Source organism: Saccostrea echinata, unplaced genomic scaffold (assembly GCF_033153115.1).
Source record: "Saccostrea echinata isolate AGI-Se365-2 ecotype Australia unplaced genomic scaffold, CSIRO_AGI_Sech_v1 ptg000029l, whole genome shotgun sequence".
Taxonomy (NCBI): Eukaryota; Metazoa; Mollusca; class Bivalvia; order Ostreida; family Ostreidae; genus Saccostrea; species Saccostrea echinata.
This window is the reverse complement of record NW_026889778.1, coordinates 19,704,843-19,776,931: the sequence shown is the minus strand read 5'-3', so window position 1 is coordinate 19,776,931 and position 72,089 is coordinate 19,704,843. Positions and strand designations below refer to the sequence as shown.

Below are 72,089 nucleotides of genomic sequence, written 5' to 3'. Positions count from 1 at the left end.
CATTGTTTATAGTAGACATGGAAGATAAAGTTTATATCTAAGCTTTTTGAATGGGATATACTAAAAACGCTCAATGACAACTACCTGAATGATGACAGAGTTACTGTGTACATTGGATCATAATGCATGCAGATGAAAAGGACTCATTTAACATGTTTAAAAAGATGAAGGCATTTGGAAGAATCAAAAAAGAATTTGTTGGTGTTATAATGGTAAGTCGCATTTATTTGGAAAGTTAGAAACGTAATATGAAGAATGTGTTTATTTTGTTGATAAAGAAGTGAAGAACATTTTAAAAAGTATCAAGATAAATAAATGGAACAAGTGAATTTTTTTGTAAACGAAATGGGTTTTTATTTGATGAAGGTCTACATGTACTTTCATTTTTTTATTTGTGTGCTCCCTCTACTAGTGTTGGTACACACAATTGTCATGTTAGTACGACGTGCGTCCTTTACTTTGCTCATTTGATTTTTTAAAATTATATATTTGAATACTTTTGAATCATAACAACACATTCTATATAATTTTTTGAATTAACGCATTGATACATGTGACAAAAACACTTATAAAATGATTAAAACAATCCTCATTTCCGATAGAAATGTCTGTATATTTTTTTATTATTATTGTTATTTATTATTATTTTATATTTATTATTATATCAAGCACGAATATTTTCGGGTTCTAATATGAGAAAAACGTTTTCAAAGATTAGCCCGCTCTTTTTAAGAACAACGCTTTTGAAATAGGATATACTAGTATTTATTTGTTTAACTGGGGCTATAGGGAATAAGAATGGCAACCTTTCAATTTCATGTATTGTGAAAAAACAAAGTACCATCACTTTAGATCATGAGTACTGAGAGTCAAAGTCTACTGTTGTTTAACCTGTAATTGCTAGAATTTAGGACAAAATTCTGGCAAGTGATCAGGATTCTCATCAAACTATAAAATTTGGCTTCTATTCAATTGAAATAATTGAAGATTTATTGTAAATCAATTTGTTCACAGGTCCTCGGGAGTGAAAATTAAATAACCCAAATTTTAGAACATTAAAATCCAGAACTCGGAGAACAAACCTGTTGCAGACAGGCCTATAAGATTTTTTCTTAATGTTCTCATATGAAAAAGAAACAAAATAAATCAAATAACAATATTGTGAAAACTGTATTGTCAGGCAGAGTCATTTTGTCAAGATAATTTTTTACCCCTCTCCCCTACAACAAACACACACATGTACGATTTGAATGCGTTAATTTATGTATATACGTACAGTATTTGGTTACAAAATCTTCCGTCATCTTGAATTAAAAGGTATCGTATATTAGTATATTAATTATATAAGATTTACAAATATAGGATACGCATTTAATACAATCAAAATTACGACACTTCATCATGGTAATATCAAATCATGACCCCTGCCGGTAGTGTGGGTTCACAACAGTTGATCAAAGTTATGCAAAGGAATTTAAGGGATAAGTTTAAAAAATCAAGAATAAGAAAGCCATAATAAGTAAAATTTATTGAGAAGCATCCTCAGGTGATGTAGATACAAATGCGTTCAATGCATCTGCCTGGGGGTAGGGCAATGCAGTGGAGATTAAATGTCGGGACATTTTTTTTTATTTAAACTCTTCAATAATTAACCGATTTAGCGATGTGGCCTATCGGTCTCTATTTTAAATTCTGTATATATATATATATATATATATATATATATATATATATATATATATATATATATATATATATATATATATATATATATATATATATAACAGAAAATAATAGTCATTTAAATTTTGTGCACCATTAAATTCATAGACTTTGTACATGTACTTCTATCACAGGGCATAAGATGGAGGTAAACAACCCAGCAGGACCGTAACCACCAAGATGTCTGAGGAGTAAAAACAGAAAACACATAGATGTGTAAAGGATACGTTTATATAGAGACCACAGAAAAGTATTAAACAAGAAATCATCGGTATAATATTCTGATGACGCTTTTAAAGTAAATTGGATATATAAACAATAGTGGTTCTTTTATTCAAGAAACATCAGGGAGAATTACTCAACAGTTCATAGTGGAAGGATTGCTAAAACGTGTAAGTGAAATTTCATATCAGATGTCAAATGATACAGAACAAGGCCCAACCAGTAGGATTTTACCACAATGTTACCCACGAGCTGGAACTAGGAAACCCACCTCACAAACAGAATTTGGAACAGTCAGTAATTTGGACCTTGACTCTCGCAAAGCATGTCAAAGTTGTGAAAAGGGATACAAATATATTTCCATCAATCTTAGGAGTAAAAAATGCATAATATCAACTCTTGCATATTGTGATTGTGTTAGACTTGCATGTATCATTTTCATTCTATTTGGAATGACTACGTACATAATCTTTAGAAGACTAATCCACCCAAAGATTTCATCAGGGGAGTGTATGAATTGAAATTTTTAGCTCAAGATGATTTTTGGGGCTCCTATGTCAAAGTATTAAAGCGTTTGCTCGAGAGTCACGCAGTTAAGTGTTAATCCTTACGTCGTGATTTCCCACCCACTGCAGGACATGCAGACTAGGTGCAAGCAAGGAAAAATTCTCCGATTACAAAGGGACGTTAAAGTAACAAAGAAAAGTATTTTTTCGTTTGAAAAAATGGGTTAAAAGAAGTGTTTCATTCAGCTGTGTATTGGGGTGCAGGTAAAACAGTACATGGAGGGTTATTTTTATATATTGTTTATATACTATTGTGCCTTATTGGAGGAAGCACATTTGTTTTTGAAATTGTATACACTTTTTTGACATTGTATTTCATATTTATTTTCGTCACATGTTGATAGGTCCACTTATTGTTGAATTGCGAACCTATCAACATAAAGAGGAGGTAAGATGTAAATTTTCGACTTTTCTGGTGAATCCACCAGCTTTCTGTCCTTGTGTATAGAAACAAACTTAGTCATTGTAAAGGAAAACTACGAATGCTTTTTGATTTTAATGCTTTTGGTGCATCCACCAAACTCCCCACTTTTTATAAATACACAGGCAATGTTGACAATATATCATTTAAGTATTCTTGAGTATTCCTATTTGCATTTTGGTGGATCCACCAAGTATTTGTAAGTGAAATCGAGAATGCCTTATTATTTGATTTTTTTTTTACAGTGTGGTGAGTCCACCAAACTCCTCTCTGTATTTAAGGACAATTTAGTTGAACTTTGGGTTACATGTAGATTTTTGACTTTTCTGGTGGATCCACCGGCTTTTGTCCTTGTGTACATAAATGTATTAAGGAAGTGTCACTAGGTAATTGTAAAGGAAAATTATGAATGCCTTTTGATTTTTAGCTTTTGGTGGATCCACCAAACTGCCCACTATAGATAATTACACGGATAATGTTGACAGTTTATCATTCAAGTATTCTTGTGTATTCCTGTTTGTATTTTTGGTGGATCCACCAAGTATTTGTGAGTAAAATTGAGAGTGTCTTGTTAGTTGATATTTTGCATTTTGGTGAGTCCACCGACTCTGTATTAGGGACAATTTTAGTTATACTTTCTTTTTTAGTTTTTGGTGGTTCCTCCACTCAGTTTCTCTCAATGGGTTGTTTCAGTGTCTTAACACTGGTGGATTCACCAACGTCGTTGTTAAAGTATCATCATTATCAAAAGTAATTGAGAATTTCACCAGATTGCTTTTATAAATTTGAGCTGAATTGTCTATTTGTATTTTTGGTAGAATCACCAAGTTTTCTTGAAGGTATTTCAGTTGTTTTGTTGGTAAGTTCACCAATTCTTTTAATGAATTGTAGAATTATGTATGGTCAAATTCACTCTTGTTTTCTTGGTGGAACCACCAAGATCAATCTTTATTTGAAGATATTTGATAATGCAAATTGGTGGATTCACCAATCCTTTGACTGTGAATATGGAATACCGATACATTATTGATCTATTTTAACATAAATATTGGTGACCACACCAATTGTTAACTTATTCAATAACGAAAATGAATAAAAAAAAAATTGTCGATTTCTGAAATTGCATTGTCTTCATTTTTCATTTTGAATTAAAAAAAGAGGACACGAATAGAAAATCCTCTTTCTTAATGGAAACAGTTATTTGCTTTTGTTTGCAACTGACCGTTGTAAAATAGTTAAAGTCGTAAGTTTTCCAAAAATTTCCGACTTTTATGAAAACCCAATGATTTCGTCACATTCAACTATAAAAGCAGCCTATTTCCACTGAATGTGAATGTTATATACTCGATATCCTTTTTTCCAATGCTATTGGAATTCCAATTAAAAGACTTAAATGTACATCTAATACGAACAATATCCTCGTAGAACTCTAGATATACGATCTCGTCAATTCCCAGCAAACTCGATAACTGAAAATGGATATACTTAAAGCCTTTATTTTAGAATATTTCATCTATCACCTGTCTAGCAGGAACCGGCAACGTGTACGCAGATGTTTCCAGGACCCGGAAGAAAAAGAAGAAAAAAATAACACTTTGAAGTGACAGGACAGGTTTGTACAATGACGGAAGATTTAATTAATTGGTTGTCCTTGAGAATTTTAAGAAAATTTGACTAATTGAGGAATTAACATTTTTATACATAACAATTTCAAGTACTGAAGTGACAAAAATTTATAAAAAGTAAAGTGTAGATATTTACAACATGATCACAAACAAGTACATCAGAGCTTGAGAGAGTAAATTTTGACCCTATACAAATATAAAGAGTTTGTTATGTAGACGTTCTACATGTTCGTGTTATTAAAACAGAAGAAAACGGCTTGGGTATCATATTTTTTATAGATGTTAGAAGGTATTCAAGAATTACTAGTTGGAAAATGGTGTTCATGAGCCGAGTGTTTACAGTGCTTTGACAAAATAGTTACTAAAGATGTGGAGACGGAATATCATTTAAACAAAAAGAACTCATAAAATAGCTTCAGTTGATGTTTTAAACAATATATATATATATATATATATATATATATATATATATATATATATATATATATATATATATATATATATATATATATATATATATATATATATATTAGGGATGGCAGATCGGTCAATTTTTGATAATCGGTTACTCGGACGTTTTTTCCGATCGAGTACCCGGGTACTCGGTAAAAACGTAAAATTTATTAATACAAGTGTGTTAATTTTCTTGAGCCACGTTAAGCTCGGTCAAACCCCAAAGCTGTTTTTATCACGTTTATAAACGTATATAAATATAGATTCCAACGGAAATGATTTTGTGGTACTTAATTTATTTATCAAATGAACACAAAAGACACAATTAATACATCAAAATTACAATTGGTTTACAGTTCTTGTTTAGGATCTATTTGATCAACGCAAAAGGAGGACAATCTGTTACGCAGGTTTGTGATGATTAAACTAGGGAAAGAGAAGGAAGGACGTTGTTGGGATCGCTAGTCTAATATTTTTTTCATATGATGGTCGTTTCCACGGTATACTAAACCTACTACGCATACTGATTTTCAACATTTTTTTTTCAATCTTGCGTTATTTCTAAATATTTCTTCACTTTTAAAGTGGGTAGCGGAATTTCTATGCATGTCCATTTTCGCTGCCTTATATAAACTAAATAATTTAAAAACGAAGATAATAGACCATACTTAAACGATGTACAATGAAAACAATCATTGAAGCCATTCAAAAATTAAGGACAACAATAGGTGAGAACAGCTGTGTACCAGGTGATTGGTCACTAATAATTGTATAAACACAGCCACAGGCGATAACGGTTGTTTACAGGTGTAGATGACGACACATTATTTACCGTATGCATAATTAAGTTATTTTTTGATAAAACTATTAACTTTGAAATAAGAAATATATATACTTTGAAATAAGAAAAATATACATCCGAGTAACCGAGTACCATTTTTAGTATTCGATACATGGACGTTCGATCGAGTATATATATATATAATTTAATCACCTTCATCCACTATCTGGTCACTCAAGTAACTCGGGTGACGTATTGCCATGGGTTCTCACCTATCGCTGTAATCTTTTGAACAAGTTAAGCTTTCTACCTATAACAAATTTATTTTCATACGACATCAACTTTCCTCTATCAAAATAACAAGTTCTTTTGTACCTGAATCATCCCGTTGTATTTGTGATACAGCACTTCAATTTTTGCTGCATAATATGTTTATGCAATTATCAGTCAGTAAATAATCCCCAATACAGCGCTTGCAAGAATGTGTTTGAATCCATTCAAATAATATTGCAAAGACACCAAATATGGTAAAAATTTGTTTTTCGTGTGAAATGAAAAATTATCTATGGCTATGCAAATGCAATGAAAAAGTCCATGCTTTTGCCTTTAAGATTTTAATTTAAATCATTTAAAGAATATTTAACTTATGTTGTATTAACATTCCGCAGATATTTTGCTTATAAAGTGTATGGAAAGCTAGAGCATTGAAAACACGATAACACGGACGGGGGGAGGGGGGGGGGAGGGAGGGAAGGGGGCAAAAGGTTCAAGCATGGTTTTTATTTTGACCTCACAAACGTTGAAGGCCGAGCAAGTGCAACGTCATAAGCCAAAATAAAAATTTACGCTCACATTGAACTTAACACCTTATATTAAACTTACTGAAGATAATCTCCCGCAAAAAAGTTATCTATGATGACATGAAGATGAATTCACTTTTAATTAACTAGAATTACATGTAGGCACAATTAATGCAAGTCTTCTTAAATCAAATCTGTTTAAGATTAAACTTTCAGATAGCTGTTAAAATCATAATGAATCAAGGTCAGATTTATTTAACACCTTAACAATTAAAAAAAAAGAAATCAAGACACTGAAACAATTCTATTTAGGGACCCAAATTAGAGCCACCCAAACAATATAATATTGTTAAAGCTGTAAACAGAATAAATTTCAATGAACAGCGTTACCCTCTTCTAAAACCCTCTTCCAATCCTTTTCTCTGTACTATTTTGAAAAGAGCTTGGAGCTGTATGTGCGCTGTTGCTTTATTCCGTAAATTAAAATTATTTCAATTCGCATCATGTCCTTGTAGGAAGTTTAATGAAAGAAGGCTAAATTTTACATGATTCCCGGACATGAGAAAGTTCCTCTTACATATAGCACGTTTCATGTTAAGGAATTTGTCTCAAAGAAAACACAATCAATATCAGAGCCAAAAGATATCCGTACATCGTTGAACTTTTACGATCTTTGTAACTGTACATATTTTTTTTTAAATAAACCTATCATGTGACAAACAGCTGATGTAAGTGACGTCACATTGGCCGAACTCAGCAGAGATCCAATATATACTCGTATATAAGCAAATAGAAGAATTCCCATTCATCAAATTTCATGCTGTTTAAAACAATATCAACACTGTATTGATTTCTAGGAATATTTTAAGGAGTATTTCCTATGAATGTCCTTAACCTAGCTGCGTAGAACTTTATACTTACTACAAACGTTTAAAGGTAAATAAGGAGCTCCGGTCGTGACCTCATTATAAAGGTGACTGCCTGTCTGTTGTCGTAACAATTACATTCTTCCACTCTATGCGAGAATGTCAGCGGCTTACCTATGTATTTGTACGTTCTTTCACACAACGGAGTAGATTGTGCACTCACTGGATCGCACTTTTTGACTATGAATTATTAGGAAAGATTTTATCATCAAAATTTACTTCTTTTTTTCAAATTTCAATATCTTTTTATCTTGGAATTCCTCTCATATCGCTTGTATTAAAAAAATTAATGAAATTTTCTTAGATATGAGAAGTATAAGAAGACAATATCACAAATTGATGTCATCGATTGCATTAAATTTGACCGTTTTATTAGTCCCCTACCGGTGAAACCGGAGGGGACTATAGGTTTCCTCTGAGTCTGTCCGTCCGTCTGTCTGTCTGTCCCTCTGTCTGTCTGTCAGTCTGTCTCACTTGGTTTTCCGCACTTTTTTTCTAAACTCTTGCAGATATTGAGCTGATTTTTGGCATGTGAGTGTATCTTGATGTTTTACAGATCAAGTTTGCATTTCGTTCCGCTTCATTGATTTTTGACGGAATTATGGCATTTTCAATTTTTAACGGGAACCAGATTATACTTGCCGGTTGGGGACTAGTATTGCTAATGCAATACTCTCAGAATGCTTGTTAGTCCCCTACCGGTGAAACCGGAGGGGACTATAGGTTTCCTCTTAGTCTCCGTCCGTCTGTCTGTCTGTCTGTCCGTCTGTCTGTCTGTCCCTCTGTCTGTCTGTCAGTCTGTCCCACTTGGTTTTCCGCACTTTTTTCCTAAACGCTTGCAGATATTGAGCTGATTTTTGGTATGTGAGTGTATCTTGATGAGTTACAGATCAAGTTTGCATTTCGTTCCGCTTCATTGATTTTTGACGGAATTACGGCCTTTTCAATTTTTACGGGTTTTCCGCAATTTTCTTCTAAACGCTTGTAGATATTGAGCTGATTTTTGGTATGTGGCTTTACCTTGATTAGTTATAGATCAAGTTTGCATATTGTCCCGCTTCATTAATTTTTGACGGAATTATGGCATTTTCAATTCTTAACGGGAACAGAACCAGATTACACTTGCCTGTAGGGGACTAGTATTGCTCATGCAATACTCTCAGAATGCTTGTTTTAAAAGCAAGGTTAGGTTAAGATCATTATCTTTTCCTTTGACTTTAAGAATATACAAGATGTGTTTGTAAAACACTGATGCCCACGTATGGCAGCTCATGCGGAAGGTTAAAGTTTCTAAAATGCAAGTCAAGCCCCAAAGTCAATAGGTCAAAACTATTGGAACTCAAAGAAAAATATTGTCGCAACAAATACATGTGAAATATGAAAACCCTTGCAACAACCGTTCAAAAGTTGTGGACAGGGGTAATGCTTTTCAAAAGTAAGTCACAATCCAAGGTCAAAAGGTCAAAATCAATGGTGCCCAATGGAAAGGCTTATCACAAGAAATACACAAATGAAAAAAGACAAAGTTGTTGGTATTCAAAAGAAGGAGTTGTCACATGGAATACACCTGTGTTACATGAAAGCCCCTGCAATAACCGTTCAAAAGTTATGGCCAACATGAAATTTTTTTAATAGTGGGTCAAACTCCAAAGTTAAAAGGTCAATAATATTTAAACCCCAGAAAACGTCTTGCGATAAGAAATAAACATTTGTAATATGAAAGCCATAGCTTTAACCATTCAAAACTTATGGCCAAAGTAAATTGTTTTGAAAGTGGGTAAAACTGAACAGTAAAAGTCTCAAGTTAAAAAATGTTGTACTCAAGGAAAGGAACACAAAAGTGAAGTATGAAAGCCCTAACTTCAAACGTAAAAAAGTTATGACCAAATTTGAAGTTTGGTAAAATTTTGCAAAATTGGGTCAAACGCATAGGTCAAGGTCAAAAGGTCAAATACGATTGTACCCAAAGAAACGTTTTATCACAAGGAATGCACATGTGAATTATGAAAGCCATAGCTCCAACCAATAAAAAGTTATAGGCAAGGTTAAAGGTTTTGCGGACAAACAAACAGGCAGACAGACTGCTAGAGAGACGGACGGACAATGCAAAAATTAAATGCCCCCGAATCTTTGATTACGGGGGTAAAAAAATTACTTATTACCAATCATGTGGTGCCTACGTCTATTTCAAAAAAGTAAAGTTTTTCTTTTTGCATAAATAAATTTTTCCAAAAGGGAGCTATCAGATGATACTACCAAATTAACATAATGAAATATGGAGATAACGAATAGTAATGAAGCTGAAAAGACAATTGAAACAATACAAAACGGGAGCAGACCAAATATGGACCTCTAAATACATCAGAGGTTGGATCAGGTGGCATATAGGAGTAAGCATCCCCTGTCGACCGGTCACACCCGCCGTTTGCTCATTGTCATGATCAAACAAACGGAATAGTTAGTGGACAATTCTGTGTGTAAATAATGGCCTAACAATTAGAATGAAAAACGTCAGTCAGCATTCGACCTAATGATAGACTGTATTTGCTAACAAGGTCATTGTATCGACCATAGAACTTGCGAAATGATGACTTAAAATGATGCTGTTGATATCCTTGTTTCATCAACTTGTTTGTCAATAGCTTATATCGTTTTAGAAATTGTTCGTACATGGATCATTCTCTTGCGTATCGATTCAACTGGGAGACAAAAACCCAATGTGCAGGTGACAAGGATACATTGCTACATTAGTAAGTGAAGTTGACGATAGAAAAGTTGAAGTCATCACTTTTATCATAAAGATCTCTTGTTAGGTTACCATCAATGTCTCCTCCTAGTTAAATATCCAAATATGAAACAGATGAGTCAGACTCTGTGGTATATTTATTTCAAGTTTACTGGGATATATCGAGTCGACATATGAATGGAAGTAACTATTGTTAATTGATAATACGTCGTCAATACATCTACATGTTGAGTTGAAAGCCACAGCAAGTGTCATCTTCTTCTTCTCGATTAAGTTTAAGTTTTTGAATAAATTCTGCTTCATATGAATACTAAAATAGGTCTGCTAATAAGGGGGGGGGGGGGGGGGGGGGAATTGGTACCCATGGAAATTCCGACAGTTTGTTGGAAGACCTAAAGTCCAAAAACTACATAGATATTGCCAATCAGAAATTCGGGCATCTTTTTGTAATATCTACTTCAGAGCACTTGTGTGTACACTGTACAATCAGAATGTTTTTAACAAAATCATTTTGCAAATGACCAAAGACAAGGTAAGTAAATTAACGAGTTTCATTTTCATTGAAAAAGCAGCTGTGTATGATGTCAAAAAGCCTGGACCTTTTTTTTTCATGTGGAATCGTTGTATTCAGTATTGGAAAGTCGTACGTTTTGATGTTATTGATTTTGGTCAAATTTTGTGAACAAGGTACAGTTTCAATACAAATCTTGCCCAGTATTTTTCAAAAATATGAAAGTGATGTAAGAAATTAAAACTCATGCTTTCTGAGTTGTTGAAATTCCATGCAGTAAGAAATTAAAAATAGTTTTTCTCATATGACTTCCTAAAGGCTAATGTGACGTCATAAACTTGTGCATTTTCCCGTATTTTCTTTAAAAGTTGCAGAAGACATAAATTTTCAGTGAATTTTTCTCTCAGATAATATAGAGCACATGCATCGCCCACAAAGATTTTCATAAATATGATTTTTCAAAGGATTTTACACAACATATCCAAAAATTGCAGTGGGCGACGGCTGTGGACACTATTTTCTTAAGGAAAATAACCCCAGAAATGAGTCATTTTGAGGCTTTTTCTGTTAAAAACTTAGAAATGTACCAAATTAATGACGTCATATTTCCAGAATGGTCCTCCTTCATGTCGTATTCTTTCATGATTTATCACATTCATATACTCAACTCATATTTAAGCCAATTCCATAATTTTTTGAAAACATTCAATTCTTAAGGCACAATAAAGCCCAAAATGTACTTTCTCCTTTCTAAGAGTCCCTTGGTGTTTTTAAGTATTCCCATCCGATTTACACCGCTTCTTTAATATATTGTTGTACAGTACTCCTGTAGTTTCTCCTCACTGCTGTTAATTTTTCAGTGAGGAGAAAAGAAAGAGGCTTCGTAGAACATTTACAGGATCCCGCTATGTATCCTTATTGATAAGGATTTTTATTAATTTAATTTAGGAATCCAGTATACACTTGGTAATTCAAATTCATTTTGATTGTTGGGAATATTAAAGATATTCAAAACTGACATGATTTTGAAGAATTTCTTCATAAGAAAGGGACCGTTCACGGTAACCTAATTAGTGTAGCGGCTTAGACCAAAATTTATCTTCTTTTGTGGAGTCAAGCATGACATTTGGCACAATTATCTGCCATTCTATATTGATTCTAAAAATCACCTTTGGTCATTGCAATTTCTGTCATTTTCAAGATGGCTACCGCTAAAACAAAATGACGATATTTCTATCCTACTTGGAATTACAAACGATCGATTTGCTGTAATATTTATCATTCTTTGGTCATTTTGTGATATATTTTGGTTATAAATAAGCTTTGTTAAAAAAATTTAAACGTCACATTGTAAAATAAAAGCTGAATCACAGTTGTTAACGCAATTCAATTCTGCAATACATATATTTTGTTTTTATATTGTACTAATTAGTCAAGAGTTGCGTGATCTAAAATTTGAGAATAAATTCCAAAATGTCATATTTTAGTGTGACATAAATACAAAGATTGGCAAGAAAGTAAAAATCAAAGAGAAGGCAATGGGAAGGAAGGGTGCATCTGCATAATGCATCTGGGGACGTGAATGCAGAAGAACTTCTTGCTGAATTTCGTGATATAAATTCAATTGTTATCGGAGGATCCATATTCCATCATATGAGTTTCTAAACAGAACCATGAAAGTCGGGAATATGGATGAATGAAAAACCAGACTGATCTTGTCCTGATAAGTCAGAGAGGAAAAGATCGGACCTCAGCTATGTAAGGGTAAAATGTTGAAAAACAAAAAGACACGAATCGAAGAAATATTTCGAATATTCTACAATGATATTGAATTCAAAGTCTTTAGAGACAATAAAAGACCTAGATAGATAAATGGAGTGCAGGCAAAGACATTTTGCAAAAAAAAAAATTAAAATCCTAACCAAATGGATATTAAAAAATTGAATAAAGGAATTGATGTAACTAAAACAAATCACAGGAAGCTAATTAAGGAAGATGCAAAAACAAGATTGCAAAGAAGTTAGCTCCAAATGAAATTTTAGGACCTAAACAAAAAAGACGATCATCATAACTGCAGGTAAGAACAAGAGACTTAATAAATAAGCTTGCTTAGAAAGCTGAGCTGGCAGCTCACGGAGGAGATTTGAACTTCAAACAATATCACAAAAATCCTGAAAAAGAGATGATCTGGTGTAGCCAACCCAGTCAAAAAATGATTATAAAGCTAGAACTATAAATAAACAATTAAATACATGAAACAGACACTTAAATCAATATACACTGTAAGTACTAAATAAACCCAAACCCTATAAGTCTTATACAAATAACATTGGCCCAGGGGCAGACCTGAACGCAGACATAGCTGGAGGAAAGTAGCACATCAAATTTGGTTTCCTAACATAAACCATTAAGTTCACAAAATAACCAATAATTTCAGATTTTCCAGTGAACATACATGTATTTTTCAAAGAATAAATAAAAGTTATACGAGTTAATCTGCCATTTTATTTAAAATGAAAAAAAATCCTGATAGTATAGATAAAAGCATTAATGAATTCAAATACAGCAAAAAATGAACTAAAGTCAAATTTACTGATATAGAAAAATAATTAATTAATCACTGCGAGATATGAAGTTTCTTATGCATAAATGGTACAAATCAAAATTTATCAATATTAGCTACACGTCTTTGTCTTTCTGAGCTTCTTTGTTTTGACTTCGCCTCTCAAGCAGTCAGCATTGAAAACGTTGGTCAATAAGCGAAACCACTGCTTTAAAAGCCGATAGGAATGTTCGATTCAATGGAAAGCGAAAAGAAACAGGTTATAGACATGAGTCATACAAGTAAGTTAGAAAAATAAGAAAAAAGCTGGAGTAATTGTTTATTGAATGTAGCTTTACATTCTTTTTATTTCAAGGTATAAATTTTCTCAGCCATCCAGCTACGTATTGAAAAATGGATTGATCCTGTTTCCCGTTCTTCTAAAATAGCAAAAGTGTTATATACATGTATTTAGTAAAAAAAAAAATCGATCTCATTACACTGTACATAAAACACTATCTCAGGGATGGCAATCAAACGCGTTATCGATACATACATTAAGCAGAACTTGATCCTACTGATTTTAAATCAGTGGGTACTCAATGCTTTGTGCTTCCTTTCTGTCTTACTTAGTACCACGTCGGTGAAAAATCTTATTTAGGGTACATGTATCCCTTTTTAATATAATTAATCATAATCAACACTTTTAATGCAGTTATATTATTAATGGGAAAATCAAACAAAAAGAAAAATGAACTTAAAAAAAAAATAAATTTTATCAGCATGAACCTAATTTTACAATATTCACAGATTAAAAGTCAAATTCGAATATCTTTCAAATCAACTTACAGCAATAATTAGCACCTTAATTCTAGAAATTTTAACGGCTATTTCTGTTTTGCCAATTTGGGTCAAAATGGTGTATATTAATTTTTACGTTTCTACATTTTGTGAATTCGCATCAATGCAAAAAATAAAAGTAACTAAAGGAAAAACCACTAAAATTCCTAATTTTTTTTTGTTTTGTTTTGTTTTTTTTTTTTTTTTTGTTTTTGTTTTTTTTTTTTTTTTGTTTTGTTTTTTCTTTTTTTTTTTTTTTTTGTTGATTAAAGCTATACATGGCGTATCTGAGCTAAAAAAATAAATAAATAAAGATACGAGATATAGTGTAGATGAACATATTATTTGTTATTTTCGTAGAAATTAAAAGTTTCACCGATTTTGAACTTGAATAACTCCACGTTTCTATAGTTAAATTGACTTTAAACTGTGTCTGGTATTTAAATGCGGAGTCGGTAAATAAATCGGTTATTGTTTTAAATTTCTAATACCTATGAAACGCAATTGATTTAAATTGTGTAATTTACAGGAAAGTCCTATCTTTATATAAAGTATTGAAACAAATAGAAAGATCTTTTTAATTTTAGTTAGTCTGCACTTTTCAAAATACGCCATATATGACTTTAATCGTACGCTAAATTCAAAGGTGGCAATTTTTTTTTCTTCTATCAATTGTATTAAAGATGCGTCCTGTGTTTTTCCTTAGTGCTTTCTTGTGACAGTCATACCTCAATATAGAACAAAGTTATTAAAGTACTTGATTTTTTTTCCTAATTGTCTTACCTTTTAAGGTAAGGAATCTTACAGGCAATAAATTAGACTTTCTGAAAGAAAATCTCAACTCCCCAAAGTATCTTTCTTATGGTGACATAAAAAGCACATGACAGTGTGTTTCTAAAAAAACAAAGAACAGAATTTTAAGTAACAGAATTAAGTTATTTGTATGGCAAACCCTTTTACTATTTATTGAAAAAATAAGTATCTCTTTAAATAAGAGAAATATCTGGTTTTTCTTAAAGATATTTCTTCAAGTTAGAGAGATATTTCTTTAAGTTAGAGAGATATGTCTTTAAGTTAGAGAGATATGTCTTTAAGTTAGAGAGATATTTCTTTAACATCGAGTTATCTCTTCAACCTATAAAGATTCCTCTTTAACTAAGAGAGATATCTCTTTAAATTTGAGAGATGAGAGATGTATCTGCAATTTAAAGAGATGTTTTATTTTACGAATAAAAAGTAAAACGCTTTGCCATATATTTGCATTTTCCTTTAAATTTTAAAGGAATTTCAATGAGTATACATTCTACAAATTGAAACGAACATGTGAACAACCCTTAACATAAATAGAATTTCAAAAATGACACCAAAAATGCTGATACACAGTTCATTGACAATAATTTTAAAAAAGAAATGATTTTGCTCATCAACCTGGAGATTTAAACATGTCTAATGTTTACTTCCTGACTTGGCGGAAATGATAATGGATAGCCGGATGTCCGATGTCAGCTGTACCCACTTACAAGATTTATGTAAAATCTGGAAACAGATGAAGTAGTTTAAGTGTTTTGAAAATAAGCAATGATGACGATAAAATCTGTTTTCATTATATCATTACTATTCATCTCAGGTAAGAAAGAATATAGTACGCATGTCTTTAACTATGCATGCCTTCATGTTAATTGCTAATTTTAAAGTTATTATTTTTAAAAATAAATTTATTAAACTTATTTCTCGAAATAGTCGTATTTCGTGTACAGTTATTTTGATAATACAACATGGTAAATCAATTTAAGTGTTAGTATGCAAATACAAGGTTTAAATAGAATATGTTAACTTAATTCAAATTTAAATATGATAGGAAGTTACAAATTGTATCACACGGGATTGAAAACAATGTTATAGATAAAATTCTATGGTAATTTTTATTCATATCGTTAATTTGTAGTACTGTGTGAAAAGGAAACGTGTTCTAGAGATGGAAAAGACTGTACCAAAGACGGCAAGCATAAGTTACAAGAAAGCATGAATCCTAGGCGATATTTTCCCGGATTAAAAGCCATAATCAACGGAGATTATCAATTTCCAACCGATTTCTTTACAGGATTTTGCGAGTAAGTATTAGTGGGGTTTGAAGTAAAATTTCACTTCTTTATACCTGCTGCACTATAAATGCTGATGTTTAAACATCAAGGATCGATACACCAACACGATCGATTCTTATTGATTGAGCTTTAATTACTTGGAACATACTTTCCAAAAGAGATTTTTTGTTCCCCGCTTTCGCGAAAGCCAGGGGACATTAAATCTAAGTCATCTGTCAGTTTGTCCGTCTGTCATAAAAACTTTTACGTTGATCACTAGTTTTGAATAAGAAAAGCTAGTAGGGCTTTCATATTTCACATTTACATTACCTGTGACAAAGCCTTTCCAAATAATATTATACTCTGATATTTGACCCCATGTCCTTGACCTTGAAGTTTGCCCTAATTTTCAAAAAAAAAATTGCATTGATTTTAACTTTCGAATAAGCAAAGATAGGGCATTCATAGTTGACATATGCATTACCTCTGACACGACGTTTTCGAACATGCTACGATGTATGATATATATTTGACCTTGTGACTTTGACATTAAAGTTTGTTCTAATTTTCACAAAAAAGTAACATTTGTGATAACTAAGAAAAAATATAGAGCTTTTATATTTGACAAAAGCATTACTTGTGACAATTCTGAATGTGCTATGATATTTGACCCAGTGACCTTGATTTTCAAGTTTAACCTAATTTTCAAAAAAAATTATCATTGCTAATAACTTCTGATGGAGAGAAAAGAGGGCATTCATAATTGACATGTAAATTATCTGTGACAAGATGTTTCCAAATGTACTGTGATTTTTAACCCCATAGCCTTGATCTTGAAGTTTGACGTACCTAATTTGCAAAATTCTAATATTACTGATAACTTTTAAATGAGAGAAAATAGGTAATTTATATTTGACACGATATGCCAGAAATAATTGCTTCCGATCCACAAAGACACAGAAAGCGGGGAAACACAATTCTTTGAATTTGCTTGTTTTTGTTGTTTTGTCTTCGTGAACAGCAGGAAAAAAATTGGGTTTTCTAATGTTTATATATAAAACTTTTCATGTGTATTTGAGACAAGATCTTAGATCTGGATCGTGGAGGAGTCTCGATCGTTGCTAGCTGAAACTTATATAACTTTGAAAAGTTATATACCGATCAGAAACGACACCAATATCCATCACATTGATGTACTTTTTTTTTAATTTGTAACATACAATTTACATGTACATGTAGCATTCGTATTAAAATAGCTAACACGGCCGACTAATGTGGTACAGTCTATGTATGGAAGGATTCGTTGCATGAGCAGCATACAATCTTTGAATGTTCTGGTACAGAGCATGAATTATCAATATGTTTATGGGTCTTTCTTATTTATCAAGGTCTATGGGTAATAAGCACGGTGATGCAGGCCTTTACTATAACTGGATGTCTGGGGATAAATTTGTCAAAAGACTGTGTTCTGGGAATACTGCTGAAGGTAAGATAAAAATTTAAACTCATTTTACAAGGATTTGGAAATTACAAAAGTATATCATAATTATTTTTGGATGTTTTCATGCAGAGTAATAAATCCTTGCCTTTAGTGAAAAAAAAAACTTTAAATTTAAATTCCTGATCTCTATACACTGTATTTATTAATTTATAGAGGAAAATATTGACTAGGACATACAAAACAATTCAATGAACTTTAAGTTATGCTGTAAAAAGTTACCAGCATGATTGACGATGTCATCTTGTTAAGCTACATATAATTATACAATATGTTTATAGAGTTAAACAAACTGGTTCCTTGTATAAATGACAAACAAGTACGCAGCAGCTTCGTCAGGGCGATATCTAACATGCCGAATATTCCTGAGCCATCTGAGGGCATGACGGAGGAAGAGGCTCAGAAAGGACTATGCAGGTATACATGTACTCACAGCACACCCCCCCCCCCTTTTACACACACCCTAATAAACACAACCCTCAACCACCCACCCCGGCTCAAAAATAATAACTCTAAAGTATATCGGCCTAATTTTTGTCCAATGTTTATTTTGACATTTGCAATGATGAAATCTGTTTTTAATATTCCATATTTAAGGTATAATAGCATATTATATGGAAAATGATGTTTTCTTTTCCCTTTGTCTAGAATTGTTTGATCGTACATTTAATAAGACGGGCCACTTAGGGGTGGGGGTCTGTCGCATAATTTTTAGGCACATACGAGGGTTGTCCCAAAATTCTGTACACAAGGGTAATTTTATAGGAACCCGGTATCAAAAATTAATGAAACTTTGTACATAGATTAAACCAACAATAACAAATAAATTCATCGAATATATGTACATGTATAAACCGTACATGTATTGAAATCCCATCTTTAAGTCAACCTTATAGAAATTTTCAAAACGTGGTTTAAGGAGGCTGGGGGATCAACAAATTAACCAGCAGATATAACTTATTTTTTTAAATATGATATCTTAATCTGTCAACTATCATATGGCAAAGAAAAATTTCATTCATTTTAGTTTTGAAATTTGATCATTTTTGTATATCTTTATATGGAGCTCTTCTTCTAAAGGAGATAAATATAGTCTGAAAATGGCCGCAACCACCCAGTCCTCTTAACTAATGTTTTATCTTTTATAATTATATTATGGCGTGTAGCCATGTGTAGCATTAACAAATATTAATATCACATACCAACATTTTGGACGTTTTTTCTATATACATGTAATTAAAGTCATATATGGCGTATTTTTTTGATAAGTTCAGGTAAACAAAATTAAAAAGATCTTTCCATTTGTTTTATCATTTTACATGTATATAAAAATAGGACATTCCTGTAAATTACACAATTCAAATCAATCGCGTTTCAAAGATTTGAAAAATTTAAAACAATAACCGATTTATTTACCGACTCCACATTTAAAAAACAGACAAATTTAAAGTCAATTTAACTATAGAAACAAGAGGTTATTCAAGCTCAAAATCGGTGAAAATTTTAATTTGAACGTAAATATATTTACACTCAGTCTCGTATTATTATTTTTCAAGCTCAGATACGCCATATATAGCTTTAAAAGAAATATACATGTAATACTACTGTCCAAAAGTAATATAGGCATTTAATGGGTTTTGTTCGACATTGCAATACATGTAGATATAGCATTTATTTTTTTAATTTGATTACAAAACTTTTTTTCAGTTTCCTATCATCATCTCTTACTAAGCTGCTGAAAATTCTGCACCCTAACTGCGATCAAAAGGGTTTCCATACGATGGTTAAATTAGTAACAGACATTCTGCAAAACTCCGAGGACTACAACATCCCTCTCCTTAACGTACCAGGCACCTGTGTGACTGACCTAAAAAACCAGCTAAACAAGCAGTTTGAAAATTAAATATTTATCAAAGGTTATTACGAAAAAATAATTCATATATTAAATATGTGTACAAATAGTGTGGTGTCTTATGGAGATTCACTATCATAATGCAATTAAAAAAAAAGAATAAGAAAAGAGAGAAAAAGTGTATACACATGTAAGAGAGACTCTCAATACAACTAAATGTATTCTAAGAAGGGGTTGGGCGTTGGTCACGACTGGAAAACTGCACTTTGCATTTACCAAGGTAACGTACACGTACATACATGTAATCAGAAGAATATTTAACATTTTATTGGATGTATGTTAGCTTTTCCTTCAGCCCAATGAATAAATGAGTGTGACATGACATTAAAAGCTGCTCTTTTGCAAAATAAATGTAGTACATGTAAGTCTGCTTACTGCAACTCCATTTCCCATTTTTTGATATACACATTCCAGATCATAATTTGAATTCATGTACAAGTATTCCTATTTTTTTTTCCTTCCTTGTTCATTTCTTTAACCAACAACCTGAAATGTTTGCAGAATGTAAATGTGAAGTCAAATGTTTGCAATCACCACAGTGACCACACAAAGACATCAATTATATATATTTATATATATATATATACAATGTATATATATATATATATATATATATATATATATATATATATATATATATAGTTTAATATCTAATACTTTCTTCCTCTTTAAACTTTACAATGAGTAAAACATACCAAAGTAAAGCCCCATTTTGTAAAAGAACTGTCTACTGAGATTGAAAAACTTAGTTTTTAAAATTTAATTTTTTTTTACACATTTATTTTTTTATTTAATGTGAGAAGAAATATTCAAGAAGATATTGTTATACAAGGAATTCTATTTAAAACAAAGTACAGTTGAACTTCGGTATCTGGAACACAGATATCTGGAATACCATGGATATGTTGAAGTGGTTGGGAAGTCCTATCCATGTATTTCTTCAGTATTTTACCCTCAATATCTTGAACCCTCGGATTTCTCAAAGTTTTTCTCCATCCCATCGAGTTTGAGATAATGAGGTTTGACTGTAATCAATAGCATGAAGTTGTACAATGTAGAATAACATTGTTTCAACAATAGAGTTCCTTCATAAAACAGGGTCTTGTACTTTACAAGTCAAACTACTAGTAATTAATCATACAAAGGAATTTTTTTTGTCAAGAATTCTTATACTGTAAAAAAAGGAGTCGGTGAACAATTACTTTGAAAATCACGATCAATTACTGAAAATTGCTGTAAATTACTGAAAATCACTGTTAATTACTGAAAATCCATGAATTACTGAGGCATCATATAATGAAGTACCATATACAGTGTATTTAAAATAAATAACTAAAACTATGAACAAAATTAAAAGTATTTAGTCACAGATACAAAATTTGTCAATCAAAAAAAAAGGAAGAAACTTAAGAAAGAAATTTAACACAAAATTAGAATTGAAATTTTGAAATATCATGAGTACTTTCATGTTGATAGACATTTTTTTATTATTTTGATTATTTTTAATTACAGGGAAATCAATGTTTAAATTATTTTTCACACGCTATAATGTAAATATTACATAAATCAAATGATTTCAGAAATATTGTAGAAGATTTACATTAAAATCACTCTAAAGTAAATCACAATTAAACAAGTTTGATTTCTTAGAGAAGAATGTGACATGTTATCGTAACATCATTTTTTTTTTTTTAAATCAAGCCATGCTTTCAAATGAAGCATATGCAGATATACATGTACAAACAAGAAAAATAAAAGAATTTGTCATCTATGTGTAGAATTTTTTTTTTATTTTGATAAATGAATATTAGATTTTTCCCTTTAAAAACATTTAAGGAACATCCTTCGCTTGTCAAATAAACCTGAACTTCATATATTGATTTAAAAACCAAATGATAAATCATGCCAATAACATGACATTTTATGTAAATATACTAAGTTTTCTTCACATTTTTAAATGGCACTATCGTTCATGATTCTTATTAATGATACAACATCTTTATGGTTTCCTGAAATTATTCTCAACTACATCATGTCTTGGAAAGTATACCAATCATATTCAATATGGCCTGGTTTTATATAATTTGGTACACAGGAAAGGTTTCCACATGAGGAAAATCATGCATACCAGTTTACACAATAATAATCCCTATTCAAAATGGTCTGGTATTATGTTATTTGGTGCACACTTGGAAAAATATACATAGAACAGAAACCATGCATTCAAGTTTACACATTAATAAAAGCAAAAAAAAAACTGCCTCTAAATCTTATGGGAAAATATTTTGATCTCTCTCTCAACATCCTCGTAATTAGGTTTAAGCACTTTTTCACAGGTTGAGGCTGACTTTACACACTCTTCCAATCTGCTATGCATGCTGGGAGCTTCTGTGATTTTGTGGGCCATTTCAAACAATTCTGACACAGATTTCTCCTTCATGTCTTTTTTACGCCCCAGGGCTTGCAGAACCTGAGGTATGAATTTCGAGTAGTGGGCTGTTGCATTGATGATCATTGGAACATCTCCGTCGTTTACAAGATCTGCCACAAACTTTGCGATTGCTGTATGTGGATCCAAAAGATATCCTGCAAAGAAGACATCCTGGAGTCAGCCATTTTACAGAAGATAAACATATGAAATTTCTATGATAAAGACAAATACTCTCTTCAGAAAGAACCTGTGGCACCTCTAATATGAATGCTGAATTCAAGGACTACAGACCACTACAGTAGAACTAAATGCATGCTGGGTTGTCCCTAAGAATTAAAATAGCAGGGGACATTAAAAAAGTAGGAGGGGGTTTTGGGTTCCTTCCTTGAAAGGGGGATGTGAGGGAATACCAGAGTAGCCGGGGGATTACAATGTACGTATTATTGGCAGGGAAATTCCCGTACCCCCAGGTCTTAGGGACAACCCTGGCATATAACTTGATCATCTATCATGGTAATTTTGACAAAATGTTTTCTGAACTTTCAAATGGATTTTGAGTTTCACAATATTGATAGAAAACTGAATGATCATCATTCCTGGTTGATGTCCAGGAAAAATTTCAAAGGTGTAATGTACTTGCAATATACTGTATGTGTACATAAATTAACGTATTCAAAATTTAGTGCAATCACTGGGTATGGAGTGGTTGGCATAGTCATGAATTAGCACTACAGATGTAAAATAAAAAATTTAAAAAAATACTTTTTTGTCTATGAGTTTAAGTAAAATTCTAATAACTTACTCTAAATAATTTTTAAACATCGTATTAGATTTTTGCTGTTTAATTAGTGTGTTCATTTGGCTGAAAATAGCCTTAAGGTATTTACTGTGCGGTCATAGTTTGGTTGTTGAGCATTTGATTACCATTTACTAGTAATTAAAAACAACTGACTTAAGATTTTTTGGTCCAGGAGGATCAATAATGTGTAATTATGTTAGAGTAGCATTGTATAACTAATACCCCACGTACATTGTCAAAGTTCACACATATAGTGTATGCGGGTTGACACAGTTGATTTGAATGGTCCAAGTGACAAATGCCAATAACCCATTTTATATTAAAATTGATGCTCATAAGTGAATGTGAAAAAAAAAATCACATTAAGCATGAATATACATGTACATACATATTTATATAGGCCTATTGCCTGGATAAATAGAGAACGACTAAATCGGGCTCGATGTTCGAGGCCTGATAAAATGGCAGATCAAAGCAAGTAAATGAAAAACATCATATCGTATTCATTTATTAACGGTAATCATGAATTAGTGCATCCCTGTCTGCATCCCTGTCTGCGTCAAAGCCGCTAAAATATGAAGCCTGCTTTTTTATGTACACATACAGTATATTATATGTACATAAAAGTGAATCATAATTTTTGTGGGGGTTTAAGTTTCATAATCATACCCCTCACAGAATGTTAAAATTTTATACTGCAGCATGATGTTTTCTCCTTTAACCTGGAAATCCAGAATTTTTTTTCTCAAAGCATGACAATTTGACTCCTGCACGAAAATAAGTGACTTTACAGTATTAAACCAACTTAGTTTCACCAACATCAGCAAACAATTCGCCACTACTTGGGGGTCTATATCATGGACTCTGGGGACATGAATGGTGCAAATTAAGATGTACATAATTTCTTTCCCCTATTATATGGCCAATTTAAAAAAAAACATCTGAACCAAGAGATATTAAATTTTCCAATTCTGATAGAAAGACAAGTAAACATGCAAACATATCTACATGTATGTGATGTCTGAGTTAAAACAAAGATTTTCTTTTACTGTTAATGTTAGAGGACTTAGTGTACATATAATCAAGCAAACAGCTATCTTGTTAGATTTGCAGGTGTAAAGAAGAATATTTCCAATGGTGTACTGCATTTTCAATTAATATGACCAACTTACCAACACCCTGGGGCCTGAGATCTTGGTTAATGGTACATGAATATTTTTATAGAAGGATAAGTTATCATTATAACCCTTGCCTGATAGATATCCATGAGTCAGACATATATTCAAAGGTGTTCATTTTCAATATATGACCAACTTACCCCCCCCCCCCCAACTTAATCATGGACTGGACTGACAATAAATGTCAAAATCTTAGTAGATTTCTTAGCCAAGTGCTCATTATAATTTTGCACAATTTTGCCTACCAGGCTACAAATCCAGTAAGGAAGAAGATTTGGTCCCACCCCTCAGGCCCCAAAAGGGAGGGGGGGGGGGGGCAGAACCAAAAAATTTTTAATTTTTGTTCCCTTTTATCCTTAGATGCTACTTACTGGATGAAATAGGCTCAACAATTTTTAGACAAAAATTGAAAATATTGAAAAGTTGACTAACAAAACACAACAACAGTGAGAACTCATAGTAATATGTCATCTGAATGACTCAAGTGACCTACGATAAAGGACTGGAGGTGATTAAAAAAATTTGTGTTAAACTCCAGTTTATGAATTTTCTTAGTTTCATTGTTTCTGCCTACACATATACAGTACCTGTTTTGTCAAAGCACTTTTTTATGGTTTGTAAACACTCAGCTTCTGAGCACCATTTTCCCACTAGTAAGCCCTGAATATCTTCCAAAAGCTAAAAGAAAGTAAAAAAAAAAAATCCTTTTTTTTTCCTCTGGTCATAACATTAATATTTCAAAACAAGATGTGTTTGTGAAACACTGATGCCCCCGTATGGCAGCTTATGGCGAAGGTTAAAGTTTCTCAAATGCAAGTCAAAATCCAGGCCAAAAGATAAAAAATGTTTAATTCGAAAGCCCTAGCTGCAACTGTTCAAAAGTTATGGCGAAGGTTAAATTTTTTAAAAGTAAGTAAAACATCAAGGTCAAGGTCAAAATTGTTGGTATCCAAAGGAAGGTCTTGTCACAAAGAATACATATGTGAAGTTTGAAACCCCAAGCACCAACTGTTCAGAAGTTATGGCCAAGGTTAAAGTCTCATAAAAATTTGCAAAAGTGGGTCAAACTCCAAGGTCAAGGTCAAAAGGTCAAATATGATGGTACCCAAAGAAAGGTCTTGTCACAAGGAATACACATGTGAAACATGAAAGTCATAGCTCCAACCAATCGAAAGTTATGGGCAAGGTTAAAGTTGACAACAGACAGACAGACAAACAGATAAACAGACAAACAGATAAACAGACAGACAGGACAAAAACAATATATCCCCGGGATCTTTCGATCCGGGGGCATAAAAAAATATTGAGCCTATCAAAGTTTTTTTATATGAGTTCCTGGTATTTTTTAACTCTTTCAACTTTTCAGTCTTTAACGTTTAAAATCTGCCAGAGTGAATTTATCAGTGGTCCAGTTGTGATCATTTCATTATTACTTCTACTCTTCACTAAACACAAAAAGTAAGATACATATACATGTACAACAATACTTAAAATTGATTGTATTAAATTCCAAGTATTATAAAATCCCCACACACAAACATCAACTTCAACCTTTCTTCATTCATTATTGCACAAACCTGGCCAGTCACTTCAAAACATTGATTTTCTTCTAGGTCCTTGAAACATTTGCGTACAAGCTGATGGTCCCTATTTGACATGTGATAGATGAAGCGTTCTAAATTTGAGGCTTTAAGTATATCTATGGCTGGCGACTGAGTCTTCTGGAGTTGACGGGATCGTATATCGTACTTTCCAGAGTTGATGAATTCTGTAAGTGTATTGTTGGTGTTGGATGCACATATAAGTCTTCTGAATGGAATTCCCATGGCCTTATATAAAGAAGAAAAAAACTGAGAATTTGAGCTTTTACATTTAACTCAATTTCTAGTAAAGATACTGTTTGATGAAACTGCTTTTATTTTAAATTGTTATGTAATTGTAAAACACAGATACAACACACACACACTTATAATGAATTCATGCTTTTTATCCTTGTAGTTTAGAAACATTCCATGAACTTATCTGATATAACTAATTATGTCTAAAATGATTCTTTTTTATCCCGGCATATCACTATAAGCAGAGTTTAATTACAATTACTATAAATGCGACTCATTTGCATATTTAGTTCTCAAAGCCAAGCTTCATCCTTTCTCTGTTCTTCTCCATTGCTAATTGTTATTTTAAATTAATGATTTATTGTAATCAACCAAATTATACACATAATTATCAAAAAGAACTAAAATATTTAATGGAAAAAAAAATATCTTAAGTAGTATCTGAATGAGAAAAAAAATCAATAGAATAAATAAATAAGAATAAATAAATATCAAATAATAAACTAGAGTAAAAAAAATTACCTGAGCATAAAAAGCTCCTAAAATATTTCCAAAGTTTCCTGTTGGTATACAAACATCCACTTCATCACCAAGGGAGATGACCTTCTGTTCTACAAGGTTAAGGTAAGCTGACACCTGGAACACAATCTGTGGGAGGAGACGCCCCCAGGTGATGGAGTTAGCAGCACTGAAACAGTCAAAATACACATAAACTTAATCAAAATATGTACTGAACATTTGCATTCAGAGCAAACAAAAAAAAAAGATAAGTAATGATTATTAGGGAAAAAAGTATTTAATCTTTACTATCATTTTGAAACTCGAAATCTAAACGTGAACCTTTTGTACTTGGAGCAAACATGGGTATAGTATTATAAGGAAATCAAATGCTTCATTTTAACCTTTTTCACTGATGTGATCTTTAGTCCAGTAAAGCAGTACTTATTTATAGTACCACACAGGTGCAATAAAGATGATTAAAAGCAAATTTTAAGAAGTTAAAAGCAATACTATATACCATTACCTAGCTACAATGGTCCATATAAATAATTTTTTCCAACCTTTTCCCCATAAATAGTCGCATAGATATACATTTAGCTTCATATGATTTCAATATAAAATGAAATGTATTTGAATAAAGAAACGAACTAATGTTAGTATGTAAATATCACTCTTCCATTGTTTACAAGAGGCCCAATGGCCTTAATGGTCACCTGAGTATATTACAACCCTTAAACATGTTAAATGAACATTAAATAGTAATTATTATTCATAAATTAAACAAAATACACTGAATGATGAAAATATTATGCTAAAACACAGATCAAGAGAACAGGTAACAATAGGTCACCCAAATGACTCAGGTGACCTAAAACTGCACCAGAACTTGAACTATGGAACTCTTCAGAACTTGTACAATATTTTTAAAGATTTAGATAGGAGTTTGGTCCAAAAAGGAAAATCCATGTTTGACATCACTACACTTCATATGATCCAATATTTTTCTAAACTGGAGCATGTTCAGTTACTCATCAAATAGAAAAATATAAAATATATAAAATAAAATATAAAATACTTGTAATAAAGAAAATAAAACATTGAGTGCAAAATGAGAATTCACAACAATGAGGCCCATGACCACAATGCTTATTGGTCAATTTACAATGTTTTCCTCTATCTGTTTCAAATAAATACTGTTATAAAATGAGGTGTCTTTTACATATGTTTTATGCGTTCTGTATTGTCCCATTACAAATCTAATACTTTTCTACTTTTCTTTGACTGCTCAACAGTATTAAATTGACAAATGATCGGGGGGGGGGGGGGGGGGGGGGGGATAAATCAGTTGATTCTGTCATTACATGTCAAAGAAGTTGAGAAGCTTTCGCATATTATTTGTTTTTTATAACTAATAGAACTAAATAAATATCAGTTCAGGTAGTTTTGACATGTTTGAGGTTGTATATGCATTACATTTACATAAATGTGAGCAAAATATACATGTACTACATTTATTTCTAAAACACAAAATTCAAAACAAACTGAAGTATGAATCAAATGTGAAGAGGATTAAAACTTAATCTATAAATTAAAACTTAACCGAACTATGGATCAAACATGAAAAGGATTACAACTAAATCCATAGCTTCAAACTTAACTGAACTATGAATCAAACGTGAAAACGATTACAACTAAATCTATAACTTCAAACTTAGCTGATGGTGTTAGGCAGGTGCTTACTTTTTATACCTCAGTTTGAAATTCCCATTGGCAGCCAACCAGCTGGCAAGGTCCTGATCCTGAAATGCTCTCTTTACCATAGCCTGACAGAGATCAAAATCTCCCTCAATACCTAAGGAAAATTAAAAGCAAATATACATTGATTTTTAATATATATATGTAGCAAAAGAGAATTCTGAAAATTACTTGTACATTTAAAATAAAGCTTTTCTACAGATCCAAAGCTCCCCGTGCATTACCTTAGGTATACTTACATAAGAATAATTGCTGAATTTTCTATGGTATCTCATTTCAAAAATTTACTGTTGACATTCATTCCATGTATTTTGATAAGATGTAAATGCACACCTTATAAACGTTTTTTTTAATTTATTAAGTATTGCACGTATAAAAAAATTCATGCATTAAAATCTAATGAACTTTTGCATTTGAATTTTTTGTTGTTGACATTCATAGCTTTTGTGTCCTAAAAAGGGATTCAATGATATTGCACAATCCCTTACAAAACTTGCCATGTACATTATAAACCTTGATCTTCCAAATATGATATTTTTCCCTTCAATCAGACATATGTCCTTCAGGATCTCCCTCTCACTCATTATTTGAGAGTAAATCATGTCTTATCTAGAATCAATACATTCTGGGAGGGTAAGAAATGCCTTACCTAGCATCTGTACATTCTGAAAGGATAAGTGATGTTTTACCTAGTACCTGTGTATTCTGGGAGGGTCAGTGATGTTTTACCTAGCCCTCTGTAAATTATGGGAGGGTCAGTGATGTCTCATCTAGCACCTGTACATTCTTGAAGAGAGTCAGTGATGACTTACCTAGCACCTACACATTCTAAAGGAGTGGGGAGGGGGGGGGGGGGGGGGGAGGGTTCAGTGATGTCTTACCTTGCACCTGCACATTCTGGAAGGGTCAGTAATGTCTCATCTAACACTGGTACATTGAGGGGGTCAGTGATATGTCTTACCTCCTAGAATCTGTACATTGTGGGAGGATCAGTAATGTCTTACCTAGAACCTGTACATTCCCTCCACTCATGGATGTCATCTGGAGTCTTTGTACCTCACTGATTCCATCTTCTGGAAATAGCACTATCACCCCCACTCCACTACCCTCTGTAATAGACATAGTCACACTGGGTTATGAATGAAAACTAGATAACATTGCCTTTATCTGTAAAAAACAACTTACCACTGCAAAATAAAATAATCTTGGTTAATAAATTACAAATTTGATGCATCATTCTTTGATTAAATTTGTACCCCTCTTTCCATTGTTACACCCCCCCCCCCCCCAACACACACACACACACACAAAAGTATATGCTTCCATCATGTTTTTTCAATTCCCTGTTGATAACAATTCAAAACTTGTATCAAATTATCATAACAAAATATAACATTGTATACCAGCATGTCTGCGAAATCCATCAAGGACTGCACCCCCTGTGTCTCCTGATGTGGCCACTAAGATAATATACCTGTAAAGAGAGAAAACAAATTTAATCCAAGTAATTAGCTGACAGGAAGATAATGAAACCATGCAACAAAGGATACCATCAACAATTTAATTTGCAAATACTGAAAAAAAAAACCACAAGGTCAAACATGTACAAAATGTAATGTATGCATGTGAACCCTCCCCAAACATTTATTAGTAATAAAATTTGAGGGTTTTTGGGTTTTTTTTCTTTTGAAAAAAACTTAGTTACAGTGATCTCACAGCAAAAGGACATGTAAGAGGATTACAAAACACAACAACCTACCTGCTACTATTCATAGGTTGACTGTGTCGTAAAGCATCAACAAACATTTGTGGCATTAATTGAAGTGCCCCATCTTTAAATGACCCGGTAGGTCCATGAAATAGTTCTAACAGAAACTGATTGTCTTGCAGATGCCGGACAGGAAATATTTTCTCATCACTAAACAACTCACTATTGTACGCTTTCTCAATGAAAAGTCTAAGTTTGGATGGGTGGAGATCAAAGGGATTTATCAATTTCTCCATGATTCTCAAAGCTCGGTCCCGATACCCGACGTTAACGAGTCTACTCCATTCTCCCTTGGTTAAAATTGGAATCTGAAGAGCTGGTACATAAAGTCCCCCATCTGGAGCCAGTCCTTGTAATAGAATCTCACCTAACGTTGTTCTTTCATGGGGACTCACTGATTTAACATCCTGTCTGGTCGACACATATCCTTGGTCCTCTTCCAGCACTTTCAAAGCTTGTACCACTTTTTCCGACACAGATTCTGGACTTTCGTCCTCCTCACACAGTATTCGGATATCGTATGCCTGTTCGTATGTACTTTGTCTGTGGTCCAGAATGTCTGTGAGTGGGGTTCCCATTTCCTGTCCCACTATTCTGTCTATTTTCATTTTATGAAGTCTTTGTAGAATTCCCTTTGCAGGGTAGTCCAAGAAAATAACATAACCTGTGTTAGCTATATAACGCATCGCCTCATCGTGTAATGGATTAGAACCAGTGAGAGATATTATGCTGTTCTCTGCTTTAACAGTCATTAAAGCCTTGCCTTCTTCTTCAATAAAGGCTTTTGATCCCTTTTCTTTCAACTGAAATAGTGCACGATGTAATAAACATTATAAACCATATAATAAAATTTCAATGTTCACGATAAAATTTTTTTCCCTCATAACCTTCACATGTTTGAAGTATCAAAACATACCTTCAAAGTCTTTAATATTTGCATAAATAAGATAAATACAAAATGTTTACAGAATTAATAAATTGCTCAAAATTTACATGAACACAAAATCAGAAAATTGAATTATGATGTTTACTTTGAATTCTTTACACACACATATACATGTAGATATATACCACATAAAACTTACTTTTTCTGATATCTTTTTACCCCACATTGGCTCCAGCACATCATTATCAATGTCTATGGATGGTTTGTTCAGCTTCTTGGATAGGATGCGAGCTACTGTTGACTTGCCACTCCCAGGGCTTCCCATTAAAATTATATTATACTGAAACACGAGGGGTAATATATTCATTGAGTGATTGCAAGCATGAAATAAGAAGACACCTAATCTTAAAAGTTCTTGGTAATGTGAAATTGAATAACATGTTTAATAATAAAATGTTACAATATATTTAAGAAATAATTCCCGCGTCTGAGGAATTGTTGTACATGTTGTATAACCCGATAGTTGAGACATTTTGCATGGAAATAAAAAACCAAGCCCAAAGGGAGAAGTTTTTATTTTCCAAGAAAATCTCTCCACTGAGGGGTATATTCTTAAAGATATTCTGACGACAAGGGAACTATTTCTATTCTGCTACAGGAATTTTTTGATCTCCAATATAGAGAAACAGGGAAGCTAGATTTCAGTGTCTTATGATGTCATATTAGTGTCTTATAATGTTACAATTGAACGCTACTCCTTGTTCATTTGCACTTCACCCAACGAAAAAGTGCAATGTAATCAAAATACAAAGTAAACTTTTTTTTCCCACCAATTTGCAGAACATTCAAAAGATGCCTCAATCCTTCTACTGGTAAGCACAGTCAAAATCAGACATATTAGAAGAAACCCATTCAAATTTACTGATAAATTGTTGATGACATTTGTGATTAATTTAAGCATAATCATGATAATGGCCACAGCATTTCTTTCATCTTTGCAATAACCAACATAATAGTATGCAGGAACATTTTCCAAACTTTTTCAAAGTTGGTTCTCAAAGATAGAATATTCTCATGCAACTGTTTTGTAAAAATCATTTTGATTGGCTAATGCTCTGATGTTTGAGCCAATTAAATGACCATTAAAGAGAGTGAAAGCTTTTGATTGTGAAATCATAATAGAAAGACGCAAAAACATAACGCTTCATGACATATTTCATATAACAAAATAAGACGTAAACATTAAACAAAACGCAAAATAGCATCAGAATGGGAATAACTGTCTTCTCATTTGTTATTTGCCACCATCAATGCTGAGTTAACGATTGCAAACATCCGTTTTACTGTTAAATCAGAATTAAAAGTCACAAATAACAAATGAGAAGATAGTTATTCTCTAATTCTATCATGATAATGATAATGTCCTATGGTCCTGAATTCTTCCATTATATATTGTCTGAAATAGTTTTGGAGTTACTCTGCAAGTTTCTGCACCATTACGAGAACAACAATCATTGCATTGTGGGTCCAGAGTTACTGCGTCAAAAAATTCTATTGAATGAAATGTGCAGTAGTCCGAATTTTCTCTTTGCGCAGGTGTTGTCATTGCGCTCGCTATTATTCTGTTTTCCATTTTTAAATGTTAACCATGCTAGATCTGTAACAATAAATCCTTTAGAAAAAAACTACTAATTAGCCCTTTCACGATAACTGCGGTACTATTCTTTTGCAGGGCAAATTATTAACATTTGGCGAAGTTTTTGACTACAGATATAAAATGACATATATCAGTCAGGGGTGAGACTGAAATCCATCATTTTTAAAAATGATGGATAATCGTCATGTTTACTAACTACGTATTTTCGTCATTTTTGTCAATATGACTTACTATCGTCATATTTTCTTTTTTCAACATAATTCTTCTATCCTGGTTACATAAAAGCGAAATTTGAATTCACCGCTGCAAGAAGAGTGTTTACGTAAGTTTCATTTCATCCAGGTCACTAATTACTGCCAACCACGTGCGTTCAAACATCAACATGGAAGGTGAAAGTTATTTTAGCAGTAAAATGTCAAATTTTGGTAGAAATAATGCGCCATTTTTACATTGCTTTTAGCCATATAAAAACATATAGGACACCATCTGGAGGAATACCTACTTGTAGAGAAAAGTCCCAACAAAAAGTTAAAGCCATAAAAAAGTAGTGCGCCCCGTAAAACAAGCAAGATACTTCAGTGCGCCCAGACCCTCCATTTTGAAAAAAGGCGAAATATTGTCATTTTCGTCTTCTTTGGTTTTTGATGCAAATAAATTGACAAATAACTCTTCCACTCTTATTTTTGCTTGGGAAATTTGTACTGTCAACATAACCAGTATTGTAGTCAACTGTATTAGAGAAATGAAGTTTGTTTATGATGTTTTTTGTCCTTTTTTCGGTTGGTGGATCTAAAATTTTTCAAAGAGAGGTAACTCGGTATTCTAGAAACACTGTAAATTTTTATGACTGTTTTTCGTCATTTTCTTAAAAATGATGAGTTTTAGTCATAATAAAAATTTTATTTTATGACTAAAAATCGTCATTTTAAAAATGACAGATTTCACCCCTGACTGTATATTGAACAATTGCTTTAAGGTCGTTTTTCACCAAAAAAAATATTATTTTGCCCTGCAAAAGAGCAGTACCGCAGTTATCGTAAAACAATCAATCGAGTCATTAGTCACCCAACATTTCGGCAAACATGCATATGTGTATGATGTCATCATATTGTTTCTTCATCAAAAATAAGCTAAGTATTCTTGATTTTAGCAAAAGCAAAAAAAATTAGACATTTTTAAAACCTAAAGATTCAGGATTCATGATGTTTCAGAGTTCCATTTCAAATAGTGCAAGGAACAAGTACCTTCTCTGAGAAAATTCGGGTTGTGGTATTGAGTCTCCTCTGCTGCTGGTAACCTCGTATACGAAGGGTGGTACATGTTATAGTCTGGGCTTCAACGAAACGCCACAGTACGGAGTTTCTCAAAGTGGACAGCATTTTTGCCAAATATTACGCAATCCCTTGGAAAACTAAGCAGACAACTTTTTCCGCAACATTCCAATTTTTTCTTTTCGGAAAGATAACACTTACGAAAACTAATTCGTTTTGAAATTTTTTTTAAAATTAGAAAATAGTTAGTGATGTAAAAGAGAAATAAGGTACAGAGGTATTATCCTTTAAAAACTTATTGTAATTTACATAAGCTTTAATGCAAATGAAATCAATATAAATATATAAATGGAAATAGTTTATGTACGTGTTACTTCTAAATGATTAACCGGAACTCGACTAAACTGAAAACAACAATTTTACAAAAGGGGCCTATATTTTATTTTTATTGCCAGTATTTTTATTTCTCACTGTAGGAGTCCTTTAAACAGGAATTGTTAAAAATGGGTAAAGAGAAAGCTGGCTTTCTTACCCCAAAAGCAATAGCTAATCGAATAAAGGCGAAGGGTTTACAGAAATTGCGATGGTATTGTCAGATGTGTCAAAAACAATGCAGAGATGAGGTAAGTCTGATTCTGTAGAAGACTGAAAATTCTTTGTAAAATGTAACTAATTTCTTACGTTTAGTATCATGAAGGATCGAAATATTTTTCTCCCTTTATTTTATACATTAAAGTAATTTTTTTAACTTAAAAATAAAATTGCCTGTATGAGCATGTGTAATGCACATGATGCAGTGTAATATTTTCAAACTTAAGTACAATATTTGGAAACCAGGACAAAAGGATGCACTTTGGTAGGTGACTAGATCTTTAAATAAATAAAACAATGGAAAGAAAAAGAAAATAAATTGACAAATAATATGTTGATGGTGCGACTGATACGGCGGGTGCAGATTTGTATTACTGCATGGATACCTATTCACTTAGACAGCTGTTAGATCCACTGTTCCACACATCTACACAAGACATTTGGAATGTCTAGACTGTGACATCAAATGACATTGTTAGTTAGTTGCATTTCCATATATAACAATGTTTGAAAGGTTAAAATTTTTAACAAAGAACATTTAATCTACTATCCATATGCAATGTCCATTAAATCAGGAGAGTTTATTTTTTGATGAACTTCTGTTGTAACAGTGAGAATGTAAGTAGCATCAGTGCATTTGCATTGCATTGTGGGTCTCAAGACTACTGTGGAAAAAAAAATTCATTTGGATAAATGTGCAAAGTCCAAATTTTTCTCTTCACCCTGGTTTTGCTTTTAGAGCTTACAATGTCGCTGTGCTAGCTATTACCTCGTAAACCCATATTACCTATTTACGAAATGCCTGTATTGGATTACGGTATTCCTAAAACTGTATGCACATTGGAACTGTATGCACAGTAATGTAATAGTGTTTACCTGTACTTTTATCGTGTTTACTCCCTTTTTCTTGCAGAATGGATTTAAGTGTCACATGATGTCAGAGTCTCACCAAAGACAGTTGCTGCTGTTTGCAGAAAATCCTGATCAATATATTGACGACTTCTCAAAGTATGTTTGTAAAATATTTTTCATTAAATGAACATGTTGGTGTGTCAACTCAAATCAAATCATAACTAAAATTTACCTTACCAACTGTCTGAGAGTCAAAATAGGGGCATTTTGAAATATATACTGTTAAGTATAAAAGTATGGAAAAATTAGAAGTGCAATAATTACTCTTTGATGACTTGTTTAAAGCTGAACACCATTTGTAAAAGGGAGAGAATTTATCTTAGTCTACCATAATTCTCTTCATTTGCCGTTATTTCTAAGGCCTCTGTATAACCTGTTCACTTGGTCACACTTCATTGTCATAGGCATTTAAGGTTTTATTTGTGTGGACATACCCTATGTACATTGCCATGATTGTATATATAAGATACCTGGTAGAGACGAACATAACTACTGCATGCTTCTTCCATGACAGGAGTAAAGGTTAGCAAAGAAATATGACATCAGTTGCAAAGGTTAGTGCAGTACAAACAAACACAAATGCAGGAATATGCAATAAAATGAAAGCAAAGGCAAAGTAAGTTATGTGTTTTCCATTAATGCAAAAGGTATATCCCAGTACTGATATATTGGAAATAGGAAAACTAGTATGGAGTATGGCTATTTACAAGTGGTGTTCAGCTTTAGGATGTACATATGCGGCATTTGGCAACAAAATTTTCATGATTGTCACTTCAATGGGTAAAAGAGCCAAAATTCAGTTTTAATTTTATACAAGTGCAGTGCTTGATACTTCTTTCCTGATTCTACAAAAATAATCTCATTGAAATTGATTTTGTTTGAATTGTAGAGAGTTTATGGATGGTTATTTGGAGCTACTGAGGAGAAGGTTTGGTACAAAGCGAGTTCACTGTAACATTGTGTATCAGGAATACATCGCTTTTCGAGAACACATCCACATGAATGCAACACAGTGGGAGTCGCTTACTGAATTTGTTAAATGGCTGGGTAGAGAAGGTAAAAGTCTAATAAGTCAGTTGAAATTATCAGATGTTTAACAATTCCAATACATTGATCATACTGATCGCAGGGGTTTACAATACACATATTGTATTGTTTGGTATGTATCACGATACAGTATGGAGTAATTTTCTACAAATGACCTAGCAAATTGTCATATTCCAAAATGGCAGAAAACAAGTTACATGGATTTAAATCAAGAAGAACACAATCTTGAGACTGTGTCAGAATTCATTTGTAAGCAAAGTTAAGCTTTGTTACAAAAATGGCAAGTTAGCTATACAAAAATATGTAAAGATATCAGTTCTTTCAATTATAGGTGGTTCTATCATGATATATATGTTGTATTGCACGACCATATCATGATACATACATGTATCATGTCTTTCAATAGCTTCCGACACTCAATTTCTATGAAGATTTATGTATCAAGTATGTTATCTTGTTGAAAAGCATAACAAAACAGAGCTAGTATCAACATCATTGATTTTTTTACCCCCATATAATGATAATATTAATTAAATATCAATGCAGGAGGATTTTGAATTCATATAAGGAAAGACATAATTTACATTTAAACATATAAAAACAAAATTTTGACATTATTATTTTAGTATAGAATAAGTTAAAATGCATTTATATATATATTTTGAATAATATCTCTCTGTACAAACCTATCTTAATGAAAATGTTTATGTATGTATGAAACAATGAACGTATTTGCTTGTAAGTTATATTGAGAAAAAGGATATTTAAAGAAAAATAGACTGAATATATGTTTTATCCTGAAGTTAAATGAAATTTTTTTTTTAGGGAAATGTGTTGTGGACAACACAGAGAAAGGCTGGTTCATTCAGTATATTGACCGAGATCCAGAGACAATTAAGAAACAAGAGCAGATAAAAGCCAAGGAGAAAATGGACATGGATGATGAGGAGAGGACTGCCGTATTTATACAGAAACAAATAGAGCGGGCAGCCGAACAGGGAACATCAGCCAAGGAAACAGAGTATACAGAACTAAAGAGAGAAAATGAAGAGGACAAGGGTAAAAGGAAATAAATACAGTCAAATCCTGATATCTGGAACTCGATAGGGTCCAAAAGTGGTTGAGATATCCAATAAAGCAAGATACTTAATATGGTTAAAATACAAAAAAAAAAAAATAAATAAATAAATAAAAAAAACATGGACTTCCATTTCACTTGAACATAATCCATGGTATTCAAGATATCAATGTTTGATATACTAAAGTTCAACTGTTTCAAAGTATTTCAGTATATAAGTTAAATACAGTCAAACTTCATTATCTCGAACTTAACAGGGTCCAGTTAATCTTTGATATATTCAAGGATTTGGGGTGCAAGGTTAAAAAATATGAAGAAATAGTTGTTGAGACTGCCAGTTTTTTGTATTCAAGATATCAGTGTTTGAAATAATGAAATTCAACTGTATATATACATTTTGTATATGTATATGTGTGTAAGGACATCTCTATTGTTGAATGAATTATTTGAACACAGAGTTAAATTTATAAGATTATGTTATAATTTTTTTTTGCACCAATTTTGTATTATGATATCCAGAATAACCAATTTTAAGACAAAGTATTGATAATGATTTATCTAGTGCATGTATTGAATATTTTAGTTGATGTTTTGTAGTATCTCTAAGTTTTTCTGGACTAAAGCCCAAGAAAAAGGAAGAAAATTCAGTATTAAAGTAGGTAAAATGTATTGGTAATAATTTCTTCTTACTTTTCTAATTTCTGTCTCTCTTTCTCTCTCTTGCACAAATACTTGTGTACAATGATGATAATAGGTTCTTCTTCCAGACTCTCTTGCACATTTATTGAACACAGAAATGCAAGGTCTTCTGTTTTCATACAAAATGATAAATGTACACTTGTATGCTAATTTGATTTCCCCCAACAGACCAGACAACCCTCTCAGTTCAAAGAAACCCACAGAACCAGAAAAGCCAAAGAAAAGAGAGAGCCGGTGGGAAAAAGAAGAGCCCAAGAAGGAGGTAAAAAAAGACCCCTTCAAACCTCCCAAGCCTGGAGAGAAACGTAAATCAGCACTGGATGAAATCATGGAGGTTAGTGTGTTTATTAGTTACTTGTCATTTTCTTGTCAATTGTTTTACTGCTTCACTGCACACATTCATGGACTGTGGATGTGTCTTCTTACAGCTCCTTTGGCCTTAATGCATTTATATTTTTATGTATGTGATATTAGCAAAGTAAGCAGATAATTTGAAATATCTTTTCCTTTACTGGATCAGTTTGAAGAGAAAAAGAAAGAAAAAACAAACAGAAAAGATTACTGGCTGACAGAAGGCATTGTTGTGAAGATCATCACTAAGAAGCTGGGGGAGAAGTTCCACAAGAAGAAGGCAGTGGTCAAGGTAAACTAAACCCTGGGGTTCAGGGAAATGTCATTAGTAATCTTGAGGCTGCAGCCTAGACTTGTTTGATGTAATTTAAATTTATAACTTTAAAAATATTTGTTTATAATACGCAAAAGTAGGTACTATGAAGAAAAATTTGACTTTGGTATTGGCATCGTCTATGTAATTAATATTGTTTGTACTTTAGTAGTTACATTTATAGTAAGCCTTTGAATGATTGAGAATTTGATTTCAGTTTCTATCAATTGATACAGCAAACTGTTTGTAGGTTTCATATAATATTCACATTGTTATGTAGAAATTGGTCTTGACATGCATTTCAATATTATTGAAATCAGACCAAAAATGTAGGAATAGCACCTCAATCCTATTGCTTTTATATAATTATGTATTTTATTCAGCAGTAACAAAATATTATGCTGATAGCACAGAAATTACAGTTCCACCACTGATTTATGTACAATGTCATGTGAATGTAACACATACGAATGTCCAGTTTGACAGTAATCCACACTACGACAATCACAATATTGTTATCTGAAGGCTTCAATTTCAGGAGGTCCAAGACCTATACAGAGCTGTGATCGAAACCTTAGACTCAGGGAACAAAGTCAGAGTAGACCAGAATCACTTAGAGACAGTCATCCCAGCTCAAGGTAGAGAGATGCTGGTAGCTTCTACTGCAGACATATACATGTGATAAATGTAGCTTTTCTTCATGCATGAAGTCTTCTATATCATGAGTCCAGAATCTGCTGTAATGTTGACGCATTTCCATAAACTCCTATAACTAACTTAGATAGGGTTAATTACAAAAGGGCAACTTTGAAATTGAAAGGTGTTTAAAAAGCACAGGAATGTTTTTGATAGATCTAAGAAGGAACTCTTCTACAGGTAATAAAAATAAGTAGTCTTTACTTGTTTAAAATGAGAAAAAAAAACATAACAATTATGAATTGATATGTATTGACAGAGGTATTCTGTGCTTAATGTTAAGTTCTAGTCTAATTATAAGGTTAGATGGTCCCAAATTCCATTCATCACTTGCTTAGCTTTCAACTTGATAGACAAAAGGTGCTTTTCCACCCATCTCTTGTCATGTTTTTTTTTTTTTTATTATTTTTTTTTTTTTTTTTATTCTGATGTCAAAGTAAACCAAATAAGTTGCAAGTCATATTTCACTGCATATTTCCATTTTTTGTCAGAAGATATGAACCATCTTCCAAAAAATATCTTCTCTATAAATATAGGTTTTTCTCATCAAACTGCATTCTCTTTAAAATATGATTCAGTATTTTAGACTCTAAGTTCATGTTTACTAACCATAATCAGCAAAGCTGAATTTAACAACTCACCCCACTTTCTGTAATGCAAGCCAGATTTCAAATTTCTGCTTTAGTTTTTAACATATCCAATCAATTGCATGGGATTATGTGACATATAACATTTTTATGGGGGATTCTCAACTCAAGATATGATATCAAAATTAGGACAGAATTCTGTGAAGAAAAATTCTCACACCATTAAATACATGTATCACATTTATGGGGACAAAAGTATTTTTGTTTTGAAAAATAATAGATTAAGTCCTGCACTTATCATCAACAATGGTTAAAGATGATCAATTTGTAAACTGACAAACTGTCTCTCCTTACATGTTTAAGGTAAATTGGTCAAGATTGTGAATGGAGCCTACAGAGGCCATGATGCAGTTTTGGAGGGTATTGATGAGAAGAAGTTCTGTTGTACGGTGTCCATACACTCAGTAAGTAAAACTTGTCCGTAACAAATTTTCATCGCAATTTTCTCAGCAACTACTTCATCGCAGATGCTTTAAATTATAGCACACTGTGTTTAGGCATGCCATATGGTGGGATTCATTTTTGTATGAATCAGATGTCATCTTCCTGTTTATCTGTGTGTCTGTCTGTAACAATTTTCTTTTGCAGTTTTCTCAGCAACTGCTCATCACAGAGAATTAAGCACACTCTTTGTTTAGGCATGCCATATGTTGGGATTAATTAGCTCTTCTGAACCAAAGGCTCAAAGAGCTAATGCTATGGCCATTTGTGCGGGTGTGCATAAACTTTTTAGAATATGGGCCATAACTCAAGAATCTGTTGGCCAATTATTGTCAAATTTGCCACAGGGTATCCTTGGCCCAAGGGCTCCTGTTTTTAGTAAAACTAAGGTTGTGACCCTTAAACAAGGGGAGATAATTAGGTAAATAAAACTAAAAGTACTGGATGCTAAAAAATCTTCTCAAGAACCTCTGGGCAGATTATCACCAAACTTACACAAAAGGATGAGGATATGTTGTAGATTAAAATTTGCATGGGGAATCACCCTGGGGCAAAGGGTGTGGCCTCAAGGTCACTTCAAAGTTGACCAAAATTTTCGTTTTATTAAAATGTTGATATTTTGCTAACTATAAGGACTAATATCATCATATCATGTTGACTCAAAAGTAGTTTTTTTGCTACTTTTTTTGGCTGCTTTTTAAATTTTGTGGCCATTCTTTTTCAAAATGATTTAGAGGCATATTTTGAACAATTTAGGGCCTATGATCATCAAACTTTGTCAATTGATGCATCTTGTGTCATCAGAGTATGTCAAGTAAAAAGAAGGCCACCTTGATCTACTTTTTGAATTTTATGGCTAATCTTTTTCAAAACATTTAAGGTCATTAATTTGAATACTGAGAGGTTTAGAATCATTAAATCTTGTAAGATGATGCATCCTCGGGCCATAAAACAAATTTATTAAAAAGTAGGTCACAATGACCTACTTTTTGAACTTTGCAGGCATTTGATTTCAAAGTGTGTTAGAGGCATATTTTTGACATTTTAAGGCTTATGATCATAAAACTTTGTAAGTTGATGCATCTTGGGTCCTCAAAAAATGTCAACTGGAAAGTAGGTCAACATGGCCTTCTTTTAAAATTTTATGGCTATATTTAAATATTTTTGGTACTGCTTGGCTTAGAATCATCAAACTTTTTCATTGATGTACATGTATCTTGGGTCTCAAAGTAGGTCAACTGAAAAGTAGGTCACCGTGACCTACTTTTCAATGTTAATGGCTATACTAATTGGCTTAGAATCATCAAACTTTGTCAGTTGAGGCATCTTGGGTCTTTGGAGTAAATTGAGTGAAAAGTAGGTCACCATGACTTACTTTTGAAATTATATTGCTTTATATAAATATTTTTAGGTGCTAATTGGCATAGAATCATCAAACTTTGTCAGTTGGTGCGTCATGGTCTTCTGAGTAAGTTGACTAAAAAGGTGGTCACTGTGACCTACTTTTGGAATTTTATGGTTTTATTTAAATATATCAGGTACTAATTGGCTTAGAATCATCAAACTTTGCCAGTTGATGCATCTTGGGTCCTCAGCGTATGTCGACTAAAATGTAGGTCACTCTGACCTACTTTTGGAATATAATGTCTATAATAAATATTTTCGGGTACTAATTTGCTTAGAGTCATCAGACTTTGTTGGTAAATGCATCTTGGGTGCTTGGAGTATGTCAACTGAAAAGTAAGTCACTGTGACCTGATTAAATATTTTTTCAGGTACTAATTGGCTTAGAATCATCAAACTTTGTCAGTTGATGCACCTTGGGTCCTCAATGTATGTCAACTGAAAAGTAGGCCACTCTGACCCACCTTTGAAATTTTATGGTTATAATAAAATATTTTAGGTATTGATTGGGTTATAATCATCAAACTTTGTCAGTTGTTGCATCTTGGGTCCCCGGAGTATTTCAACTGAAAAGTAGGTCAACATGACCTACTTTTAAAATTTTTTGGCTTTTTATAAATATTTCAGGTACTAATTGGCTTAGAATCATCAAACTTTGCCAGTTGATCATCTTGGGTCCTCAGTATATGTCAAATAAAATGTAGGTCACTCTGGCCTACTTTTGGAATATATCAATATTTCAGGTACTATTTGGCTTAGAATCATCAAACTTATATGTAGTTAGTTGATGCATCTTGGGTCCTCAGAGAATGACAACTGATAAGTAGGTGACCATGACCTACTCTCAGGTACTTTTTGGCTTAGAATCATCTTGGGTTCTCAAAATGTTTTATCTAAAATCTAGGTGATGATGACCTACCTTTGGAATTTCAAGGCCTTATTTAAACATACAGGATACTTAGAGGCTTCAAATAGAAGTGATAGGTTGTACAGTTTATCAGAAGAGTGATTCAAGGCCCTTGGGCCTCTTGTTTTTGTACGAATTCAATGTCATCTTCCTGTTTCTTCCTGTCTTGCTTTGGTTCTTATCTTTTGTTACTGTGGACATTGACTTTCTGGATAAACTTTAATGATGATCCAAAAAAAAAACCTTAAATGAAAAAAAAATCATAGTAAATACAATTTTTCTTTAACTGAATTTGTGTATATTCACATGAGAGAGTATATTCACATCAGAGCAGGGTATTACTAGTGAGCATTGGCTCACATACTTCTTGTTTTTACGTGAAGGTGTTGATTTCTAGTTTTCCATCTTGTTTCAGGGTCCTTTAAAAGGGCGTGTTGTGGACAATGTTCAGTATGAAGATATCAGTAAACTCTTTAACCAAACATGAAGCTACATGTGCCCAAAGAGAAAAGATATCTCAAAGACAGAAAAAGTACAACTAAATAGAGACTATATGTGGCTGTTGTGTCAGGGAATTGTTTGATTAAACTGGACTTATGTTTTTAAAAAAAACACAGATATCGGCAGGAGGTGAACATTTGTGTGAAAGCAAGCAATTCTTTGCCTATTCACAAAAAGCAGCAATAAGAAATCATAGGTGTGTTGCATGAAACATGCATGATCTATGTTGTTATGTTGATGCACAGGACTGTGCAAAAAGAGAATAAATTCAATGCAGCTTTCCATTGAAAGACTGAAAAAATAATTTCACATTTGAAGATGTAAATATATTTTTTTAATGAAAGTTCATATTATTATACATGTGTGTATTATACAATGAGAAGATTTTATATTTGAAATTAAAATATTTGTGACCTTGCATGTAATATATGTTTGTTATAATATATAATTATGTAGTGAAACTTTGGAGATGGCAAAGTCCTTGGTACTTATAAATTTACTTTACTACATGTGTATATCCATTGTTCATTATATATATTCATATAATAAATTCGTTAAAGGATACATGATGATTTTGCAATATACATGTGTTCCTTCAAGTAAATGTTTACAGAAGTATAAAATCAAAAACTTACTTTGGATTTATTACTAAAGTTTTCTGATAAATTGGATTTCAAAAATAATTACTTACGAAAAAACAGATCAATATTTTAGATTTTGAGATTTATAATTATAAACCAGAGGCATTGTCTGGACAAAATTTCATGGGAAAATCATTCAGAAAAGCAGCGTAAAGCTCCAGGGTGCACATGGTCTCACCCAAGGAGGACTGATCCTGCAAACAAAGCAAGTAAATAGGACTTCCTTAGGAGGTAACACATCAAACAATGGAAAGCATTAAGCTTTTATCATTTAACTGTAAATGTCTTTAAAATAATCATGTCAGACAACTAATATTACACCAATGGCTTAATTATATTAAATAAAAAAGTGAAAATAATGAAGTGATCGATCTCAGATCTCAGAAAATCTACAAACAGTACAAATCTATGAACGGGACACAAAACACGGACCCCTGGAAAATCCAGAGGTGGGATCAGGTGCCTAGGAGGAGCAATCATCCTGTCGATCGGTCACAAATGTGATATTATATATTTGCAAGAAACCAATTTTGTTAAAGATAGAGTGAAATATATGATTCAAGGTAGCCTGACTCCTCATATCACAGTTTTTGAGAGTTAACATATGCTTCCAATGGAAACGGACATATGGAATTATAATCAAATAGATGAACGATTCTGTGAAATATGCGTCAGAATACAAATGGAAAATAAACATTAGTATATATTTCAATGTAAAATGCTTAATATATTGCAAGAAATCATTGCATAGTTATATCATTATACAAAAACTATCTTTTGTACTTAAGAAAATGCCAAGAGATATTTGTTCGAATTTGGATGTACCTGAGTGAATTAACCTTAGTGTATTTGTTTTATAATGATCATTGTCCCCAAAATTTAGTAGGGGTGTTTTCTTTTTTATTATACTTGTAAGTACTTAAATATAACGACTGGGACATTTAATCTTTAATCAAATATTTATTTTGTGACTCTATAGAAATATTTTATGTACATATATTCACAACAAAAACACAATGTACTCTGAGATTTTTTAAACCCCGGGATGGGCCGAGAATGTTTAATGAGTTCTGCATTTTCTAAGGAAAAATGTTCGTAACGTGTTGACAAACCTACCATAATTAATAGTGATTTGTGCACATGAATAATTATATTTCCGTCCACGGCACATAAAATATTTTGTAAGCATCTAATAATACTGCAATTTGTTTATGGTACCACCGTTGGGGCGAGCACAGTTGTATACCAACAATAACTTTACAAAACTTGGACTTTTAACTTTGATCCGCCTCTTCAAACTTCAGTTCGCACGAGACAGTCTAAGACATATCAGTCACATTTAGAAAGTTTTAGTCTAAGGTACTTTTTTTATTGTTTTCTTTTATATGAGCAAAATAAAAAGGTTTTAATTTTTTTTCTAATTTTGCTTTCAATTTACGAATGTCAGTTCCAAGAAATTAAATGTAATTGCGTAAATGTGTTACTTGTAAGCACAAAACAAATGTGCTGCTTAAGAGTTTTATCACTTGCCATCCCCGCATGAACAAAAGACAGCAACTATATCACTTAATAAATTACTCGAATATTTTTCTATTATCAACTCAACCAGATTTTTAATTGTATTTTTAAAAATAAGAACAAATGACTAAAGTAATTCTTTTCAATAATACATGGTGAAAAAAATTATAGAAGCTAATTTTCAACATGAAATGAACATAATTATTCTTTTCGGAAAATGTAATTTAATAATTCTCCCTCCATTATCAAAAATCAGGTGCCGAGAATGAGGATTAAGTATCCTCTGTAGACTGGTCACGCCGCCCTGAGCTACATCTATCTATCAGACAGACAGAATATTCTCTAGTCAAAAGTGGTATAAAACAAAAGCCTTACAATTGGTATTAAACTTAAAAAACGGACGAAAATCATACTAATGTCCATGATAAAAAAAATTTTGGTATCATTTTTCTGTTCATTGAAAAATGAACAGAACAATCTCTCCGTAGAAATCCCTTTCTTTAGTGATGAAAGTAAAGGAAAGTTGAATTATAGGAAATTTACTTTCAATTGCAAATTGAAATAAGATAATTTGACATAATATGTTCATGTAGATAAGTATTAACTTGTATTCCACATGTAGCATGTATATTGCAAATAATAAATTCAATGTGACATAAAGCATAATATCGTTAAATTGAGATATCTTAATGCATATAAAGCTATGCATACGTATCTTGGAAAGTTAAACTTATTTCTGAAGTTGCTTTTTAAGCTTGGAAAGACTAAAAGCTTGTATCAACAATTTTCAATGAGTGCAAATATAAAACAAGCACCCTTCATACTCAAACATACGAAAAATAACAGGTCATGAAAATTAAACAAAAATCTTAGCATACATAGATGTATACAGATATATTATACTCCAGTAGGTTTTAAAAAAATATTTGCAACTATATATAGATTTCTAGACGAGATAAAATTAAGATTAAAATTAAAACATGAATGTTTTAAAATGCAAGTTTATAGTTTTACATAATATACGACAATATATACATATAACTATAAATGAAAATCCTGAGTTATTTTTCAAAATTATTTTTAAAAACTTATTCATTTGTGATTTTATTTACTTCTTTGATGGTCTCTAACTCTGATAAACAGTTTTGATAACATTTATATATATTTTTATGTGTCCGAAAAAATTTCACCAAAAAAGTTCGAGAACATTGTGAATAACAACATTTAAACATTTAATATCAGGTAACAGACTTTTAGCTTAACTTTATATGTTCATACAAGTGAAATAATTGAATATTGCATGCTTGGATTAATATGAAAATCTGTTCCAAGGCCTATTTAACAATGTTTCAATGTGGAATTTGTTTTCCTCTCAAAGATTTCTCTAAAAGGTTTCTACGATTAGATGGGTTCATGTTCATCAAAATCTGATTATAAGTCTTATCAATTTATTTTTGTTAATTGAATAAGCTAAACGAGAATTCACCTAGGGACATTAAGTGCATTGTTTATGAAAAATTGCGAATCTTTTATAACTTGTAATATTTTTAATATCCCATATATTTGGCATACATTGGAATATAGAGTCATATAAGGATGACAGGACAACCTAATATAAACTTCTTTTTTTCAACCTTTCCAATGCGTATTTTTTTTTTTTAAATTCAATTAAAACTGATATTTAAATAAACTCTGTTTCACTTGTTAAAAACATGTTATGAGTGATTCACTCTATGACAAGAATAATAAATTAAGCACCTCTAAGCAGTTTATATTTTATATTAGAGAGTTTAATAAACATTTAAACCATAATTGTTAGTAACCTTTAAGGGATATTCTGAAAAAAAAAACAAACAAACAAATTTCACAATCAAACATTGTTATTTTGACTTTAGGCCAGGATTAAAAAGATAATATGTACTTTACCATACTTGCCTATAATATTGCCGATATTTCTCGTGTTTAGGCAAAAAAGGACAATCATCATGAGAATAACAATGTATACTGCCGTTCTGGTTTCTCTGGTGTTGATAGTTAAGAGCGAGAAGGTAGGTCATGTAAATCAGTTATATTTCATACGTATTTATATTTTCTAGAAATTAGCAGGGTTTTTTATATTTGAGACAAAATAATTCGTGGGATTCTTGTGTATGAAAGATAAAATGATTACTTATAATGTTATTATTTACGATAAATCGATTTTCTTATCAAACCTTTGTCATGAATTGATACAAAAAATGATATCAAATTATATAATTTGCTTCCTAACACTTTCTATGAAACTAAAAATAAATTTTTATTATTTATTGAATACACATGTGATTTTTTATCGCTAATATACAATTTCAACAAATGTAGAACAAATTGTATTTCAAACAAAAAGGGGTGTATCATTATCATTAATTAAATTCAATCAATGAGCTAAATAATGCAATAAATATTTGGCTATAATGATAAAACAATTGTACATATTTGGGAAATTGTACACCATAATAACAAAGATCAAAATGAAAAATATGCCCAAAACAGAGGTTTATTTTAAATAAAGTTTTTGTTACTTGCAGGTCGCAGAAGTTGAAAAACGTTCATCAGGAAGTAAGTAAATGGAAGATAAGGATAAAGGATATGATGCATCGTACTTCATACAACAAAATCTTCCAAATATGTTAAACCTAATACATAAGTACCGGTAAACGAAATATAAATAAATAAAATCCACAAAAAAGAATTAACTCACGCTTAACTCATTATTTTCAGTGCGCAATCTAAATTCACAACTATTGAGAGTTAACTTAAAAGCAAAAAGACTACAAAGAATTAATGAAGATGGTGTAAAAATTCAGACGTATCGAATGAAAACTATGACTCCAATATTAAATGATAAAGTGACAAAATGACATTTGTTTGAATTTAAGCAATGCGAAGCATTTAAACACCGAGTATATTAATATTTTGCCAAACTATAGTTGCATTATGTAAAAAGTTCAGTCTGAATACAGATTAGTGTAGTTACAGTTGTAGCTGCAGATACAGTGTAGTTAGTTGATTCTGGTAAAGTCTAGTTATAACTCGTTTATTATGTATGTCCCATGTTATGTATGCCAATTTCATTTTACGTTTAATAATACTGGAAACGATTTAGCCCTTTTCGACGTATTACAGTGTTTTACATGTGTAAAAGCATTACACTGAATAGCGAAACAAAAAAATCTATTAATAGAACTGATATCTCATTTCTCCTGTTTTCAGACTGTTATCTGGACAGCCATTCCCGAACTCTGAATGGACAATACACTAGCAGCAACAAGATGACACGTTCATACTGCCAGAAGTTTTGTGCAAAAGGAAATTACATCTACTATGGTGTTGAAGTGAGTGATCTAACTGTATCGTTTGCAATGTCTAACTGGGGGGGGGGGGGGGGGGGGGGGGGTTGCATTACTCTCACAAAGCCTCATTAGAAATCAAACTATATAAACACTATATTTTATTGTTTTCTAATTGTATATATTAAAGAGACGTAATGTTAAGAAAAATTTTTCTCTAAGGATGAAATCTTTTTAGCCTTTTAACAAAATAACAAGATCAAAATACACCTAAAATAGTATATCCTTAACTATGCTTTACTGATAGACATTATTAGATATAAGGTTATAAAGTCATTTAATGTGTATGAGGGGAAATAGCAAATTCATGGTTTTCCTAGCTAAATACTTTGCTGCCGAGGGGGATCATAAATTTACTATTTACCGATTACCTATCCTACATGTATAGCAGTTTTATTATACCGAACAATCTGAAGAGAGTGTATATTTAATAAATATATACTCAGATATTTTTTATATATAAGGACACTCAAATCAACACACTAATTTTTTGCAGACATTTGATTACAATGTGAGAATTGAAAAGGAGACTTGTCGTATGGAAATTGGACCATCAAATTAGCTTAGAATAAAATTAACCATAAATTTGATTAAGGTGAAAGAGATAAGATTTTTATTTCTGAAAACTCTTAAAAGTCTCAAGAAGAATTTATGAAAAAAAAACTAAAAGATTATTTTCTTCTTTTAAGGCTGATTTTATGCAAACCTTTTAAATGATATGCCAAAATCGATCTTTCAATTTATGATTTTTTTAGAAAGATATAGTAACCTCTAGGTGATTTGGGTGAAAAATAAGTCTGAAGGCATTTACTTTTAATCTTCAAAATCTTGTTTTGTATTTGATATTGTGTAAATCTGAAAAAAAACAAAACAAACTATGGGACTATTTGAATGACAACTGCAACCATAATTACCAGGAATATTGGAACCACTTGACTTGAATAATTATGTAAATATTAGTGCCTTACACCATCCTGTAATTACTTTCCTTGATTATCAATGTAATGGTAAATTTTGGAATACACTGAACATTATGTAAAAGCGTTGTTCCTTATCTATCTGCTAATTCAAGTACAAACTAAAATATAATTGAAAAAATTTTTAAAAAAATGCTTCGTTCAGTTTGCGCTATGATTGTGTTTACTAGTTAATGAAAAAAAAAAGAAGACAAATTTTGAGTGCGCCAATTCAAGTTTTCACAGTTTTAAAAATTAACAAAATGATGTTTTGCTTTATATGATAGGCTGGAAATTGGTGTTATTGTGGGAATTACAAGACAAGAGAGGTCATGAAGCAGTCATCTGCCTGTAACCACAAATGTACTGGAGATAGTAACCAGAAATGTGGAGGAGCTTGGGCAATTAACATCTTCGCCAATCCAGAATACAAGGTTGTATATGTAAAGAAGGTTTACGGAAATTCCCATGCCAACGCAGGATACATACATATTTAAAGTAAACAAATATTCACCTTTAAGTTTGTACTACAAAATAACTTAATAATGTGTTTGTGTGAAAGTTAAAATCAATTGGTCAATAATATATAATTTTCGGGACATTATTCCAATAATCAGCATTTTTATGCCCCCGTATCGAAGATTCGGGAGTATATAGTTTTTGCCCTGTCCGTCCGTCTGTCTGTTTATCTGTTTGTCCGCAAAAACTTTAACATTGCCCATAACTTTTGATTGGTTGGAGCTATGGCTTTTATATCTCACATGTGTATTCCTTGTGACAAGACCTTTCTTTGGGTACCACCATATTTGACCTTTTGACCTTGACCTTGGAGTTTGACCCAGTTTTGCAATTTTTTTCCCAACTTTAACCTTGGCCATAACTTTTGAACAATTGGTGCTAGGGCTTTCATATTTCACACGTGTAATCCTTGTGAAAAGTCCTTTCTTTGGATAGCAACAACTTTGACCCTTTGACCTTGACCTTGGAGTTTGACCTTCTTTTGAAAAACTTTAACATTGGTCTTAACCTTTGAACGGCTGGTTTTAGGGCTTTCATATTTCACATATGTAATCCTTGTGACAAAACCTTTCTTTGGATACCAACAAATTTGACCCTTTGACACCTTGACCTTGGAGTTTGACCTACTTTTGAAAAACTTTAACATTGGCCATAACTTTTGAACGACTGGTGCTATGGCTTTCATCTTTCACATATGTAATTCTTGTGACAAGACCTTCCTTTGAATACCAACAACTTTGACCCTTTGACCTTGACCTTGGAGTTTGACCTACTTTTGGAAAAAATTAACTTTGGCCATAACTTTTGAACCGTTCGTGCTAGGGCTTTCATTCTTCACATATATAATTCTTTTGACAAGACCTTCCTTTTGATACCAACGACTTTGACCCTCTGACTTTGACCTTGGACTTTGACCTACTTTTGGAAACTTTAACCATGGACACAACTTTTGAAAAGTTGTTGCTAGGGCTTTCATATTTAAAATGTTTTTCCTTTGTGATAAGACCTTCCTTTGGATACCAACAATTGTAATCCATTGACCTTGACCTTGGAGTTTGACCTACTTTTGAAAAACTTTAAACTTGGTCATAACTTTTGAACGATTTTTTTTCTTCAGCTTTCATATTTCACCTGCATATTTCTTGTGAGAAGGCCTTTCCTTAGGCACCATTTATTTTGACCATTTGACCTCGACCTTGATGTTTGAGTTACTTTTGAAAAACTTTAACCTTTTCCACATCTATTCAACGGTTGCTGCTAGGGCTTTCATATTTCACAGGCATATTCCTCGAGACAAGACCTTACTTTGGGTACCAACATATTTGATATGCATTTGAGAAAGTTCAACCTTTGCTATAAGTTGCCATCAGTGTTTCACAAACACATCTTGTTTTTTTTTAATTTTGGCAAAAAAAGGCAACATTCACTTTTCAATCATATTGTGAACATTTAAGATTCTTAAAATGTAATATTTTATACTTTCAAATCAGAAGTACACAGTCCTGTAGTATTACTTATCAAGAACTGTTTATCTGTCCATTAATTCGTTGATTTAAATATGGGACTACCTTAAAACTGTAAAATCACATATATTCAAGGGGTGATTTTTGTTGTTTGAAGAAAAACTATGATTTTGTGGGGATTTCTTTCGGTTGCTGAACAATAGTTGTGTAGTTATACATATGACATTTTACATTTCGCATTGGGCATAAATTCCTGGGTCTATTTATAACTTGAAAACAACAAAAAATTAACTCTCATGGATATTAATGATTTCAAAGTATTTCAATAGTAGTTTTCCAGTTAATAGATGTCACATAGGCAAAGATACCACACAATGGTCAATCTCAAACATCCTATCGGCCAAAAAAAAAAAAAAAACATCAGGAAACATCAAAGATGGGATGAAATGTCTTAGAGGAGAAAACATTTAATGTCAAACAGTCCAACTTTTCATTTGTCTTCTATTGATAGACAAAATTTATATTATAGAATATTGGAAAATGGCTTTCAATGCTCTGGCACCTTCAATCATTATTTTACCCCACTGCTTCAGTTTGCGAACAAGTTGCTGATATTAACTTTTTTATTTGAAGGCTTTTTTGAGTTGCTGAGTTTTGCATTCTTGTATGACATTTTAATTTGTAATAAATTGTGCCATCGGATTAGACAGGTTTCACTGTATTTTATCAATGAGTAACTTCAGATCCTTTTAATATAAATTTTAGAGCATTGTTTTTAGAATCTAAATAATTTTAAGCAAAATACGAGTAATATTGTAGATGATATCAATAATTCTGAAAATTTCCTTTTCCTTTTTTCTTTAAAAAGAATATTTATTTATATGATGTCAACAAGCTAGGTCTTTAACTTATGGTGAGCTACATTTAAAGAAAGTTGAAGGTGTTAGGTTTTGATGCTTTTGATTTACATTTTTTTTTCTTTACAAATTTTCTACATATTCTTTGGGTATTTTGAGAGTCCACACTTTATTTAACCAGTTCTTTAATATGTCGAAGCACAGTATTTCGGAAGGTGTTTACGGACTGAAGTATTTTTTTTTCTGGGGAATAAATAAGCTGACTTGGTAGAACGTTTTACTGGATACTAGCAAAACCCTTTTCATAATAAAAGGAAAGATATGCACCATCAATGTCTCTGGTTTCAGAGGACAAGACGTAATTATACATGACTAACGTGTAATGTTTCAAGATAACAAGGCTTCATTTGAAAATTAGTACACTTCTCTTTGAAAGATTTGACATCTTTAAATGAAACTTATTCAGGTTTTCTATTTTATCACCTCAATAAGGCACTGAGAAAAAATAAATGCATTTTTTTTTTCATTTTCACTTTTTTTTCTTTTTCAGACCCCAGATAAATGGACAGAAGGTAGCAATGGAGGTAAGTCGAATGAATAATATATAAGTCGAAATCTCGAATCGCTTGGGGTCGACAAATTAGCACATTAATATTGATCTCTGAGGTCAAAATAGCAAGACATGAAAAAAAAAAAACGATTTCAATAATTTTATCAGTAAATGGCATCAAATAAGCATCAATTTCAATAACACAGTTTCTCTGGTGTTTTAATATTTGGATCTCGGAAATCAAATTCTAGAAAAAATATTCCCGTATGTTTTTTTTTTTTTTTTTAAATTTAAAAGAATACAAGTCAAAATAAAACTTGGAGGAGAGATTTTATTGTTTAATGGACTTAAAAATGTTGAAAGTCATTTGTTTTTATTTCTATTTCTTATAATGTTTTTAAACAATTTTGGCCTTATTTCCTTCATATGTTTTTATTAACACAAACGTTTTCTTAAAAAGCTTTATCAATTTCAACCAGACTGTACCATTTACATTATACTTTCGAAATTTAGGGTCCCTTTTGTTGTATTTCTTTTAAATTTTTCTCCTTGGAGTGCTTAGATATTGTATTGGTATTTATTTTAGCAGAATTAGTCACAAGATGGTATATTGCCCTTTTGTTTTAGATAATATTTTAAAATGAATGCTTAGAACAATTTGATATTATTTTGGTTTTACAATTTTTTGTGTTATGTGAGGCCTATATATTGCGTAACTTAGCAATAACATTTAAATATATTTAACAGAATACTTAGGATGTTTCCAAGACCAGGCTAGCAGAACTTTTACTGGACTTCACTACAGAAGCAATAGCATGACAATTGAGCGCTGCAAATCTTATTGCCAGAGCTACTCAATGTATGGTCTTGAGGTAGATAATAGTCGATATATTTCAATTTATGTGCATGATGTCTATAAATGTACTCTATTTAGCTTTTACGCTTTTTGACGGAAATTGATTTTTGAAAAAAAATAGTGTAAATTTGATGTAGCCCCTTTCTTAATGTTCTTTTATGCATATGTGCCAGACATCTGGTGTTGTAATTGAATTAGCGGAAGTTGCTTTCCGCCAAAGGCTCTAAAGAAAGACACAACCAAATGTAATACGCTTACAAAAGATAGCAAACGGAGATGGTAGCTTAAACGTCTTATATAATATCTGTTTGAAACAAATTAGGCCACCACAGGATGTTGGTGCGGACACTACTTCAAAACAAGAGTTCCAAAACCGGATTCAGATTGTAACATGAAGTGTAGAGGAAATTCTGCTCAGACTTGTGGAGGAGCCTGGAGAATGAGTGTTTACAAAAACCCAAACTACCAGGTGGGTTAAAAAACATAATATTACGATAACATTTAAGATGAAAAATAAATTACCTTGTTGTGTGCTGAAAGCTTTGGTATTTATATTATCGTTAAACAAATGTATGGTGTCAAAAGATAAAGGAATTAATGAATTTTTAAGCCACAACGTTGACCGTCTTTAATTGTTTAGAACAATATATATATATATATATATATATATATATATATATATATATATATATATATATATATATATATATATAGTTGGTGATTAATGATGTGTCTTGACAATAATTGGGTCTTGAACAACATGGCTTGTGTTAAACAATTGTAGAAGTCTTAAATATGATTTCGAAAAAAAAAAATAATGATCATAATAAAAGAAGTCTTGTCGAAAAAAAATCATTACTTCATGCTAAAACAATGATGTATCATCTTACAATTTTTATATGGTACGTGTTTTTCTGAAACATACTTGGATTTTTTTTTCTTTTTTATAGCCAAGCTGTTGAGAAAAGATGCAGCCAGTGTCAAAGGAACAGACGTCGGACTAATTATAAAGCAATAATTATTAATCAGAAATAAAAATAACAATACAGAAAATGTGCGTCCTCTTTGTGATTTTTAATAAATAAAAATCAGTAAGATTACACGTATAGTAGTATATGTAATTCAGTAAGATCAGTAATACCTCTAGAAAAGCTGCAATAGATCAGAAAGGAGTGCTTTTAAATAAGGCAAAGAATCAGGTAAATTCAGTTTGAATTCCAATTTAAAGCTTTTTAAAGTATATACATTTCTTTTCAAAGACCTCTGGCCATATGTATTTCCTTATTACCCTTCATAGTTTGAACATATTTTATTGCAATAAATGTATACAACGGGATTGGGCACAAGTTCTAAAAACTTAATTCGCCCTCTCCCTTCATAGTGTCGACATAACGAATTCAACTACCAATTATTTTCTTTAGAACTAATTTTTTTCTTACTAAGTAAATCAAATGTTTATATTGTGAGTTTTATGACGAACTGCTTACATGTACAAGATCAAGTGAAAACAGTATATGGGATTGATATCTAGTTAGTATACCATGCGAAGGGGGATTTAAACAATATCACGTCAGTAGATGGTATTGTTTCGTCTACACTTCTCGACCAGTAAAAATTAGTAAACTCTTCAATGGCAAAATAAGTAGCATTTTGAATGTCAAAAGTGTTTAAATACTCGACAATATCTCGGGTCACATTATATTTCTTACTCTGTAATTTGGTTAAATTAACCGCTAGTTTAAACTAATTAAATAAATGGAATTTTTGTTGAGCTGGTTTCTTGTTGTCAAAACTTACACTCTCCGCTGATAATCTGGAAAAAATCATACTATTTTTAATAATGATTACATTCCTGTGCATTTATTTTATTGGGATGACTGCCTTGTGCAAAATTTGATGCTTCATATTAACTAATTTAATACGTTGATTCAGTTTTTTTGAACAAAATGTATCGATCAACTTTCTTGCAAGCGTTTACACTATTAATAAGAAGTAAAAGTTATCTGTTAACCAGGCAATGTTTTTTTTTTCTTTTGATTTTGGAATTATTAACGCTTAAATAGCCTCAAGGGTGATGTTATATGTAAAAGTGTCATGAAACGAACTGAGAAGCTATGGCATTTCTTAGAATGTCTGCTAAGGTGGGAAGCTGGGCAAAATTCTAATTTAACAGATCTTTAAAACGTATCCTATTAAATTTAGCACCGAAACACTAGTATAAGCTTTTGATTTTTTTTTTGTTTTTGTTTTTTTTTTTTGTTTCGTATTTATATCCGAGATAATGTACATGTAATCATTGTTTTATTTACAAAAAAGATACTTGAGAGTTGAACACCTGCTGTGAATAAAATATGAAATCAAATAAAATTTGCTCAAAAATACGGTTTGTTAATATTTTTGCTCCGTTTATCCGTTATAGATAAAATCTACAATAAACATTTTCTGTAGAAAGGAAACAATAGACAATTCCAACTCGAAGAAATTGAAATGAAATATTGAATGAAGGTGAAATTGGTAATTTTTAATTTTGGGCCAAGCAATCTCACCTTAGATTACTTTTCGTTATCTCCATATATGATTCTTGAATATATATTTGGCAATCAAAATAAGAAACATCCTTTGTCGTAGAGATCCGTTGCAAGAATTTCCTGTAATGTCTATCATTTTCATAACTATTTTTTCTTCTACATTCTTGCTAGAATTTTTTAAGATGATATATCTGGAAAACATCTTATTTCAGTGTTTTTTTGTAATTAAAACTATAGAGTTGAGACTTGAAAGTGTAAAATTTAGCCTTTCATAACCTAGTTACAATAACATAGCCCTCTTCCTTTTTTTCTTGGGGGGGGGGGGGGTGTTCAACATTTGACCTCTGTATTGATCATTTCCTTCATTGTAACTCCTAATAAATACTTCCTCATATTCTCTACAATACTGGAGTCTAAAAATAGCAGACTGTTAATTGTTGAAGAGGTATAGCACACTTAGTATACCAAATGCTAATGTATTCTTTTGCATTTACATTTTTCTTTCTTATTTCTTCCGATTTGGAACGAAACGTATTAGTTTGTTTTTAATTGTCTCTCTCATTACTAAACACTATCCACAATCAATAAAAGACGATAAGGAATGAATTCTTAAATAACATATTTTCAAAAACCTTGTAAGTTTTATTTTCTGTGTGAATGTATGTCATATCCAAAAGCTAAAAGTATATTTGCTCGGAAATGTGAAACGCCTGGTTATAATAAGAAAAAATAGAAAACATCTCTTTCATATCAGTTCAAAAAGCAACAGTTAAAATTTTCTTTATTCATATTATGAACATACTTTTAACTTATCCGTTGATTGCGATTTTATACACAGATAAACAATATTTCCAAAGGGTCACTGTTTAAAACAATTCTTGTTTCTATGTGTAAATGAAGTAAACTATATTGTAATGTCTTTAGAATTCTATCACTTCGAAATGACACTCCACTGAATGTAATTGAAAATTCTTAAACACACAGTTTTTATTTCAAAATGATACGGAAACTATCAAAATAATTGATATTGATGGATTGACTTCATTTACAGACTTCCAGTAAACGTGTGTGTGATAAGCCGGACAAAGAGTGCAGTTCCAAATGTAGTGGAAATGAGGAGCAGTTTTGTGGTGACAATGGAAGAATAAACGTTTATAAAAATTTCAGTTACCAAAAAGGTAGAAGAAATCTACTCATATTCAATATTAATGTCTGAGTTTTTGAAGATGCTAATTCTTCAATTTCCTCCATAAATCCTATTCTAATTACCACAGCACTTTTTGCTGCATTCTGATTCTGGTTTCTTGTTGCTTCCTGTGAGATAGTTGCCATACTGACACGAGTCTGTGGTCTAGAACATTCGTAAATCTAGTATTTTCATTATGGGTAGGGCTATTTCCTGTATAATAAGGGTGGTGGATCTGTTGGTTCTTGTGTCACGTGACATGAACATCTATAATAACAGTAAGTGTTTAAAAAGTCCTAAAGTACTAGTGCATAGTACTAAAATCGAATCAAGGATGGAAACCAGTTAATAATATATTTATATTTAAATTTTACCGGTATATATGATCAGATTGTGTTTTAATGTTGATATTAAATTCTGTTATACGCAATGTAATTAAAAGCGCCAATGAGCAGCATTCCATACTAGTATACGCGTGCGTTTATGTTGTCTTTTTATAATTCGTGAGAGTGTTACTAAATTATATACAGAAGAACACAGTGAGGGAAAATAAATAAAAATAAAATCTTTGGTTTGTTGTATATTGACTATCTGAAACAGACTATATATTTCACCTCTACAATTGTAGAATTACGAACCTCTACACCGTAAAAGAGAATTTCCTGTGTACAAATTTTCCTGCACATCTCTTGAGTCATGAGTGCGTGTTTTGTTAACTTTCCCTGCAATGTCCGGCAGCGTTGATCTTCATAGCAAATTTTTTTTAGCGAAGATTCAATTTTGTCATTATTAGCGAGGGTTCTGAGATCACTGAAATTGAATATCGCTTACAATTTCTTCCGTATCGGTTATTATAGCTATCTCTCTTGACATTATAAAAAATATTCTAAGAGAAATTCATTTTATGCGAGTTATTAAAGTATTCAAATATATAGATAATGACAATAAATCTGAACCATATTCTAAAAATTCAGGTACAAAACTAACTTGCTGTTTATAAAGCTAAAATAATCTGTTGTATTATCAAGTACTCTAAAGTTGACTATCACAGGACTGTGTCCTGTGCAATGAGGCGTGAACTCATGAAGAAATTTATTTGTTTTTCTTTAAATTTGAGGATGTCTATTCGGTTTTGATCATTAAATAAGTGTGTGATCCACAAGTTTCGAATGTATGGATGAACATCATCCTGATGAATTGCATCCCAAGATCTTTCAAAGTTTTGCTCAATAATGCAAAGTTCTTTTTCAATTATTTGCAGCTTGTCCTTTGTTTGTAAGCAGTATTCACAGGACAAATCTAAAAACAAGGCAAAAATATCCGCGTAAAATGTATAGGTACAAAACTACTCCAAAGACAGTATGCTGCATGACCTAGTTAACACTTAAATTTTTATAAAACAGCATCTTAAAAAACAAAATGCTAATATAAAGCAAACAATTTTAAAGACTCAAACAGTGCACGTCGTACTTTGAAGGTCAACACGATTTTAAATAATTAATCGCTATGTGTATTTAAAAATGTACAGTAATAAACAGAATATAAAATATGCAAATTAACATTTTACATTTCCTTCTCGATACCTATAAATTGCTAAAAATGACCCCTGTAAAAATTATTCTTCATAATTCTTTTATCCTGTTAAAAAATTGCAATCAGTGATTATTTTATTCCAAACTATTTTAGTATTTGTGCCTTAAAGTAAATATTTGCTCTGAATCATTTATTGTATATTTGTAAGAAGTATTTTAGTACGATTTTCATTGCTTTTAATGATCTCCGTACAAATTTTCAAAACCTTTGCAACATATTTATTTACATTGTTTTCTTTTAAATTTCGTAAATTATAACGATTGCAATGAATAAATCATGCAAACTCCTTTACAAAAATATTATATTTTACTTACCATTCATAGTTTTTATTCTTTTTTCCCCTCTTCAGCAACATGGCATGACGATGTGTTTACTTGTGATAACTAATTATGAAACGTCGTAACTGCCACTTACGACGTAAATACATCACAATATGTAGCGTTAAAAAGTAGTATCTGCCACTTACAACCTTTTATGTTTATACCGTGCAGATACGACCAAATGTTATTTCCCCGTAACCATGGTAATAAATAGAATATGATTTTAATATTTTGATAAGTTATACAATATGTTATGTATTTTTTAGATTGCTAAAAAAGTCAATTTTGTCGTATCCGCCACTTACGACCTTTTAATTCCACGGCGTCGAGGTGTCCTGTGCAATGAGGCGTGAACTCATGAAGAAATTCTTAGTCTAAGGTCTTTTTTATTATTCAATTTTTTAAAAGATTAAAGAAACGTTCTATATTTGCAAATTACATATTTTTTAAAGAACTCTATGAGCTAAGAGACATCTACATGTGGATATTAAGACTTTTGTTAAAATATAAAATGAGCAACTGATTAAAAATCAACATATGTGTTTAAAGTTTTAAAGTGTAATTCTTCGAAAAAAAGTCTATATGCATTATTTGTATTTTTCAATTTAAATGAATATGGTTGAAACCCGTTTTATCCATATAAGCAAAGCGAAATGTACATATTTTGTTGCTTCACTAACATTATTTTATCTATTCACATTTTGATTCTTTGACGTTTTGATAGTACTCTAAAGAATATTGAGAAAAGTTTATTTCCTGATTATGACTTTCCAGAGAAAGGATTTTTCTATTCATTGTCTAAAAAAAATCCCAAGAAGTCTGGATTCCTGTTATATTTTCAATGTCTTGTGTCTCAAAAATATGCTCACTTATTAATATTTTTCTACTTCGTATTTTGTTTTAAGAAATAAATACATCGACGTAATTTGTCAAATTAAAAAAAAATAATGCAAGTTATCTCAGCAGAATACAATCTTAAGTCAAAATTAAGATTTTAAATATGTTGCCTTTTATTATATATAAAGTGTTTTTAAAATGCAAGTTTGTATAAAAATTCAACAAAAGTCTCATATAAATGAATATATTGTTTTCTTTTTTAAAATTATTCTGAAAGAAATTCATTTCAAGTTTGTTTTCTTTTTATGGTCTCTAACACTGTTAAATTTGGTTACAGTTCAATAATTTTGTTCATTTTCCAAAAAAAAAAATCATTTAACCATTAAATTTTTTCTCTTACATTTACCTTGAACTTTAATGTTTAAACAAGGGAAATAATGTAATGTTAAATGCTGGATTTAGTATGTTGATCTGGCCTAAAGCATATACATGTATAACAATGTTTCAATTTGAAATTTGTTTTTCTTTTTCAGATTTCACTTTCAGTTTTTACGATTTAATGTATATTTGTTGATCGAAATCCGATTATAAATGTTTTCAATTTGTTTTTTATCTAAACAGCTAAAAAGAAACCACCTAGGGGCATTTGATACATTATTGTAGACAAATTTTGAATCACTTCCAACTTGCAATATTTCTAACATAATTATACTAGTATTTGACATACATTGGAATACAGAGTCAAACATGTACTAGAGTACCAAGAAAAAAAAAAGACTTTCCTCTAGATATTATTTGACAATTTAATTTTAGAATGACATTAAATATACCCTTTATTAAAATTTGTTACAACTATCAACTACTTCACTGGTAAATGAGTACGCCAATGAGACTAACACTGATTATGTGAAAATCACGAAAACTTTTGTAAAATCTATTTACCAAGAGCATGATAAAGTTGAATTTTTTTGTAAAAAGTGGACAAGAAAATATTTAAAATATGAGAAAAATACTTAAAGAAGACGAAATCTTACAAAAAAAATTGTGTATTCGCAAAATGTTCAATCCTATATGCAATCGATACAGCTATTTCTAAGATATTGTAAAATGTGTTCAAGCATTTTTCCCCAATCTTTACTGACGTGAAAGGATGATTCTCTAAAAGGTCATTTTCCGACCTACGATGAAATCATATAAAAATGTAATTTTACGTAATTTCAATCTCTCTATTTTATGATTTTGGTGTTTATTTTTCAACATCGATCACATTAGTCATGTGATATAGTAGGTCTAATTAAATCATGTTTAAATGCGTGTTGCTTAATTTTATTGGTCGAAAATTGTTTATTTATATAGAAAATATATCATACTAAAATAATATGCATATGAAATATTTTAATTAATGATTAAATTAATTTTTCTGGACATAAATAGTGTAGCAGTCATATTTTGTAAAAATTGAATGTAAATCTTTACAAAATGCACACCGCATGACGCAAATAACCGTTAAAATATCATTTATTTTGGTCAGATACTTTATTTAAGTGTATATTGTTATTTCCTACTGTTTTTATAGATGTGTCACTAATTTTTAGCATAATAATCCCATATAAGAAATGAGGTGTCGAAGAGTCTTTCAAGATTGAACTGCCAAGGATGTGAATGAAATGCTGAAAACATTTTAAGAGATCTTTTTGTGATTGAATAAACACTCAGTTTTAAAACAACTACTTCTAAATAAACAATCAAAATAATGAATAAAAGAATCCATTTACGTGCAAGATGAAAATATACATGTAAATACAAGTCGTTTTTATATATATCATTTGACCAGTGGATTTCTAAAATCTAGAATGGTTATACATGTAATATTGAAAATAATAATATAGAAAGTGAAAGAACATCTTAAAATTGCTTTGCTTTAATTTAATAACTTGCGTAAATTATCTATGAATTTAATTGAAAGAAAACGTTAATCAAGCAATAATTTAAATGGCATATATTTCAAAGCCAACGTCTCTACCCCTCCCTCATCGACAGATATTCAAGAAAAAAACGCAAAATTTTCAACAGCTCCTTAAATTACTCAAAGATTTTAGAATATGGACTGACAAATTTCTGTAACATCAAGGGTACACATAAGTCCTATCGGTCGTGGAAGTGGTTGGCTATGGGGGCCAGAAGGTTTCTAAATTCCTCCTTCGCGGTCCAACAAAACTAATGCGTTTGACATGGATACCGACCCTCCCTTTGCTAAACAAGCGTAAAAGTCGTTGATTTGTTTTATATGTATATTCTTGAATACGGAGGTTCTGTGTCACGATAAATATTGGCCAACAGAGAAGCAACATGCATAATTCATTTTTTTTACTCCTCACAAAAGGGGGCAACCACTTTACATGGGTGAAAAATAAAATGTCTTGTATGGCGTAAAACATACAATCAATCACATGCGTTCTTTAATCCCCCTCCCCCTTTGATGTTTGGGTTTCTGAGACGGAGCCTCTGTTCCCTGAGCTAGTATTGCTACAAAATGTGTATTGCATCAAATCTTTCCAGTCCTTTGTTTTTTGATTTTTCAGTCAGAAAAACAATATTTTCGAGTGAAAATAGCATGGCTTATATTTATTCTCTTTTATCAACTAGAAATTGTACTCTAACCGAAATTTTAGAACATGAAATAATCTAATTAAGATTATCTTCATTATGAGTAAGTAAGCTTCCCTAAAATTATCGTAAAAATGAAGCGAAAAGTTTTTATTCAGATGTCATACAGTGCTGCTATCCTATAAGTTGACAATCCTATCCTATCCTATCGTGAATCCTGCATCCACAATCCTATCCTGTGATTTCAGTCTAATCCTATCCTATCCTATCCTGCTACTTTCAGTTTTTTAATATTTAGGAGTTAATTTGACAAAACGAAAAAAATAATAAAATGACCATCATATAAAAATCAGTTATAATTATGGATTTTATTTAATATGTTTTAATGATGAAAAATAATCGAGATCGACATCCATTAATTCCCGACACCCCGCACGAATTAATTTTCGAGTACCCAGTTAAAATGTAAACAAAGGGACTGTAATAAAACATAGACAAAAGCTTTCAAAATAATTATAGAAAAAGGTTATAATCCGACTTTATTTTGATTTAATTTTACATACTCACGATGATCGAGAGACGTCACGGTATTTGCGATTTCTTTTCAAATTTATACACTTTGGTAAATAAATGGGGTTAAAGTTAGAGAGGGGAAATCGTGGAAAAAGGGGGAAAAACAACAACTAAGACTTCAGATACTTTTCTAATGTTATGAATATTAATAAGTAGACTAAACGAACAAAATTTAAGCTCTTTAATTATGAGAATCAGACTATTAATGCCTATACCTTCATGCGGGGAAGGTACAACACTGTATAATAACCGTACCCGTTGAAAATACAATTTCTCTACACATACTAAATAATGAAAATAGGAGGATATGTTGGATGTTTTAACAGTTATATGCTTCATGTAAAATTTATGCAAAACTCTATTTTTCCCTAAACTGTAAACTGACCACCATGAAAAATAATACATGTATATATACCTAACTTAGATTTTATTCATACTCATGTAAATCCTGTATGACAAGGCCATAAACCGAGAACAGACATCTAGAATATCTTGACTTTTCTTTATTAAACATGTAAAAAATTATTTAAATGTATATGATTAAAATTTCTTTTATATTCATTGTTTAAAGTTGTTCTTATTTGAGATGTTCAGTTCATCATTGTTTGAATTTGAATATTTTACAAACATGCAAAAAACTTTATCATATTTGCTAAATAAAAATCAAGATATTCAAAATGTTGAATTTTCTTATTTCACTTCACTTTGTTTTTAGTTTATGGTCAGTTCAGTGTCATACAAATGTATTTCAATAACCATAATTATTTTTATGGGTGAGAATTTAATTTATGTTTAACAGAAAACATTTTCATAAATCTTCATAGTCAGATAGATGGACAGCAATAATTATTGCAGTGAACACACAAATATTCCTTCGAATTCTTTCTTATAAAACATGTATATGAATTCACAGTAGTTTCAGTATTTATAAGCCATATTTAAGTAAATTTTGTTTGTCACCTTGACATTTGATCTTGAATGTTATTCAGGGTCTAAATGAGGAACAAAAATGCTTGACCAAGTTGACAATATTTATTCAGGATAATTGCCTCTTCAGTGTTAAATATATATATTTTGGGCCAAATAAATCTCATCTACAAATTTATTTTTTATCTACAATGTATAACAATTGAATGTTCCATTATGAGACAAATTCATCAGAAGTATACATGTATTTCAATGACAAGCTCACAGATACATGTACATGAAATCTGTTTAAATTTAAGTTTATCAATGTCTTTTTCCAATTGTATGATGCTTTACATGCATATGATTTCGCCTGCTTGTCCGTCGCTCAAATTGAATTTCAAATGTCAAAGTTTGTGTCAAAGAGCTAATCATAAGTAACTGAACAGTTTCAAAATTGTCAACAATGCACAGAAAACAAATACTTCACACACGGATCTCCTTAATAAAAAACTTCATGATTTCAGACTCTAGGGGGGCTCTTGCACAGTGGTTTGAACATCCTTCATATTTATTTCAGCAGCAGATGAGATGAACTGCAATATGCACAGCAGCAAAAATGAAGGATCGTCCTAAAAATACCCAATTATTATAATGATTATAACAATATATGCATGTAGATTGTGCAATTTTGTCATATACATTATACATTAAAACTGTATTTTATTGTGATTATCTTTCTCATTTCATGTACGAGTGGCTGAATTTTACCTTCTTCTCTCCCAGAGTAATGCATTTAAAGAAATCAAGCAAACTCAAATCTTATACTGCAACTTCATTGTCATATCTTAATTAAACAATCATAATTTACTTGTAAATTGTAATTCATTTCATCTCGTCAACTTGTTAACTAGTATGAGTACATTTGTTTGTTTTTTTTCTCTCTATTTTGAATTTTTCAGCTTGTATTAATCTATTTATGTTTTTTGTTTGTTTTCTTCTTTGCTTAAAATTTGAATAAGAAAAAAATTATGAAAATACATATAACATGATGATGACAAGAACAATTACACATTGTTTTCAGTTTTACTCTTTTTTTTTAAGAAGAAAAATCATTTATTCAGAGAATCTACAGAAACTTCATCTCAACTCAGATAATGATATGTATGTATTATACTGATACCCATGCATAAACACATGTCATACCTACTTTTTAAATGTAAAATCCTTTTTTTCCTCACAAAATATTTTGATGAGGGCAGGCAAAACCAAGTAACATCCTCTGCAATGAAGAATAATGAATGATTAATTTATAATTCATAACCCTTAATAGGTCATACATACATGTACAATGTACATGTAAGTGCTGAGTTGGCTTATAATACAATTTAAACAGTAGCATAAAAAAATTCTGTTTTATTTAATTATAATTGCACTCAAAAAAAAACCCCAAACATTTTATTTAAACCACAGTAGGGAAATAATATAGTAATAACAAACTGAAAAAGGCATAATACTTCTGATTGTTTTAGAGCACATTGAATCATGAGAGAGTATTTGTAAATTTTTAACCCCCTCCCCTTCCTACACTACCTAGTTTTACACACCCGATTTTTGTCTATATTATAATAGAATAAAATTTTGATTGCTTAAGTCATTATAGCATTGTTTAAAGGAAGGAAATGTAACACATGCACACATGTACAGTGTGTAGTATACTCTGATACTTACATGTTAACTGCGATATCGATCTGTTCAAGTCCGCCGTTGGCGGTTTGTGTAGAATTATCCAGACAAATAGAGCACATTTTAAACAGTTACATGTTATTGAACTTTTAAACAAGTAGGAATTGGCTTAATCATCTAAACATGCTGAAGAAAATAAGATCTCTTGATGTCCGAACTCTTCGTTGTTTACATCCGAAGATTCTTCCGGTGATCGTTCACGGTTAAATCGTACACAATGTCACTCGAAGTTAATTATTAATTTGTGTTAAAATAAACAAAATACGTTTATTTTCTATCGTAATTTTATAAATATTTCTTTTGTAAACGTTTTAAAACATATTCCGTTTTTCTAATTAATTCTGAAATATGAATCAACCTTTACTCAATTCTGATTGGCTGTAGGATACAGGATAGGATAGGATTGGATTGGATTAACTACTATATGTTTCTATCGTGAATCCTCAATCCTGAATCCTATCCAAACCCATCCCATGTCAACTTGTGGGATAACAGCACTGTAACCACCTTAAACCATGTTGATACGCTAGTGGTCACTTTTTATATTAATAAGAAGTTTGCATGCAAGTTTTGATGTTGGTTTAAGGTGGTTATGACATGTGTAGGAGTTGCCAAACGCACCCACCCTCTCCAGTTTTCCCTTTGCCCTAATGCTAATGCGGGTCGATAGTACATCATTTTGTGACCCTATATCATAACAGATACTACAGAACCACTAACCAAACAACATTTATGAATAAACTGGATTATTAGTCTGATGATTGAAGCAGTATTTAAGGAAAAAAATATTACTTGAAATTTTGACGTCGTTGTAGGCCGGAAAACGGCCTTATAGAGAATGAACCTTTAAAAAAATGAAAAATGATTGTAGATGAAAAATGATCTTTAATGCTCCATAGGTTTTTTATTGGTCTATTTAATAACATTATAAGAACAAAAAAAAAAAAAAAAAAAAAATATGTATTGGGAGAGAATATCATAATTTCTTTAACTATTAATTTTTACATGGTATTTTTAACAATATTTCTGTAAGAAAAAAAACCGTGAAGATTACGAACAGTGATTGCTCTCAAAAAATCCATAAGCAATACAAATCTGTGAAGAGATTTTAAACACAAACCCCTAAATTCCAGAGATGAGATTCAGTGTCTTGGAGGAGTGAGCATCGCCTGTTGACTGGTCATATCCGCCGTGAGCCCTATGTATTGATCGGGTAGACGGAACATTCCGTAGTCAAATTCAGTATAAAAACAAAGGCCTAAAAGTTGGTATGAAACATTGGTGATTTAATAAACACGCTTTATGATAAACGTGATGATTTCAACTTTTCGATCATCAACTTCCTTTGCTAATGTAGTAAAATAACGTTTAAACCTGTATGTGGGTTTTATGTCTAATTTGAGTCGATACGAAAGAACATGCTCTACGTATGAACCATCTCTAAAACGAGACAAGCTATTGACAAACAAGTTGACGAAACAAGGATATCAACAGTCTGAAGTCAGCATTTTGCAAGTTTTGATCGATACAATGCACTGTCAGCAAATACAACTATCATTAAGTAAAATGCTGACTGGCTTTTTTTCATACTAATTGTTAGTCCATTATTTACAAACTGAATTATCTACGTTTTCCCCCCGCTTTCTCATGACAAGGAGCACACGCGTATGGCGGTTGTGACCGGTATGTAGGGGATGCTCACTCCTCCATGGTACCTTATCTCAACTCTGATGTTTAAAAGGTTTTTACTCTTCTCTGCTCTGCTCCTGATTTGTATTGTTTGAATGGACTTAAATACTGTTAGTTATCTCCATATATTTCACAAGTCAGCAAGTGGAACCGTGATGTTTCTCCTTGTTTTGAAAATTCTTACGTTGAAATTGATGTAAATTATCAATTGTTAAAAAAAAAAAAATCATGTTTCTTAAATTAAAAGACATATGAAGTAGTTAGCCTCTTTCTTAAATTTGAATAGACCTGAAAATTAACTGTACTTGGGTTTTATAATAGAAATAGAAAAAAGGTGCTTTGGGATGATTTGTTACCCTTTATTAACTTTTTTTATTTACAAAGATAACAGGAATATCAGGTTACAAAATGAGATGAGACATTTTCTGAAAAAATCTCCTATATAGACTGAAATTTATGCTCGTAATCAAAGCAATGTTTTAAAAAAAATTTTGATGAGTTGAGGAACAATATTTATCCTTATTTAGGTTATCTTTAGTAAAGACACTTGACAGTCAGTTAGCAATGATGGCTGGTATGATGTGATCATTGATATTATGTTATATCTTTGTCCTATCATTAATTCAATTCAATAAAGGAAAACGAACCTTATTATGAGGATTTTCTATGACAAAGCAGCAATATATTAAACATCTCAAGGCCGTTTATATTTTAGTTAATAAGAATTATATTAGAGATTTTTATAAACATTTTTACTATAATTGTTAGAAACCTTGAGGATAAATTCTGAAAAGGGAAAGAAGTTTAACAATCACACGTTGTTATTTTGACTTAAGGCCAGGATAAAAGGATAACAATGTACATTATAGAAGCTGCCTATAAATATTGCCGGTTTTTCTTATGTTTAAGCAAAGTAGTACCATCATCATGAGAATTACGATGTATTTTGCCTTTCTGGTTTCTCTGGTGTTGATAGTTAAGAGCGAGAAGGTGAGTTATCTAAACTCTCATTTAATTTTCATATGTGTTAATATTTTTTTTTAGAAAGTAGCAGTGTTAACCATATATATTCGAAAAAAAAATGTTTAGGTTTCTTGTGCATGAAAATATATTAAGATTTTTTTATATATCGTTATTCTCCTCGATAACCTAATATTCTTTTTAAACATCTATCGTGAATTGTTATATATATATATATATATATATATATATATATATATATATATATATATATATATATATATATATCAATAGTTAATACTGCATTTAAGAACTTAATTACTAGAACTTTTTATGAAATAAAAAAATAAAACCAGAAATAACAAACTATTCAAAATAAATGTTTGTCTCTCAGAGTCGTTCAAAACCAATCTTATTGTAAGAAACCAGTAATTAAAAGTACATGGGATAGATTTTATTTTGTTAATATACATAAGTAATACATTTATCGTCAATATACAATTTCCACAAAAACAAAATTAATTGACTGTTAATACGACAAAAGGGAAGTATTATTATAATTCATAAAAATTAATAAATGAGCTTAATAATGGAAATGAAAATTGTAATATTAATATGTTATCCAAAACATTTGATTGTAATGATGACATGCTAAATACCGAACAGGGTATTTTTTAATTTACCTTTTGGTTACTTGCAGGTCGCAGAAGTTGAAAAACGTTGTTCAGGAAGTAAGAACTATCTCTTAAAAATAATAAAAATTCTTTATATGTTTGTAAACAATATATATACAATATTTATCTAATCCGTTTTAATTTTCATTCTAGCAATTTATATCATACTTGAACTAACAGAAAAATGTGAATTATAAATATATCCCCTTGATCAACTTAACCACAAATTGAAATTTGATTTGAGTAATCCTGGCCTAGATCAGATTTATAACCTAAAATAAAAAGATTTAAACTAAAATATTCATATCAAATGAAAAAAGTTTTACATGTGTAACGATGTCAAGCTTTTTAAACCTTGATAGCAAACTATCATATCAATTTCTGTTTTGATGTAATTTTTGCTCATTTCGTCTGCGTTTTCAGACTGTTATCTAGACGGTCCTTCCCGGACTTTGAATGGACAATACACAAGCAGCTACAGTATGACGCCTTCGTACTGTCAGAAGTTCTGTGCAAAAGGAAATTACATCTTCTATGGTGTTGAGGTGAGAAATATAACTGTGTCGATTACAATTTCTCACAAAATGGGGGTAAAGCAATACCTCTCACAATTCCTCTGTTTCAGTAGAATCCAAAGACGTATGAACACTGTATGTTATTTTATTGAATTTGATTGAATATATCAAACAGTCGTAATTCTATGAAGTTTCTCTCGAAGTCTTAAAATCTTGAAATTTTATATGCATTTTAACAAAATATCAAGGTCTAAGGATACCTAAAATTTCAAAACAATTAACTTTGATTTAAGGAATAATTGTCTAAATTTTTTGGTTTCATGATGTGATCAATCGATTGGCTTGCGTGATAATTAGCATAAACGCCGAAGGCATTTATGCATAAAATCACGCAAGCCAATCGATTGATCATCGTCATATCACGACGATTTTTGCTTTTTCCTGATTACCCATTTCATAATAGTTTTATTATATTAAATCATTTGAAGAGAGTAAATATACGTATGTATGAAACTGGATACGTAGACATTTTAAGGCAATAAGAAAGTGACATTTAAAATAGCACATAAAGCTGAAATCATAGTGAATACCCAATGGATGAATAATGAGAAAACAAATAAATAAAAAGAAAAAAATACAACTTGAAACATATTGGAAATGTTTTGATTTATTTTATTAAAAAAAATTAATTTACTATCGTTTAAACTTTAGTTGTATTGAAATCTAAAGTTAACAAAAGTAAGTGCAAGATAAACTAGCATACGCTACATGTGTGATAGGTTTTGCTAATTTTAAAGATGGTAACAGAATACGACAAAATGGATTGTATTAAAGGGGATACGAAAAAGGACTTACGCATTGTAATTGTTCTTTATATATATATATATATATATATATATATATATATATATATATATATATATATATATATATATATATATATATATATATATATATATATATATATATATATATATATATATATATATATAATTTAATTATGGATACAGAAAAAATCTAGAAAATAGAAAAACACACTCACAACACTCATACAAAACAAAAGACAAACACGAAACATAAAGACATATAAACAATAACGAAAAGTAAGGGTAATTCGATATTAATACGACTGTCAGAAAATCGTTACATATATTTAACAAGTAAATGACTTACAAGATTAATGAACATCTTACCAGGCATCCAGTATTAAAGTCAGGAATAAATAATATACATCGATTGAATCGATCTGAGGTACAATAAAAATATTATCTGTTACCGTAAAGGCACAAAAGCTTGGGGTGGGGAATTTGGCGGGTTTCCTACTTTATATAGTGCACGAGTTAGTAAAAACATGCATATAAATTGGTATAGTGAAATCCATTGGTCCATGGTAGGTCACTGGTCAGTCGTACGTATAGAAATGCTAAAAATAGAAATTCTCCTGTACAAAACAAAACACTCGCACACGGCTCTCACATACCTGCAAAACCGGTTGTATTCGATTGGCTATGCGCGCCAATCGGAATACGATACTAAATATTTTGCAAAGCATATACTAGTATTTAATAATAATAATAATTCAATTAAAACTCTCCCGTTTGCAATTTTAGATGTCCCACTTTTTTACTCATTTGTGATGAAAATGCCTTATTGGTTTTAATTAGGTGAAATCTCCAAGGTATGACAGAATGTTTTTACAGACGATTGATTACATTGTATAAAATATAAAACATATGTGATATATGTAAAAATGATAATTCAAATAAGCATATACATTTTCGTCTTCAATCTACTTCTGTGGTTGATATTGTGTAAATGTGAACGTAAATGTTTGGGATTAGGTAAATCAAGACATCACTTTTAATTAATTTTATGATTGTTAAAACCATGAA

At 31.3% G+C, this 72,089-nt stretch overlaps 4 protein-coding genes across 6 annotated transcripts; 3 read left to right on the top strand and 1 right to left on the bottom strand.

The window, feature by feature from the left end:
- Positions 1–15,701: 15,701 nt before the first annotated feature.
- On the top strand, positions 15,702–19,695 carry LOC133194606 (uncharacterized). Its single transcript, XM_061330536.1, has 5 exons — positions 15,702–15,782; positions 16,101–16,266; positions 17,625–17,722; positions 18,016–18,151; positions 19,442–19,695. The coding sequence occupies exons 1-5, from the start codon at positions 15,734–15,736 to the stop codon at positions 19,635–19,637; spliced, it is 645 nt and encodes a 214-aa protein (XP_061186520.1). The 5' UTR covers positions 15,702–15,733; the 3' UTR covers positions 19,638–19,695.
- Positions 19,696–21,453: 1,758 nt separating this feature from the next.
- Positions 21,454–33,904, bottom strand: LOC133195694 (threonine synthase-like 1). 2 transcript variants are annotated; one of them, XM_061331614.1, is made up of 10 exons: positions 33,704–33,904; positions 31,002–31,142; positions 29,908–30,719; positions 29,552–29,622; positions 29,153–29,257; positions 28,134–28,245; positions 26,415–26,580; positions 25,632–25,883; positions 24,642–24,732; positions 21,454–22,232 (listed from the first exon to the last, which is right to left on the bottom strand). In XM_061331614.1, exons 1-10 carry the CDS (start codon positions 33,836–33,838, stop codon positions 21,910–21,912), a joined length of 2,208 nt encoding a protein of 735 aa, XP_061187598.1. In that variant the 5' UTR covers positions 33,839–33,904; the 3' UTR covers positions 21,454–21,909. The 2 variants fall into 2 exon arrangements, with proteins under 2 accessions (XP_061187598.1, XP_061187599.1); XM_061331615.1 differs by having other exon boundaries at positions 28,143–28,245.
- Positions 33,905–34,194: 290 nt separating this feature from the next.
- LOC133194605 (DNA/RNA-binding protein KIN17-like) lies at positions 34,195–43,709 on the top strand. Of its 2 annotated transcripts, none has more exons than XM_061330534.1 (10): positions 34,195–34,353; positions 35,235–35,329; positions 36,123–36,289; positions 37,106–37,339; positions 37,956–38,013; positions 38,244–38,391; positions 38,578–38,700; positions 39,260–39,359; positions 40,368–40,468; positions 43,232–43,709. In XM_061330534.1, the coding sequence occupies exons 1-10, from the start codon at positions 34,234–34,236 to the stop codon at positions 43,301–43,303; spliced, it is 1,218 nt and encodes a 405-aa protein (XP_061186518.1). In that variant the 5' UTR covers positions 34,195–34,233; the 3' UTR covers positions 43,304–43,709. The 2 variants fall into 2 exon arrangements, with proteins under 2 accessions (XP_061186518.1, XP_061186517.1); XM_061330533.1 differs by having other exon boundaries at positions 34,197–34,353; positions 38,226–38,391; positions 43,232–43,707.
- A 5,016-nt stretch (positions 43,710–48,725) lies between these two features.
- Positions 48,726–55,092, top strand: LOC133194604 (uncharacterized). Its single transcript, XM_061330532.1, has 6 exons — positions 48,726–48,847; positions 50,106–50,252; positions 53,208–53,241; positions 53,955–54,079; positions 54,386–54,532; positions 55,014–55,092. The coding sequence occupies exons 1-6, from the start codon at positions 48,785–48,787 to the stop codon at positions 55,023–55,025; spliced, it is 528 nt and encodes a 175-aa protein (XP_061186516.1). The 5' UTR covers positions 48,726–48,784; the 3' UTR covers positions 55,026–55,092.
- Positions 55,093–72,089: the final 16,997 nt, after the last annotated feature.

What these genes read in the sequence shown, in the direction of transcription:
- LOC133194604 (XM_061330532.1), top strand. Translation starts at nt 48,785, where the DNA reads ATGACACGTTCATACTGCCAGAAGTTTTGTGCAAAAGGAAATTACATC. An exon ending in TCGCCAATCCAGAATACAAG is followed by an intron (nt 50,253 to 53,207) that starts GTTGTATATGTA and finishes TTTCTTTTTCAG; the next exon opens with ACCCCAGATAAATGGACAGA. An exon ending in GACAGAAGGTAGCAATGGAG is followed by an intron (nt 53,242 to 53,954) that starts GTAAGTCGAATG and finishes TATATTTAACAG; the next exon opens with AATACTTAGGATGTTTCCAA.
- LOC133195694 (XM_061331614.1), bottom strand. Translation starts at nt 33,838, where the DNA reads ATGCTGTCCACTTTGAGAAACTCCGTACTGTGGCGTTTCGTTGAAGCC. An exon ending in AGGGAATGTACAGGTTCTAG is followed by an intron (nt 28,246 to 29,152) that starts GTAAGACATTAC and finishes AATTTTCCTTAG; the next exon opens with GTATTGAGGGAGATTTTGAT. An exon ending in AAAGTGCTTTGACAAAACAG is followed by an intron (nt 22,233 to 24,641) that starts GTACTGTATATG and finishes TCTTCTTTGCAG; the next exon opens with GATATCTTTTGGATCCACAT.
- LOC133194606 (XM_061330536.1), top strand. Translation starts at nt 15,734, where the DNA reads ATGATGACGATAAAATCTGTTTTCATTATATCATTACTATTCATCTCA. An exon ending in ATCATTACTATTCATCTCAG is followed by an intron (nt 15,783 to 16,100) that starts GTAAGAAAGAAT and finishes GTTAATTTGTAG; the next exon opens with TACTGTGTGAAAAGGAAACG. An exon ending in TTCTTTACAGGATTTTGCGA is followed by an intron (nt 16,267 to 17,624) that starts GTAAGTATTAGT and finishes TTATTTATCAAG; the next exon opens with GTCTATGGGTAATAAGCACG.
- LOC133194605 (XM_061330533.1), top strand. Translation starts at nt 34,234, where the DNA reads ATGGGTAAAGAGAAAGCTGGCTTTCTTACCCCAAAAGCAATAGCTAAT. An exon ending in GAAGAAAATTCAGTATTAAA is followed by an intron (nt 38,014 to 38,225) that starts GTAGGTAAAATG and finishes TTCCCCCAACAG; the next exon opens with ACCAGACAACCCTCTCAGTT. An exon ending in AGAAGAAGGCAGTGGTCAAG is followed by an intron (nt 38,701 to 39,259) that starts GTAAACTAAACC and finishes CTTCAATTTCAG; the next exon opens with GAGGTCCAAGACCTATACAG.